General features: G+C 40.0%; 1 protein-coding gene across 1 annotated transcript; it reads left to right on the top strand.

Moving 5' to 3' along the window:
• The first annotated feature begins 42,205 nt into the window (after positions 1 to 42,205).
• elfn1a (extracellular leucine-rich repeat and fibronectin type III domain containing 1a) lies at positions 42,206 to 61,498 on the top strand. The gene is made up of 2 exons (XM_047038184.1): positions 42,206 to 42,289; positions 59,111 to 61,498. Exons 1-2 carry the CDS (start codon positions 42,206 to 42,208, stop codon positions 61,496 to 61,498), a joined length of 2,472 nt encoding a protein of 823 aa, XP_046894140.1.
• Positions 61,499 to 72,089: the final 10,591 nt, after the last annotated feature.

The raw sequence follows: 72,089 nt of genomic DNA, 5'->3' as shown, positions 1-72,089 counted from the left end.
AGTCGGATTGCTGAGCGGTTAGGAAGTCGGGTTAGTAATCAAAAGGTTGCCGGTTCGATTTCTGGCCGTGCCAATGACGTTGTGTCCTTGGGCAAGGCACTTCACCCTACTTGCCTCGGGGGAATGTCCCTGTACTTACTGTAAGTCGCTCTGGATAAGAACGTCTGCTAAATGACTAAATAAAGTAAATGTAAATAAATATAAGTAGTAAATAAATATAAGTAAATAAAGTAGTAAATGTAAATATCAAAAGACGTTTGAGTCAGGTGTTCCACAGTGTTCCAAACTCGCTTGTATTGATGATGCAACAGGTTAGAAGGTAACAAATCCCATGTGGTTAAAATGGATGTGCAGAATGGTGTTGCTATGGTAGTGGATGCGTGCTAGAACATGTTGAAAACATTTAGAAATATCACACAGACAGAAATTATCAGCAAAACCAACGTAGGTGGATTGGTACCTTATGTTTTCCTCCTCCTCCAGTTGAGTCATGTTTGTCTGTAATTTAGCCCCTATGAGAAATTAACAGCTGCAGCGTTACAAAACATCAGCTTAATGAAAAAATGATTTTTATCTATCAACTTAATGGAAAAAAAACACACTTATATGGCTTTGAGGAAAGTATACTTATTTAAAGTGAACAGGCATACACATTGTACAAACAACATCTATTTTCAGAGTCTGAGTCATAGCAGGGCAATGACATATGCAGAAACAGTAATGGGCAGGCTTTTGATGTTCAGATATCTTTCTTATAATGTATTACATGACTGTATCTAACAACTGGATGACTAAATGCCTTTCTTGCACTGACAGTAATAGCAAATTGTGAAATGTACTTTACCAATAAATATTGCATACTCATTCAGTTATGAAATCATATGGAAACAGCTGAAATATTCATGTTTAGAACACAGGCACTTGAAAAGGTATTCAGAAGAGTTTTTGTCAAACTCAATCAAAACAGACGAGGAAATTGTGGAAACTGAAGGATTATAATTGACAATTCAAGTGTGTCATGTTGGTTTAGAGGTTCTAGCTAATCAACAAAATAGAGGCATTATATTAGATTGTTTGCTGTATTTTGGCCCATGAACAGAAACCCTTGTGTTATTTTAAGAATGAAGGCATCCCATATTGACTCTCGAGCACTCACAATGATTAGCCATTACATAACCTGAAGCAATGCCAAAGGGTTAAAACCCATTTTTAATCTAGTTCATGCATTAATGGGTTTCAGTCTTGGGCTGCAATCCAAGAGGACAATTTAGTGGAATTATTGGAGGCACATTAAGTTGTCAACATAACCATTCCTTCACTGAAAGCCCGAAGTAACATGTTATTAAAAGGAGGGTTGTTGCAGTTTCTACAGCCAGGGGAGATATTTGAATGGCTTGGATAAACAGGATAAAATGTGGATTATGCTTTAGCTGACTATCTCTCTTTAATGCTGTGTTTTAAAAGTGATTTATTCTCACCACACTTTTCTTATTCTACCCCAACACTGATCTTTGGTCAGGCTTTCATTAACACTGTGAAGGTTTCCATAAGCTGTCAGTTTGTGCTAATGAAACAATGAGACCCCCAGGTTAATCAATGATTTAGTTTCATGCTCTACCTAGGATGATCATCTCCGACTCTGCTACAGTTCAATGCTTTATTGACCCAGACTGTTCAAATTCTTGATAGTTGATTAATGGTCACAGGTGGTTCGGGTTATGATATTGGCCATGACATTTGGACACATCTGTCTGGGGTTTCCACAGCCAACACGTGTTTGTGTGTTCATGTGTGTGACCTTATGTGAGAGGTTTGGGGAGGTGATGAACCCCGATGTAACCTTCTTTGACATAGCTATACCTATATAACTATGACATGTCCTGATGACTGACGTCTAAATGCCTAAGCATGCATAAAATTCCCAATAACTCTAGTTTCAACTCTACAAATAAGACAGAGATAGCATTTAAACTATACAGTATTGTTACCAGGGAAGATGACAGAGGTGAATGTGAGCCACATTGAAAAACGTTTTCAGGTGATCATTTCCACCACAATGCTGCTACTGTATGAAATACTTTTGTTGATATGGTTGACTGTGGCAGACAAAGCTCAAATTCACTTTGCCCTGATTGGTCTGTAAGAATCTATCGACAAAATACATTTCCAAATCAAATCATCAGTAAAGGTGCTCATCATCCACACTGAAGTACAAACTCAGAGGGATGCATTTGCTTCCGTCTAAAAACAAGACAAAACCAAATGCTTTAAGGGATGAGTTACAATTGATAGGTCTCAATATGACCACCTCAACCCGAACTTCTCAAATGCTGTAAAATGATTTTTCTAGAACACTTTTACACTGGAGGTAGTTGGTCTAGCGTTCTTCTAAAAACATGCACTCACCACTGAGTGGGTTGCCTAGGATTCAGACCTCTCAAGCAGCAGCACCCCAGTGACTCACAGGGTACAGCGTGTCCCACAGTGCTAAGGTCTTGCCACAGGGATTCGGGTTCCATTCCAGCCATGGCCATTCCCTGCATGTCAGATTCTCTCTATAGCTGTTACTGTCAAAATAAATAAAGCATAAAATGCACAAAAACTTCCCCAGTCATGCTCCTCAAAAATATGATAAACTGTTGAAAGTGAACATTTTATCATTGATACCTACAGTCGGTAAAATACATTTACACCTCTATATCAACATTTCATTTCATATAGTCAACATTTTTGTTCTTAGCTCTATTGACAGCACCTTCTAAGTATTAACACAACACTATTGCAATGCTTAGGAAAGGTCACAGTTTCTAAATCCACAAATATTTATTAATGTACTTAATTTGTATGTTGATTTTGCTTGCCAATATTGTCCTTACATTTAGAAGACGCCCTTATCCAGAGCGACTTACAGTAAGTACAAGGACATTCTCCCCGAGGCAAGTAGGGTGAAGTGCCTTGCCTAAGGACACAACGTAATTTTACGCAGCCGGGAATCAAACCAACAACCTTCTGATTAATAGCCAGACTCCCTAACCGCTCAGCCATCTGACCCCCTACTTAAACCAAACTAGAACATTTCCACTGGATTTTAAATTCAAGTGAATCATAAGGATGCCTCAACTTTATATTTTTGAGTAGCAGGAAATCCCAACATTACCACCCAAATAGAATTTGAAGGTCCATCACTGTGGCCAGTTAGCCAGCTTAGCTCCTCTCTTGTCTGCCATTGAACATAATCATCAGTGGCAAAACTACATAATATTTTTCATAATATTCTCTTACTTGAGGAATACCCAAGGCACCCTCTAATCTCTAAGCAGCATGCGGTTCAAAGTAGGGATTTAATGCTTACAGGTTGAAATTAAATTAACTCTGCCAAGAGTTCCAAGTAGAATCAAAGGCCTGCAAAATTTATTTTTGTATGTTTTCCTTTTCATGATATGTACTGTTTCAATTATGTTCCTCCATATTCAGCTGTCTAATGTCTATGTCCTTCTCAACAATTAGTGGATTGAATGTTTGTCATTTTAATGTTTTCTTTTCTTGTGCCTGTGTTAGGCACTGAGACGTCTATTTTAGACTCTATATTTTCATACAGTAGAAGCTCTCTTCTCAGTCTCTGGAAACCAGCTGAGAACCAAAGCCCCAGAATCCCATACCTCACCATAAGGGCAAAAGTGAGTTAATAATATAAATGTATAATTTGGAATTAATCATTACATTATGGTAAAATGTTTAATCATATAGTATCAAAATGCTTTTATGACATCACAACACTCTATATAACCAAGAACTTCCATGATTAATGATACAAAAATGCTTCTACAGCAAAATTCCTCATCTCCAGGCAGCTCATGAGTGCCCTTTTATATACCCTAAAAATGATTGAAGGAGAATCTCAAGAGGAACCAATCAGCAACTATTTCAACTTTCAGTTCAGATGAGCAGGGACCACTGTGGCCAAAATATCCATCAATTGGTGGTTAATCAGAACAGAGCAGAGGTGATAAGTCAGAAAGTTCATGACTGAAGAAGGCCAAAGCAAAAGCAAAACCCTGTTTGCAAGGACAAGCTCTCCAGTCTCAGTATATAGAAAACTGGTGCTTAACCAGACACATGGGAGTTCATCTTCGTAGCCGGTTAGTTGGGGTTCACCATGGAGTGGTCGGAGACGAGGAGCCTTGCGAAGTCATTAACTGTTGTTGTGTTTGCTTTGCTATTCTTTGTCATCAGAATTTGATAGTAAGTACATGAGCATGTGATCCACTGTTGTGTCTCGAGGCACAAACAGTATGAAGCAGAATCAGGGTCCACTTCCATGAGTATGTGACGGACACAAGAATAGAACGTGTTTACTTACATAGTTTTTCATCCAGAAGGGTTACATAGAGTCCAAGGCTCTCAAAATAAAAAAAAAACACCAAAAGGCTCCCAGGAAGTATTATAAAAGGCTATGCTAATTCAGTAAGTTAGCCATTTAGTATTTAAAATACACTTTTCTTATTCTGTGTAAATGTTGAAATGGTATCTTAAATATATGCTTAATACTCTGCTACTGAAGGTAAGTGCTAATCAGACAAAGCTAATTATGGTAATACATTTTAATGGAAAAAAAAATGTTTTTCCTCAGAACTTTATCATTGCCTTCCTATTCATAGGCACACTCACCTTCCTGACCCCCACTAAAGAGTGAGTATGTTCTCTGAATTTCAAAGCTTAAATAATAATATGATGGTTGTTAAAGGTCAGGGGAGTAATTATTTTATTTTAACCATTGAGGATGTCACTAATTATGCCATGCATTGTAATGATTGGTCAAACTTTTACATTCAGTTTTTTTGCATTAAGTTGCAGTATGTTGATTCTACTGAACTTAATATTTAACACAATAAGCAACCCATATTTGGTTCTCATTTTGGTGGTATACCAAATCCAGTCGATTAACTATTCATCAAGCTTTAATATTTATTTTGATTGACACTGAAAACCTCATCTGTATGATAGAACGTGCATAGTTTGTTGATTGACTGAAACAGCTGGGAGTCAATGTGAAACCAACATGTGAAGAACAAACACAATCAAATCTCAAATTCCTTGGATGCTTCTCATTTGGAGTAGAGACTGCGTTAATCCACCACCTGTATTGTAAATATATTTTGTAGTCACCCGACCAACTCTAAGTCTTTTTGAAAAAGGCTGCTTTTCTCTCCACCCTACAACTTCCTCCTGTATTTAAAAGATGGAGGGAGAAAGGGATTTGGAAAGAACTATGCTGTTTCAGAGCAGAGTTCTCTGTGCAGAAGCCAGCAGCAAATTTCAATTTCTAATAATGTAAATTCACACCCAAATTGGCAGCACACCATCTGTTTCTGACATAAAATAATTAGTCCAAATGTTTTGCTATATACCGTAAAGAGGAATGTTATGTCTTCAGTTGTGACAGAAAAAGCTCAATTTTACTGCTGAATTTGTTAATGTTCTCTGGTATATGGATATATGGATACGATCTACTCAAGGTTTTTTGTGGAAAAAAACGAAAAGGAGGGAACATTTTTGGTCCGGACAGGGAGCCGCTTCAAGTGGTTGACTGAGTGATTAATTTCCCGCCTGGTTGTTCAGATGGTACAGTCTTCATCAGTGTTTCTCCTTGTCCTCATCCTCTGCCTCTTAATGGCTCACTGCACAGTTTGATTGTATGCAGATGAGGGACTCTGATGAAGCCATTACGTGTGCACATGCATAACTGCAGGGTTTCAGCTCTGCCACTTGAGTCCTACTTATTAATGATCTGTGGGAGGTGAGTAGGTACCTATGCACTGAGCAATATTGAGCTTAATAGACTGACTTTTACCTGATGCAATGTACTCTATGCAGTATAGAAAATTGTCACAGTTAGCCACATTTGATGTGACTACCAGTGACATCAAATGTGTATTTTAAACACACAAGGCTGTTAGAAATACATTTACAGTCTAATTATAACAGTCTAATAATTGTACTTGGTTTTTGGAATGCTATTCACAATGAATGTGATTGACTTAATGAGATAACTTAAAATGTAGATGTCTAATCTTTAATTGAGTCCCTATTTTCACCCACTTAGCATACATCATACAATGTCCAGAAATACACATTTCTCCATTATAATTTTTTTTTTCTCACCATCTTAGCAAGTATGACATAGTGAGAAACGCTCCTAGCCAACAATTTGTGTCAGTGGTTCAACTTGCTCATTGGATTACAGCATTTGGATTGCCTTCATATGAGTTATTTTCCAAGCAATCTTTAAATGAAGATTATACCGTACCTTTTCATGCAAAATGGCAAGTAAGGTCTGATCATTTCATTGCATGATTGAACATTCCCTTTGTGGCTTGAATAGATTTTCCTATTGCACTGGCCATCAAATCAAAATTCTAGAATGTCATTTTGAAACTGTCACATCCATCTGGCCCACTTTTACACTTTTTATCAAGGCTGTTATCTATGAGAACGTGTCAAGCCATCGACAATAATAACGGAGGTAAGCACCCATACTGGGGTGTTCCACAGGGAACAAACAATGCAATTCATGAATTTGCATATTAATGAATTATGTTTTATAGTGTTATAGGCACTGTTTTAACTGTCATAAGTCTTTGAAATGGATAGTCATTGTACTTTGAACCTTTGCCATATGGCTGTTCATCATGGAGAATGACTTTGCAGTGACCAGAGTGACAGAAAAATAATGAAAAACACTCTCTTTTGAATATTGAACTCACCGTTAACTCATTTAAACATGTCACCCTCTCTGCTCCACACTGTTCCACCACTGATGCAAGCCAGGAAACACAATACCTGTGAGAAACTCTCTAATGGAGAGGAATAAAATAGATTCACACATGGAAAACAATCAGATAGCATCTGCACAAAAACAATTCAGGGATATTCATTTTCTCGCACTTAGTGCTCCAATTGTTGGAACAATTGAAACGATCAAACTTCTAAAAACTGGTTCATCACTCTGATGAAAAAATAACTGTCTTAGTGGATGTCTGATAACTCATTTCCTCTGTAATCACGGCACAATCTTGATCAGGGCAACAGCAGCTGTTGTCATTCTCTCTGCGTTCCAGAATGACTGCGGTTTGCCCTTGACCTCGATTAAATATTCAATGAAAAGTCACACACATATAACCCCCTTTATCGAGGAGTACGAGGAGGTCTGCTCTGCCTTTGGGTGGTGAACAATTGGACACATTCATCTCCAACCGCCAGTCCTGAAGTCACAGAGGTCACCATTGGTCTGCTCAAGGCTCCAGACACATCTGAATCATATTAATAGTCACATCCTATGGTATCATATAGATCTTCACAAGCATCACAAGTCTGGTTTTGAGGCACCTTTTCTGTAACAAACTGGAACTAACACATTTCACACTCGAGAAGCATCGAGAGTATGGCAAACTATATCTGCTCTGACAGCTAATATAGGGGCCTAAGCTCCATTTGAAAGCTTATTCTAATCGGCTTTTTAAGATGTGCATACATTAGCTATTGCTCTGTTGAATTTCTGTAGAACAGCATTCAGGGAAAAATACAACAAGTGTACAGTGCCCGTTAACGTCTTTTAGTAAAGGCATCACAGGTACAGTTTACTGTATATGTACGTAAATAACAGAAAGTACTGACTGCTGAATATCACACATTAACCAGATGCATGTAAAAATAGAAAATAAACTAAAAACAGCTTGGTTTTCCAGGGCAACGACCACCAGAAGACAATTCATGGAGATGTGAACGATTAACAATGGCTTACGCTCGGCAAATGCTTTAACACTGAAATTATCCGCTCAGACAACGATGTCAAGAATGAAGTAAAAAGACTCAGCTCCATATGTCTGGGGTGAAACCAAACGTTTTGTGTCATCTTTGCTCAAGTCCCCCGTAGGCTTTCCAGTCGACTGCCTCCATACGCTGCATTCTTCACACATGAGAGCCGCAGGCCTGAGACAGGACATGAGCTTCTCTCAGAGGGATCCGCTCCACACTACCTCTATCTCTGGGGCACTGTGTGCACATATGGGAGGCCTAGCTAATCCATTCAGCGCACTAGATTCCAAATAGCTAAGAAGCGTTTTTTTTACTAAACAGAACACACCTGACTCTACAAGGTTCAAGTGATTGTTATGTTGTGTGTTTTTGAGTGTGTTTGTGTGCAAGACAAAGGGAAGAAGAGACTAAGAGATTCGGCGCACATCCAGCAGTCTATGTTGGAACGTGGCATTCAAAATGTTTGGAGCAATCAGGAATGCACACTTTTAAAGGAACTGATCCAATATTCCCCGTAAGCAGCTTTGCTGACTGACTTCAGCCTTATAATATCAGCTTTCAGAATGGCATATTTCGTCTCTCCATTACCACAGGCTACACAATGCACAAAGCCAGATGTAAGGAGCATGTGCAGAGAAAAAAAGATTGTATTTGATTGATGGTATTTGAAAGACACATTAAAGGGTGCAGTTGTCATAGACAAAATGTACAATACTTTAAGTAATTAATCTCTCATACTGTACTCTACTCTATGTTACAGATAAGCAGAATCATCAGAGTCAGATAGTCTGTATGTCAGCAGTTTGAGCTGCTGTATAAATCAAACAATGTAACTGTCATGTTTTTACAATTATATTTACTATATAGAACAATAACCATTCATGTTCTTTATGATCACGTCCTTGAATCAACCTTCAGTTCTCGTCGAAAACGGATGATGCGTTACAGATTTAACTACTTGCATGAATTCCATAAGGGCACCATGAGATGCAAATTGCAGGGACAAAGATGTTGCCTCAATAATCTGCATTGCCATTACATTTGGGGATGCTATAATATTATGCTCTTTTGGCCTTCACTTAGTTGCTAATGCTAATCAGTGCCATTGTTCACAATGCAAATGTTTGTCAGAGGCTAAAGTGCAGATAAATCCCTTAGATATCCCGCACAGCTTGTGTGTCAAAGCACAGGGGTTGCACATTACTGTGCAAATGAAATGCAGAAGAGGTTTCGATTTAATCATGCTTCCAGGAGAGACTACATTGTAACACAGCATGACATTAACCACAAATATACAACTGACATCTTTGTGTCTGGCATTTGATATGAATACATCTACCGATAAGAGTAGAGCATTGTGCGTTCTAAAGGGCACTGGACAATTTAAGTTGATCATGATAAGATAACCATGCCAAAAGAGCATTTCTGCAGTGCCATTTAACTAATACTTGTCCACAGGTATTTCCACCTGTTTGTCTAACGCTCTGGGGTACCGTCTAATGCTCTGGGAACATTGAAATAATCTTGTATCTTGCTCATGCACTTTATTGAGAAGTCGATGAAACCAACTGAAGAATTTAGTAATGTGGCTGGTTCCTATAATGAATATGGTGCCCAAAGTTGCAAAAAGGGACCGTCAACCATTGTTCTCTGCATTTTCCTATATCGTTGTCCTTCCTCCAAGGGCAACAAGGAGCAGTAACCATCCACATCAACGCGATTGAGGTCCAAGTGCTCACCCCATGTCCTGGACAATGTGAGGAGAGCGATAGGGAGAACTTGCAAACTCAGAAAGGCCCAGGAGATAGCCACTTGCCAAGCAGGAATCGTTCCCAGGACATTTTTACTGTGAGGCAGTAAGAATGCAATGAGGTCAGGGGCACACCCAGTGGGAGGAGGAGGAGAACCCGGCCTTCTTTGAGTCCAGCCTGCTGGGTTTAACACGAATGGAGCTGTATCCATGGGGAAGAAGACAATGTTAATTGAAATATTTTTATGTTAATAAATGTTTCGACATACCTTGCCGACGTGCTTTTGTGGTTGTGACTCTACGTTCACTTATCAAAGGAAACAGGTCCCTGTATGCCCATGGATGTTTGCCAACGGCTCATCTAGCTCTCCATCACATACCCTACAGGCCTGCAATATCTCTATCTAGGGAGTCAGATGGCTGAGTGGTTAGGGAATCGGGCTAGTAATCAGAGAGTTACGAGTTCGATTCCCAGCCGTGCCAAATGATGTTGTGTCCTTGGGCAAGGCACTTCACTGTACTTGCCTCGGGGGGGGGGGGGGGGGGGGGAATGTCCCTGTACTTACTGTAAGTCGCTCTGGATAAGAGTGTCTGCTAAATGACTAAATGTAAATCTAATTTGCAGGAGCCAAGTGACATTCATGACACGCGGCGTTATTGTGCAGAACACAATACACACAATTCTATCTAGCATTGTCTCGGAGAGGTGAGGGCTCTGTTCTACAGTATGACGTGATGAGCTAGGTCATTCGTGCATAATCCCTGTCTCCTATTGCTCTGGAATATAAGGAGTCAAATATTCTGTGATTCAAAAGAATGATATGCTGAGCCATGGAAATTGCATACATTAGTATGCAACCACTGAGAATTCCAGCGTCTCAAATAACCTGAACATAGGTTTTCAAGTTCAGCCATAAATTGCGCTGCTGACGCCATTGCAAACTTTGAAGAATCTGCTCAAACTACACTGGCGGTGGCATGAACAACATTAGACGACTGTTGCTTTAGCCTTTAGACATCTGCATGACCAAAGAATGGTAGGTCGTGGTCATGCCCTGAGTCTTCATGGTGCAGGGACATTTTGATCTTGATCATGATCTTGATTTTGATCATGACGTGTTTAATGATAATGTAATTATTTGAGTTATTTGAATACATTTCATCATACAGCCTTGAGATCTCAGACCCCTGTTTTTCAAGCTAATCTTAAAAAGTACAAAAGATTCATATCCAGTGGAACAAACCTTCCTCAACCTTGAAACAATTCCCTCTATCTAACTATTAGGAGACGTATAAAAGGTTATTGAATCATCATAAACCAGGGATGAGGCAGTGTGCGTCATAAAACATAAAAAGCACTAACTCTGTAAAAAGATGGTGTTGCATTATGGGTAACTGCCACTTCCTGGCTTTTCTAAGGAAAACAATGGACCCAGCCTCAACAGAAATGTTCTGTCAGCACAACTTTTGGAAGCACTTTTTTCCAATCCTGCATTGAAATGGGTAAGTGTTCCAACAGAAACCTTCAAATCTCAACTGAATGTTTGGAACTCTGTAACCAGCATTATCCCATGCCCTTTTTGCACAATTGTATTTTTAATTTATAGAACCAGATACCTTGACTACCTTTAGTCTAATATGGTATGAGTATACTGCCATAACCAGTTCAGTGCAGCCAATTCACTCTGCCCTTTGAAAGCCATGTTGTAAATATTGCATTTATATGGGTAATATTTTAAGAATGGTTGAGCAGACTAAAATCAATTTCTGGGTCATGCCTTACAAAAACAGTTTGCTTTACTAAAAATCTCTGAATTTGAAAAGCTGCTGCATTTTTTCATTGTATTACATGTGAAATCCTTAGTTTAGTCATAACGCAATACTAGTGTTTAAGTTTGTGTTTGTGTCATATATTTACAGTATACACATCTTGACTCACAATATCATTTATATTCCCTGCATTGTATAGCTGTCTGTCAAGTATACCATATAGGAACAATGAAGACTTGTTTTTGTAATGTTGTCATAGAAAAGGAAACAGTAGGTCAAGATATGCTCACTTAAGTGTGAGAACAGGAAACGATAATGTTGTGACACATTCTCTAATGACACTTTGGCTTAACCCAAATACGCTTCTAATAATATCACCAGGAAACTCCTGAACTACGTTTTTACATTATCAATACCTTTTCCTGGCAAATTGCTTCCTTATGTCATTGCAATTTGGAAGTCTAATATCACACTTTAAGGCAGAGCACGGGGCACATGATTCACAAAACCACGAGTTGCAGAATAATTTGTGTCTCACTCAAACCATTACCTATTCAATCTGCTAAAGGAAAAGTCAAGAAATGTGAAGTAGCAGTTTGGAAAAGTTCATGCATCCTTGAGAAGCCTCTGATGTGAGTATGGGAGCATTTGTGTCACCCCACATCTCTCTTAAACATCAAACCCAGACAGTATCTCACAGGTACAACTTGGGAATTTCAATTTCAAACAGGAAGAGTTTGGTGTTGACTGCCTGTGTGGCTCTGAACGAAATGCAAATAAATTTTCTTTTGGGGACAGGACATCCAGGTGAGAGACCTTCTATGGCATTGCATGACGAGGTTGCATTGCATGAGTCCAATACCTGGCAATGCATGTTTGTTTCAGAACACAAAACCCTATATGTTTAGGTATCATGTGCTGTACTGTAAGCTCAACTACATGTTGTCACACATCCGCTGTATATTTACATTTAGTCATTTAGCAGACTCTCTTATCCAGAGCGACTTACAGTAAGTACAGGGACATTCCCCCCCGAGGCAAGTAGGGTGAAGTGCCTTGCCCAAGGACACAACGTCATTCGGCACGGCCAGAAATCAAACCGGCAACATTCTGATTACTAGCCAGATTCCCTAACCGCTCAGCCACCTGACTCCTTATATATATCAGTATGTGTTGACTGAGAACACTTTTCAACTGTAATAAGTAGGACCTTTTAGGGACATGGAATAAAGCATTGTACCAACAGTTCAGAAATGTGTTCAGAAAGTAAACCAATGGTATTGGGTCATTATGTATCATTATGCATAGTCCATTCATTTCAATGCACTTATTATGTTGTTCTCAACAACTTGTAAGAAAGTTGAATTTTCCGTTTACACTTAACAGCTTCCTATATTAACATTTCAAACTGCGATCCTAAAACAAGGGGTGCAAGTAATTATATTAGAAAAACGTACAACCCTACAGGACGTCATGAATGAATTCATGTCTTAATGAACAGTGATTATCACGTCAAGGTAATATGCTCATGAGGAATTTAGAGATTATGGCTAATGGACGCATCACATCTTGATTAAACTTTCAGCTCTGTTGGAGGCTGTACCTTAAGATAATTATCAAAACAACTGTCTGATGTCTCTTTCTGTGTGTGTGTGTGTGTGTGTGTATGTGTGTGTATGTCAGAAAGAAAGAGAGAGAAATAGACAGAGCCAGAGTAATCTGTCAAACTAAACTGTGACAGATTAGAGTTCTGGGTAAATCTAAATACATGTAATAACATATCTAAATAAAATATCTTAATCCTTGTTTGACAGAATGCATCAGACTTCTCCCATCTACGTCACGTGACATGAGATATCATTCTGTACCCAACAACTTTAAGAAGTTGTAAGGAAAATGAGTCAAGGTTTTCAATGTCCACCCCCACACCATTATACACCTCTCAATCTGCTTGCTTATTTCTCCACAGTTTTCTGAGCTAGGGAATCACTTGGACAACACAGTGTGGGCGAACGTCCCTTTGTTTGTGTGCACGGCATCTACGTGGGCAGCCCGCTGGGCTGGGCTCTCTCCTGGATGGGCCATGGGGAGGCACAGGCTCCCAGGCTGAGCTGAGACAGATGCAGACTGGTGGGCGCTCTCACGGAAAGTGCCTGCAGTCAGAGACACCACCAGAGCTCATGCCAACGCAGGGATGAGAGACGGCTGCGGTGATGTAGCCAAAATGGTATGAATATGCATGACAATCATTTTAACTTCAACTTTGCTGGCTTCTGACCCCTAGTAGTTCTACTAAGACTACTAAGTCTTGTATATTTCTCTACATCCCCATGGGGATAAAATAATGACATGAAAAAAGAGAGTGCACATTAATGTTTTATGGAACAGTAAAACCAAATGTGAATGAGTATGAATTCACTGTTATCCCAACACTCATGACAAGTACAGTGGTTACCGATCAGACACACATTTATTGCATACCACAACCATGTGATCATTCTGAATAGCTTTAATTTGATGTATATGGGCAAGTATGACAGCGTCATGTTTTGCTATTTTTCCTTGTATAACTGGGAATTTATGATATACCACTTCTCAAGACATGATAAGAGACCGTTTTGTTTCTAAAGTCTAAATAATTAATCCAGTTCCTTCACCCCTTTCGGGCATGAAAAGGGTTTCAGAGTGTGAGCCGACAGGTGAGTGGATTGTTGACTGCATAAACAACTACTCTGGCAGGAAGTCAGAATATCCCATGGTTTCACAGGCAAGCAGCCAAATTTGCAAAGTAATGTATTTTTTTCGGCACATACTGCATTTAAATGCAGCCTGCTCTCAAATTTAGATAATCTAAATCTAAAAATCCATCATTTTCCATCGTGTTGATTGGTGTTTATACTTAAACATCATTCCGTGCACAGATGAATGATCGGAAAATGTTCTCATACATTCGTTTTTCAATCAAACCTCAACTATTTTGTATACTTGCTCACTTGTCTTTATATTCGCTAGACCTATGGGAGGTTGTCTGTTCAACTACAGTAACGTGCAAAGCCAGCACTTTTCCCTCGAATGCCAAACACATTTTTTTTCTGTTTAACCTCATCCCTCCCAGTCTCATGCCATACATCTCTGTCATGTGTATCAAGCATGAACCAATGGAAGCCCTACAAATCTCTGAAGCCAGCATAAAGTGTAATTGTCCTCCGAGCTATCAGAGGATGCATGAAAGTTAGCCGTGACCCCATTTTCTACCCTTGCCTTCTAGCTAATGGAGAGGGAACAAGTGGAAGGTAAAAATGACTAAGGCAAGCGCACAGTCACTTAGCAGATTTTAATTATGTATGCTCTGCATCGCTGTCAAAATAACCCCAATGCTTGTTCCTTGTAAGTGTATCAATCTGAGGCAGGCACTATTTACAGACACGGAGCACTGCCCCCCAGCGTGAACCCACCCTGGCCCCAATGCTGCCCAGCAGAGCCAGACCAGGGAGCCTGAAAGTACAGACGTCAGGCCGTTTCAGTCTTTTTTACCATCTAAGCCACAAATAAACCTTGTTCATTTTTGAGTCGTGGGGTTAGAGGCTGCATGTCACAACTGTTGGAATAGCAGCATTTCTTTTGTCAGGCTTTTAGTGTAGGTGGTGTGTTTGTCCCACTGGCCAGGCTGAGGGAGCAACCGCTGGGCCTTCATGTGCCTGACTGACTGGCTGTCTGAGAGCAGGCTGAGTTAACCCACGCTCAGCTCTTCTCAGCCGTGACTTGCTTTTCACGTTGGGGAAGTCAAATGCCTTCATGGGTACATCATAAACCGCTGCTGATTGTCTTAGGGTTTGAAATAGTTAAAGAAGGGTAAAAACACTCCTGCTGATTGATGCTGGGTAGTGACACAAGCATTGAATCGCTCGAAGGGGAATCCAAGCAAAGTGTGAAATAACTTCTCATCTACATTCTTCTCGTGTTTCATTAATGTTGACTCCTCTTTCATTTTACTGAGATACAGTAACTGTTTAGGCTTTCTGTGTTAAATGAACACCAAAGATCCATGGCATTACTTAATTGACATCCATTAACCAACTGTACATAAACTGTATGCTCCATTTGGTCTTAACAGGCCTGCATTAAAACTGTTTTAATTTAAGAAGTGATAATAAGATGAGTATAAGACCACTTTACACTGTTTTAGTTTTGCCAATTGATTTTCATAGGATTCGTAAAGTTACAATAAGAGCAATCATGAAGTTACGGACTGGGATGAATCAGTCTGAACACTTTTCAAACAGTCTACAGTATCACTCAGAAAAAAAAACATTTGAATTAATGCAAATGGTACTCCCACGAAATAAACGGCTTTGGATCTGTGTGTCTGAACCTAGTCCCACTCAGAGTATTTATGTAAATGTTTCCTTCCGCCTGATCCATGATTACCTCAGAGTTAGTCCACTCATTTCTTTGGTTATTGGTACCTCAAAGGCTTACCTGATGGTTGCATGCATATTTTACTCACATATCACCAATCTGTCTTTCTTTGTTATAGTCCATAAAACTCTGTTTTATTAATTTTAACTATCAAACCAAAAGAAGCATTTAATTGCTTATTTGAATGGGATTTAAAATTAAAAAATGCTTCACCTTGTTTGACCGGGTTCCTGGATTAGTATAGGCTTCATGTGATTTCACATACCTTTGTCTATGAACTGTGACACTTTCAAAGCCTTTCTTTTCTTTACAAGTCATTATTATTAGAGTATTAAAAACACTAAAGATTGAAACCTTAAAATTGTTTGAAGGATGTTGATGTTTGGCTCACAAACCATCAGACTTGAAACTTGGGGTTTTGTAATCCTTGGAAACCACAATGCTCTTGAGACGTAAAAAAAAACATACAGTCACATTTTATTCATGCTTCGGTAGAGGCAAATGCAATTGTCTGTTACTCAGCACTATGGGCGCACACTTTTAACAAGACTGTGTCACATACAATCCCAACAATGTCAGACTCGTAAATCATAAACACTCTACCAGAAAGTATTAAGGTGATGTACCTCATTTCTTACATTGGATTAATGCTTTAATGCTTAGACAATGACAACCCATGTCATTGAAGTTGTTTATCTGAACATTTCAAGCAACCCTGAGTTGATGGAATCTCATTTCCTTGACATAGCACCATCAGTGGAAGAGCTTCTGTGGGCAACTGTCCCACAGCCCAGATGTTAAGATGGATCTGGAGCATTCAGTGTCAGCAGATGCTCCATTATGCCAACTGCCAGTCACCATGTCCTCCCCTGAATTATAACTAGCCCTGTTGCTCTCCTCAACACCAAACAAGCTCAGCCAGTAAATGGAGGATTTGAATAAATAACACCAGACAAACCACTTATTGGTCTGTGTTCTCACCTCTTCAAAAACACATTTTACTGACATTAAAATACTCTCTCTTCCACGTTGAAAGCTGTTTAGAAGTATTTAACTCTGACTTTACATGCTTCGGTATCTTGCTCTATGTGCCTGTAACCCTTGAATGTCGACGGGGTGTTGAAGGGGTCATCTATGAACAGACTAACAATTCCAATTACATGATGTGGCAGTGACATTATTGTCTTACTCCAGCTTACTGCACCAGCATTTCATAATTCAGTCATACATTTGCCTTGTGTTTGATGTGTATTTGTATCTTTTGTACCATTCTATGGGTATACATCTTTAGCTAGGATTCTATTCTGCTTTATATTGTAACAACAGTGGCTAGCTAATGTATCAACTTCCAGTTTCAACATCGTCCAGTTACATTTACACTTGCATTTATGTAGCAGACCGCTTATCCAGAGCGACTTACAGTAAGTACAGGGACATTCCCCGAGGCAAGTAGGGTGAAGTGCCTTGCCCAAGGACATGATGTAATTTAGCACGGCCGGGAATCGAACTGGCAACCTTCTGATTACCAGCCCGATTCCATAATCGCTCGGCCATCTGACTCACAGTTCTAAACGAGACAGTTATACCGTCCCAGAGAACCACAATGAGTGGTTGAATGGAGACTGTGAGGTAACTGTAACAGGGACTGTAACCCTTGAGTGTTAATGGGCTGTTTATGTCATGTCTGAAACATGTGGAGCTTTACCACAAGGTGCTGGAGCAACCCTGCAACAGTGTGACCCATAGAGACTCAACGCGGCAGGCTTCCCTCAGGACGATAAAGATATTAGTGAGAGTGACATAGCATCCCTGCCAGACCCAGTGGTGCAGCAGCTCCATTGTGGCCGACCGGCCGGCCCGCCTCTGTCCAGCAGTGCTTCAGAGTGAGTGCTGCAATAAGACAGGGCATTGCAGCCTCTGCGCCAACCCCTCACACAACAGCTCCTTCACTTTGACAGACAAGCATCTGCAGCCAGGCTGCCGCCCGCACCGGTCATCCCCCGGCCTTACGTCACTACAGTGGACATCTAGCTGCACTCTCTACAGTGTGCATGAAACATATAGAAATGGTTTTGTGACCTGTATTTGAAAACGTGTTGCCCAAGTAAGGCCTAGGTACATTATTTCATGATCAGGTTTGGAATGACAGCAGAACTATCCTCCTACCTTGCGAGAATTTTATGTTTTTTTTTCTGCATTCATATACAACTGTAAAACGTAGCTGAACCATGTCATATTAAATATGAAATCCGTCCTGTTGCTAAGGGGACCTCAGCAACTGGTTCAATATCTTCAGAAAATATTTGAACTTTTTTTCTCTTTAAAAAATACAGTGATACAAGGTTTCTGACCTTCACTCCTCGTAGACATATAGACGTATAGTGGTTGGTTAATCCGTTTCATGGTTTATTTAGCTTTACAATTAACACGATTTCACGTGGCACATTTGAACAGAAGCATTTGCAATTACCCTCCAGATCTCTTGGTTGAACTCACACCATATATAGCACTGCGGTGACCAACAATCTCATTAGCAGATTTAAACTTTGCCCCAGCTGGACCACAGGATCAACATGCTTCTGTCGCGTACTTCTTCGCCCCGTTTTCTAACTGAAATAATATACCCTCGATTATGATTAAAACAATGTGTCGTGCCCGGCATGATGTGAAAAAAACGGCCCTGTTGCAGTGGAATGGAAACTCCTGACTTCGGGTCTGTTCGGAATACATAAAGGCAAGCGGCGAAAGAGCTTTCAATCAGGGCTCAGCCTTGAATTAATCACTCACTGTTTAATGGATCTTGGAGGCTCGTGCTTGTCGCAGTGAGGAGCTGCAGCCCCAGTATTCTGAGACCAAAAGAATCCCTGGATTTTTCATCTGAAATCTGCCACCTTTTTGAAATTGTCTTGGGGTCCATGGTGACATAGGGTACCAGTTTTGGAAAGGCTAAAGGGCTTCTGCTCCGCTGTTAAGCAGGTAAGCGTTTAACTATTTTCTGGATAGCGGAGGAATTCTGCCCGCAAATGCACTTAAATTATTTAATTCACCGACTGTTGTTTCTATAGGAATTTCAACTACTCTGTCGTATTTTTATCTAAATAATAAACCAACTGAGTAAGAAGCGAAACGAAGAAATTACGATATATTGGCATGTACAGTAGCTCGTTTTCATAAATAGGTTAAACCATGTTCAAGGCGCCGTTGTTTGCAACACATTGTAGCAGCGGAAGCACTTTTCATTAAGACTGCTTTACCGTATGAATATCAACTTGTTTTAAGTTATATTTGCATGACACAAAAATCCATGTCTTTATTAAACATTTCAGTGACAAGGGTGGTTTTATTTGGTGTGTCAAATGTTTTCACAATAGGTTACAAAGACTTTAGCAGTCTACGCATGGTGTTGTACGGAACAGTCCACCTTACAATACGATATTCCTGGGAAGTTATTTTATGTAGTTTTGTAAGCGTTTCTCGTTTGCATGCAATTGGGTAGGACAAGAACATTGCAATGTAGCTTTCGGTTTGTCCCAGACGTCCTAATCTTAGTTACCCGTTAATCCCAAGTGTGTCATATGTGATTAAGATGCAAAGGTGTCAGAATTAAAAACGTACGCTACGAACACTATTTTTTAGTCCTTATATAGGCTTTAACACTGTTTCAGCACCACGGACAGCGCTCGACCGCGTTGCCGCTAGAGATCGCCTTCAACCATTATGAGGGAGAAAAAAAATATACAAGACAGCAGAAGATCTGGATATTTGAAAATAACCACATAGTCTTCTGCATGACTGTAATGACACTTCCTTGACTATAAAAATTCAGTGGTGAAACTCAAGTCAACAACATGTGCAATCATTACATGGCTCCACCGTATCTTGTACAGTATTCCTGCACTTTTAGACATGTCTAAAGATGAACGAAATCTAAAAAAATATAGAAATAGATGCGAAAATGATCATAAAATTGCTCCGATAATGTTGTCAATCTGCACGTTTGAGCCATGACTGTAGCCAGCCTATCAATATTAGGCTACCTTGAGCATTGTGCATGACATATTATTCTATAGTAGCTATATCGATATCAAATGTTACAAACTGACAACCCTATTACCATCGTGGCTATAACAAGTACCAAAACTGAATTGTGAACTCAATTATTCGCAGCTGAATCGGACATGTTGTCATAGCTCCACCATGGTTGAAATGGGATGGGAGCGACGAATAGGGAACCAATTTCAAGCACTGACTAGCCCCATGTGCACGTTCTATTGCCCGAAGAAAAAAATGTTCTGTTAGTATGCTTAACTATCAATTAAAAGTTGACCACTTAAACCGATCACATATTTATATCACAATTACATCATTAGGCAACCAACCAAATAAGGAAAACCAAATTGTTGTATCACCGATTTGAAATAATTCAATGAGACATGACCTAAAAAGCTGTCTAGGATAGGCTACTAGAGCGTTGATGTGGTTAGTTGCTCAACTTTTCTGTATTGTTACCGTCCAGTAGGTGGCCTCCACCAAGGTTCTAAATTGCACTGGTTCAATTGCAACTCTCGAGGACCTTGAAAACAAAGCTATTCATGTGATGTTAGGTTATGAGCAGCCTATTTAGAAACCAGAAAACGACTGAGGTCACATTTTAAATAAAGGATAGCACGACAAAGTAGGCTATGCTATACCATATAGGTCCATACTTGGAACTGGTTAGTACCATAAACACTAGTCGTTAACCAGTCTAGACAAGTACACTTTATTTTTGTTTCGCAAATGCCTAAAGCCTGTTAAAAATAGGGTAGGTAGTCCCGGGACACATGTCCACTCTCGGCGGGACCGTCTAACTTGTATTGGCCCTCACCTCAGGGTCTACACACAGGGCAAAATATGGATCATTTGAAATGATTAAATGTAGGCTTCTGTTTTTAAACAACATCCTCATATAATTTCATCGTTGTCACGGAATGTTTCCGTTTACCATCCAGATCTCTCTTTCCTTTCCCCATCTCCCTTATCTTGATTATGCAGCTTGGAGATTGAGTCAGCTATTTTGTATGCAAGTTCCCTTAGCTTGGTTCTTTGTGGAGGAGAGGAAGATCGTGCAGCGGATACTGAAAGATAATTAGCCTACAGCTTCTCACGACGGCAAGCAATAGCGAGATGATCTGTCCGGTTCCATGCATCCTTGTAGGGTAAAGACTGATATCAAACTGGCTGTGAGATAACATGCACAAATTAAGAACATATTAATTGCACCCACTTCACGCACGTTCCAACCCTATCTAGCTTCTTCAACACTGTAGACCTTTCCATGTGTTTCGAATTCACAGACTGCAAACAGGTAGAGATGACTGGTTTGGTGAAAGTGCAACAATTTACGAACTTTTTAACCATGTTGGAGTGAAATGTGGCTATTCTGTACCTCAAATCAGGGACTGGAAGTACGTGCACGCTAATCAAATGCAGTTCAGGGTGTTTAGTAGTTGTGCAGCGAATCGAAGACGAAGTTTGACAATAATTGGAATGACGGACTAAAGTCTTTATTTTTGCAGTAAGTAGCATGAAAGCAAACGCAGTGTGGACGTGTTGAGTAGCCTATGTCGTGTAGAATATAGTTTAATTTGATAGGTAGGCAATTGTAAATTGGGTACTGTAGACAACAGAATCAGAACACGACACATCTTGTGTGTATGCTAAAAGGTAGAGATTCCTTCGTCTTTCAAATTACTCGTAACATGCTTTGTCATTTCTTTTCGACAAGCATGAAGGCTGCATCACATCAAATCTGTATGCTACAGATGCTCTCGTTATTTCAAACGTAGCTTAACTCATGCTTGATACTAGTGCCTGCTCAAAAACAGATGCTGTGGTAGGTACGGAAGTAACGGGTAATCAAAAAGGCCAATCATGGTTTACAGACAGAGCTGAGCAGCATATGTTGCACACCCAACTGCAAGTGCAAACCAACATAAATATGAGTATAGCAACTCTTATAGCCATGATTAAAAAAATAAATCACCATCCCCCTAACTCTTCGAGAATATGGTGCCACGTTCACCATTTCTTTACAGATGTGAAGTTTCAGACGATATATGTTGCTTTATTAAATTTCTTCACCAACGTTCTTATACTTACAATATGTTAGTTGTAGTCTACTTCCCCTAGGTACCCAGCAACCTGAAAAAAAATGCTATGTGGATTTTCATACACGTGGAATATGTGGTTGTAGATTGTAATTTGTGTTAGGAAGATACTGTGGCCGCGTACATTCAACGTTGTAGGGAGCTGTCCATGGTGGACAGGAGCTGTCCATGGTTTTTTTTCCAGACAAACGTGCTATTGAATATTGTTTCATATTTAAGTATAATACATAGATCTATGAGCTATTGAAAGTCAGGTTGTCATTTTTCTTTATTGAATTAATCTCTGAACTTCACCATACCCTACAGAGACAGTGACTGACATTTGAGGCATACACATGCCTTGGTCAAAAAGCAACAACAAAAATCGAACTAAAGTCATAATATTCTAAATGTTTAACATTATTTCTACTTATTATTCACCTATGTGGAGTGATTTGTTATTAGTTTGCAATACCTAATAGTAATTGACATTGTCAGAACTCCAGTTGAAGGGCAGGAGCTGAATTGACAGTCCCTTTGGGTTCAAGATCACCAAGAGTGTAGGTTGAAGACTATTTGAACAAGCTGTAACTTGCAGATAAGACTGCAAATACAGAGTTGCTGGCCCCAGTTGCCCTTGGGTGCTGTTTTATTTTAGCACTGCATAAGCAAAGATGTCACTATTGCTGAGATAGTATCTCTTAGAAAGCATACAAAATGGCATTAGCGTACTTTACCTTGAATCAGCAGCTTGTATGACTCATTAACTGTGGTTACTGAGCCATGGCCTGGTCTCATTTGAGGAAGGAATGTGGTTCAGTTTACTTACGAGATTTAATTGAAACGGACAAAGATGGGCATTTAGTTGCCTGATGCATTGAAAGACAACTAGGGGCAGGTGTCATAACTGTTTTATGCGGTGTGCCAAGTTTGGCGTTGCTTTGTTCCAGAATGTTAATCCAATGTCTTCTGTCTCCTATGTTGTAAGTTAATTGGTCATTTCCTCAAGCCCTTGAGTGATGCTAAAGACTCTAAATATTAAAGCCGACAGTTATTCCATCAACACAGTTAAATTAGAAGAAGCATCAATTGCTAAGAAATGTTATTTGCCGTGAGTTTCTCAGAAGGACATTGGAAATGTCATAACTTTTTTTTAGCTCTGAAAGGTGCAACAGAATATATCACTCTACTTTAGCAAGAAATGACTCTCTGTGGTTTCCTATGTTCCCGCTGAGTGCCTTATGATGGACGAAACCCTTTTCGTAAACAAGCATCACACAAGCAGCACAGCCAGACATATTGAACACTCTCCTTCCCTTTGCCATTGTCATCCGCAAAGTAATTAGAGTCTTGGAAACAGAACACCATGGCTGCATACCTGCAGGCTTCAGCGTGGCTTGATGAATATCCTGTGCATAAGAACCCATTAAAGATGGTGATACATAACAGGTTTGTCAATGCTCGCTTCAGAGGCTCTTTTATTGATTTTTTTTTTGTTGCGTGCATGAGAAAAAAGTGCTTGGTTTGTCACCAGCAGAATGACATGCGCTTATACAAGAATATGCACACGATGCACATACCAGAAAAGGCAGTGCTTTCAGGGTGAGAAGGTCAGCGGTATCATACATCCTGAGACCTGTGATGTATGTTCTTGCCAAGAAACTGTCATGTATGTTAATTGTAATATTAAATTCATCATCCATGTCAACCACAAATGCAGTACTTTTCAAATACCAGCCAAAACCACTATTGTTTTAATACAGTAAAGATCACCTGACAGAGTGTCTTTATGTAAGCGTCTGAAACTCAAGCCTCAAGCCATTCAAAAAACATTTGTTCTTTTCCAATATTTTATGTTATTCTGCTTTTAATTATTAGTCTATGGTGGTGGTTGTGTTATTCTCTATGGAGTCCCGCAACTAGGTTGTCTGCTAACGTATCAAATATTCAGTATTTGGTATTGTGGTATTTCATTCTACTCATGTTATAGAGTAGCAGATATCAAAATGAGTCAGATGTTGCTGATACAGAAAATATACATGCACAAAACACACACACACATGCACAAAACACACACACACACACATACACATGCACACATGCATAAAGAGCATTTCTGTTCAATGAAAATACTTGATACCAATAATTTTAATGAGTTCCTTGGGGGAATTCAAAACTTTAGTAATAAGACTGCAGAGTCCAAATATATTTGAAATCTGTAAAAGAAAAATAAATTGCATGAATACATTCATGTTGGAACCGGAATTGTCCGTCTACAAAGAAGCCACGTTTCACGTGTGCAGCAATTTGCTTAAGGTTCCACTGAGGAACAGTTTTCTACTGCTGATCATTTGTAACCTCCTTTTGCCCTTTGTAGGCTTGTTTCCAACTGCCTTACATGGGTACATTAAATTAGTACATGGGTACATTAAATTAGTACTTTTTGGACCCTATATGGATATCCATCACAGTTGTGTTTGAATCAAGTTTTATAATGATGTCAGACTGGTGTGGGAGGTGAGATTGTCCAGGCCGGTGCTCCAGGTATATGAAGTCCGCCCATGGTTTGAAACCCTCATCACCATGATCAATACTTTACCTTGCTCTCCTGAATGTCAAGTGACCATACTTGCTCAGATCTGCGCCTGTGAATGCTAATAGTTTGTCTGTTAGAGAGACATCTAATGGTTCTGATCCTATAGTTGGCTATTTCAAGTGTGTAATACTGTGGAGACTACAGTGTAATATTGCGTGTGTGTATCTTTCACAGTATGTGGCTTTTTGTTGCTAATGTGAACCTCAGCATGTGTTTTTATGATGCACTCTCTCTAAAGCCATGCTCCCTTCGGTATTAGCAATCCAACATCTGGGACAAGCGGCAAGTATAAAAAAGGGAGGAACTGAAGTCAGTAGAACAGGTGTGGTTTGATGGAGACAGCCATGGTGCCATCTGTTCTGAAATGCTTCTTGCCCCGTGGAAAGAACTGTCTAATACCCACAGATCAGATTAATGTCTGTGTCTGTGAAACAAAAGCAGTTTTACAAATGTGGATTTCACACATTTCTATGTCTGGATAGACTTTTTGTGAATTCATCACTTGAAATCAGAAGAAAATACCTTGACTGTGTTTTGTAGTGCAGTTAATAAACTGCACAACAGTGCGGTTTATTAAAAACTGCACTGTTGTAGGTAGCTCAGCAGCACAAAGCTTTTCATTGTACTTGTATACTTGTGTATCCTGTACATATGACAATAAACTTGAATTGAATTTTGTCAAAGTGTAGCTGCACACCAATCTGTTTGCCAAAAAAGCGTTATGCAACAAGCTGTGTTCACTCTTATTTACCCCTGCACTGTGAAGCCTTTCTAACCCTGTAAACAATACCTCAACGAAATCTCAACGGTTGGTCTTTCAACTTCCCTTGTCCCGTCCCTGCATCCGTGGCCATCACTGATGGGATATCTAAGGCCTCTAGCTCTAAGGAAAATACAGCCTCTTTGATATGTGACAGTCTTATCTTTCCTGCTGTCTGGGAATGAAAGGGTACGTTTTATCCACAAGGGACTACAAACAGAAGATTTACTTTATTGGCCCCCACATTCAAGTACCATGTACCAGTCAAAGATGACTCAAGGAAAGATGAATTTACAAAGTTGCTGGACATCAAAGACGTCCATTCCTTTGGGGGCAGTGGTATTAAAATCCCTTCCATATAATATTATGTGGCAGATAGAAGTCTAAACATTACTGATTGCTATTTCAAGAGGTGCTGACATGAAGGCATCTCAATAAGCCTCGTCAAGTTACATTTCGATATAAAAATGGAACTAAATAGAGATGCAGAGCCGTGATACTCAAGTGGCTGCTAGTAAATAACTATTCTTTAAAATCCTCAAAATTAGTCGTTTCTAAAAACCATAGTGCGGCTGTTGTAATGAACAGCTTTGGTCTGCTAAGTAGGCCTATTGTTCCGGTTGACCAATCCCACTTTCTCAGAAAGGGTTAAGCCCAACATCTGGTTAACTCCAGGGGCTCTCTACGCAAGTGGCTCCCCCTTCTCCAAAGATGGATTTGCACAAAGGACAACTATGATTCATGAATATGCTGTATTTTCTGAGCCAAATCCAGAGTGTCCTCTTGGTCGATGAGGTGCTTGGATGACCACGTGGTCCCCTGATGGATGAGGTTAGAGAGGAGGCATGGCAGTAAGCAGAGGTGACAGCTCTTCCTGTTCTATGGCATCATCAGTCAGAAGGAATGGGGGAACAGGGTTATGGAAGCAAGGTATCTACGCTGAGCTCCTGTCAGGGACGTCTGGTCTATAACAACATCAGCAACCACAACATCTCACCATACTAGATGGATGGGTTGATACACTCAAGGAGCCATCAATGTCTGTCAGGCATGAAGTATGTTAGTTACATGCCTACGGTATGTTCTTTATACCAGGTATACAGCTCTCATGGGCGACTGTTGAGAATAGAAAGTTTATTCAAATCAAGGAGATAATTAAGTAAAAAGTGTTTTACATTTTATTGACTGCAGAGTGTATAAGCTGCCCAGATAGCTTTAATGCATCTCTACATTTTAAAGGCCTCTTAGCATTTCTGTCAAGATGGGCCATAAATCTGGAGTTTTGGCTGGCAAAGGCTTTGTACTTACCTAAGCACATGTGTCCACTGATTATTAAAGAGCGGAAATTGTTTTTAATCATTCATGCAATATCCATAAGAGTCCAAATAAAATGTTTCGATTTTTTATCAGTAATCCTGGGAGAATCTACTGATTGTCAGTGTGAGCCAAGAGGAAATTGTTGCCATAGCAACTACATCCAAACTTGGAGCAAACATACTAGCATCCACTTATAAAAATGTGCCAGTATTCACACTGTTTACTGGCCACAGTGTACACTTATTTTGTATGCTGCAATAGAATCTTTGACTGTATGATGATCCTTTAACAGTTACAGTAACAGATTGAATAATTAATATTTTAAGCTTGATCTTTCATTCTGATATCTTGATGTACTGTGTCTGTGAGAGATGAACCTGCAGTATCTGTATTCTTATGTGTTCTTTTGAACATTTACTCAGAGGATTGTAGAAGGAACATTTATGAAATACAGACCTCAATAACAAAAACATAAATGTCCAATACCCATTGCATTCTGTCATTTGCTAATGCATGAGGGAGAGGCTGGTGGGTCTGCCTTGACACTAACACAATCTACTAAGCTAAAATATAAAGGCAATTGAGTTGTACTATGCATATATTAGATCCTGGGGAAAAAGTGAAGTTGTCTTCAGAGTAACAGAAACCATTTTGTTGCCCCATTATAAGTGGCTTCTGTGTGTCACTTGCGTTTTGACTTGGATCTTGACAAGCGTGTAGAACACGGGCCTGGTCTATCCCAGAGAGGTGGGGCCTCCTGGATAATGATCGATTGCAGAGTAATGAAGGCGGACGCAGCGTCAAGCTTTCAGGGCAACAACTTCATGGAAGAACACCAGGTGAATTAAATCAATTTAGTAGACTATATTTTGTGTGCCCTGAGCTACGGAGTCACTTGTTCGCTGTGCCAAGTTTGGAGAATGCTGTTGAGCAATACCATACATCATGATTCCCGTTAGATTCCAGTCCTCCCTCAGCCGCTTACTTGTATCTACAGCCGTGAACCGTAAGCACATTTCAATATTTATGCGTGCGACTGCCATTGGAGAGCCAGTGTCCCTTCACACCAGGACAAAGCATCTTGTGTATATTACTTATTCCCCCTGTAATGTAAGAGCAGACAAACATCTTGGGCAGCATGCAGGTTTTTTTTGCCAAGATCTTTTTAATGATTATTATCTGGGTAGACAGCTGGCAAGAATAGTGCCGCTTCCACAGCTGCAGCGCATCAATCTGACGGTCCACCTGTTGTCTTCTCACTCACACACCCTCCGCTGCTCATTAAACAGTGCTGCCTTTCAGGGCGAATCAGCTCAGCCTGGTGATCACCCACTGTGAGACCGGAGCAGATCTTGAGGGAGAGAGAGAAATCTAGGTGCCAGATTGCCATGCCTGTGAGGTGTTATCCCTGAAATAAATATGGAGATCCTGTGTAAATCCTGCATGTCAGTTATGTAATCTCACTTTTCAGCAACACCACCCGGGTTGTCCTGTACAACTAGGGCAAACCTGGCCTATATGGACGAACAGTAAACTGATCTGTCCAGGGCTTTCTTGGTACTCATATTCTGGAAAGTACTCTAGGTCTTCTTAATCTTGTTCCAAAGGTGTATGTGAATAATTTCCGACATACTCATGATTCTTCTGCATCTTAGTACTGTCAATAACACTCAATCTCACTGTTTGTTTTTTGAAGTTGCCCATGGTCATGTTGTAGGTTCACACGATTATTTTACATAATCATGATGAACCATGTCTTATTTGATTTGCTAATTTGACTTACTGAAGTACAACCAGATTAGGAAAGGGATGATCTCTGAAATAAATTGTATCACTGACTAATAATATTTTTTCATCCACCAAAATCAATTATGTGTGAGTTGTTTACATTATGACATCATTCCAATAATGAAGGCAAACACATCCCTGGGAAAGCAGCAACAGGGATCAGACACCTGCTTTGGTTGGCACATTAATCACTGCAGAAAAAAGGCTGAATATCAAATTATTTCTCTTTGATACTTCTAGAAGATTTGTGACTGATAGTAAAAAAATATGATCCCTTCTGACCAGCGTATAATTCCACATTACCCAGAACCCAAACAGAGGAACACACATCCACGAGGGGAGGAAAAAGCCCCCCCCACAGGGTTTACATCCTGATATTTCACATCAAGCTTTAGAAGCTCCACAACTGTATCCTTTACTGTCTAATCTGATTTTCACGGATAAATGCTGATCCTGGGTGCTGTGTGCTTCTGCCTGTGTACTTTTAATTAGAGCTGTTTGGCCTTTCCCCTCTCATTATTCTGGCTGTTCAAGGACCTCCAGCAAAGCCAGCTGTGCTCAGGCAGTCCCAGGTCTAACAGAGAGATACCAGCGCCTCTAAACTGCTAGTCAGTTAAGGACATAGCATAATGCCTGTTTGGAAAGGCCATATCAGGAAACTGCATGAACCATTCCATCACAGGAGCATGCAAGTGGGTAAATATGCAACAGGCCCCCCCCGCATTCAACCCCTTAGGAGTCAAAATCCATGAGCCTTCACCTTCAGTCTTTTCACTGAGAGGAGACTCAATGTAGACTCACAGCGCTGCGAGCAAACCAGGCTTTTCCACTTTCATCACAGGTTATGTCAGTCCTGTTTATGAAACTCAGTTGGACATAAATTAGCCAATGTGTCATGCCATACATTCATATTTTATTTAATCTCTGTTAAACAGGAATGGCACAGTATGTTCGCTCACACATGAAGAGCAAAACAGGTTGTACTGCTTTTATTCAAAGTGAAAGACAGTGTATGCCAAGTGTGTCCGTCATTTCATTTTACCAGAAGACCAGGGGGGAAAGCTTTGTCTTGTCTTTCATTGTGTCACAATGTCTGAGAGTTAAAGCAGTAAGCTCCATGGATTTAGGCAACAGCATTGGTCTAGGCGGTACTGGCAGGAACCCCTCTGGCTGTGACTGGAGAGTTGCATGCTGCTGTCTGGCTCTTTGTTACAGCTCAGCCCCACAGGTCTTTGCCCTGTGATGACGGTGTGCTGTTATCCTTGTTGTTGTTTGTTCGGTTGGATGCAGGTGGCATAGTCTGGAGATTTGTTTTAGTTTTTTTTTCACTTTAAAATGCTTTTGGGTTATTTCATGTCCACCTGTGTTTATTTCATCATGTTTTGCCAAGTTGGAGTTTCAAAAACACCTTTGTAAGGTATGAATGAAACCTTTTGAATTATTTTTTAGAAAGACAGCCAACATGACTGATGTCTTGATACAGGGTTCAATAAACAAAAAATGTATAATCTTCTTGGCACAGCAAGATATTCATTCTCATAAAACATGGATACATGGGCTTGTCTTTTGATGCAGTTAGTTTATTTGAAGTAAAAACACCTCTAAAGTGTTGAGGTTGTACTGTTTTAGTCAGTAAAAAGGTTTAGTTTGGGGCCATTTTCTTTTGGGCTTTCAGGGGCAATTTTGGGTTATATTATTTTGTTTTCATTGTGTCACATCTGGCATCTGATAATCTCAAACCAATATCTAAATAAATAGTTATTCTAATATCTAATATGTCTAATATGGTAGTACTGTTATCAAGCATGTTCAAAAAATCCCACATAAACCAAACTGTAGTCTCTGGTTTGATGTTTTCTTTTTTTATAAAGAGATAATAGTGTGAATTGGCAGCAGATTTACTGTATACGACCTGGAAAGCAATAGCCCAGTGTAAGAAATGGAGGCTCTTGTGAAATTACATAACAGTCCCTACCTCTCAGAGCTGTCGAGGTGCTAACGGCAGCCATGAGACACGCTTGGCAGATTCTCTCTGTAATGTGCTGGGGATGTACAGACAGGCAGCATTCTATCCCTGTGGCCTGGCCTTCATTTTCATCCATTAATTTAGGGACTTGCTCAGAGCAGCAACAAATCTTATATGTCCTGACAATTATGTTGATTATACATTGAAAAGAGAATTGATGATATCATCATGGACTGCACATTATTACATGGAACATTTCAAGTAATTCTGCACAGTAAAAGCTGCTACAAATATATGAAAACTTTTGATAGGCTTGCAGGGGGTGTTGACTCCTGCAGGGTGGCTGAAAGCATTTGCAAAGTGGATTGGTCGACCAATAACTCCCTGTATATTTTAAAGTTTAGATTTCACTGCTTCCTCTTGCTGTTCGTACCCTCAAAGCCTGCTCATGTGGTCATCATTATTTCTTACATAACACCAGTCCTGGTATTCCACGCACCAAGTGCTTTTGATTGAATTGAGCCAGATAGAGCTGATGGAGTGTCGCAGGCCCTATAAATGCTGCGGTGTGGCTGCAGGCCGCAAGCTTTCCCATGCACTTGTCTGAATTATCTGTCACTATCGATTAGGGGGAGTCGGTGCGGACGGGATCTTGGATTTTCTTTCCTTCGGAATTAAGATAAGCTTCTGCTTCGCTGTTTGTGATGCTCTTTGTTGACCCTCCCGGTGAATGTGATGTGAGATTGGGTGGCTTCGTTGCAGGTCCCTCGGCACTGCTATCCTGAAGCCATATCCACACACTGGCTCCACAGTCTGCACTCATCTGTTTATTTCTACCCCTTCGCTCCCTGTCCTTTGCTCCTCTCACCTTTGCTTTCAGTTCTAGTTCTGAGTTATTCCTTTCTCCCCTCCCCTTTCATGCGGCCTTTCCATTTTCATTTGTCTTCTCCTTTCTCCTCCTCACACCTCTCATTGTGTTGAGTCTATAAAGACAGAATTGTTGACAGGGAATTCCTAGCACACCTTGCAGTACAAGAACACCTGATAATTTGGAACATGAAATAGGTTAGAAAATGGTCAAACACCTCAGTTGAAAATTGTTGTTTGGCATTAAATTGCCCAACCCAATTGACTCCTTCTTCAAAAAGGTAATCTTATTACTCAGCTCTTAGACCTGTCTTATCTTCATTATATATCTACTAGCCACAGTAGGCATACTGTTTACTGTTCAAGTGTGGTATTAGAAAGTATATTAGGGTCACATAGAAATAGTGGGCATTCATTTCAGTCTTGTGTCTAAAAATGGTGCCTATTTATCTGTTTTCGGCTCTTTACTCAGCAAATTTCAGAGGTCTGTATTTGCACTTATAGCCTTTATCAGCCCACTATTGCGCTTATTATTCCTAATCCCCCCCCAGGTAAGTCCACTAACTTTACTGTGGCCTCACAGAGAAACCAGGTTGGCTGTTCCTCGACAGCTCACCTCTATTTATGTAACGGACAGACAGAATGTATGACAGATACAGTATGTGTCCATCAGTTTGATGGGGAAGTGGTCAACAATTTGTATTGTCTCCCTGGGTGATAAACCGTCCCCAAATGAATACATAAGATTCACGAGGTCTGAGAATAAAAGATTCTTAATTGGATTCATTTGGAGACGATCACCGTCCTCATTAGTGCCATTTGCACACAATGATGTAGACTCATTCTTTTATTGCCTTTCATTGCCTCCTCTCTTCCCTCTGGAAATGTACAATTATCTTTTGTAAATTGATTTCTGCCACACACTGAGTTGCACTACTCACACATGCCCACGTAAACCTTCCTGGCCAGCACCAGTCTCACTGTGGTCTGATACAGACGCTGCTTTATCTCCCCTTAGCATGCACATACATCTAGGTCAGGGGGAGGTTCAAAACATACGGCTCTTTTCATGTTTGCCTGCCTCTAATCCTCCTAATCCATTATTTGTCATGCTTAGAGTTGCGCTGTAAGTATTTGAAGTTTAGGGAGGAAAAGAGGATCATGTGGGACTGAAGAACAGGACTTGGGGCCTCCACAGCTGACACTATCAGATCAGAGGCAACAGCACCTTTAGCAGATCCCTCCCTGAGGTTGACACTATTTCCCCCAGTGCTGCCATTGATCTCAGCTCTCTGAGCCCAGTGCGTCAGACAGCTGTCCAGAGACTGTGGAGTCCACTGTGGCAGGAAGCACAGTACCCTTCTACCTCAAACAGTGCCGTGTTAAACCTTTTCTACTTCAGCCCCACCTCAGCGGGCAAGTCTTTGTTCGGCTTCTCCAATCCCTAAAACTTCACATATTTACTTGTATTCATATTCAGCAGAATATTCATTCTTAATTCATTGCTTGCTTTCATAATTTTCTTGTTGCTATCTATATCGCCCATAGATTAATAAACACACCTATTTGTTCTTTGATTTTCTTGGAGCGGTGTTTTGTTGTCCATCTGTGGATTGTGTCTGTATGACAATACGGCTAAATTACAACGGCCAAAAGCCTGATACATTTTGTGTGATTCTCTCATGGTTATCAATCAAACAATATGACATGTCATGTGGGTATATTGTGTTAAGCAACTACTGCCCCCAGAGGGGCTGAGAAAATGTATCCTCTAGCTTCAAGGTGCATTTCTCACAGCAGAATTAATATGATTTTTAAGCTCTGGCTGTGAAATTGTGACCTGTATGCTGAGATAACAAAATACTTGGATTGCGGTTCTGGTTTTGGTTCACCTCTGATCCAAACTCTCGCCCGCATGGAGGCAGAACTGAGAGACGGAGATTGAGACAGCTTCTACTGCAGCAGTTAGTAGACTTCTCCCTCCTTCCTGACAGATGGTACAGTACCTTTCTAAACACTGAGGCCTCAGTCAATCATAACTGGGGAGGATGTCTCGGAGGATGTCTCTGGGCGCACTCTGTCTCCAGAGTTCCTTTAACACATTAGAGTGATGGACGTGTGTCGAGAAGCTCGGATCAGTCCGGTGACGTACAACCATCATTTACTGTCTTCCATATCTACTGCTTAATGGACCCCAATGGCAGGAGAACCGAGGAGAGGAATGGAAAGGGTGCAGCCCACTTCTATGGGAAAGCTTTGCCGCATCTCTTTCTACAGTTTACCTGTCAAGTTCTCCTTCAGCCACGATACAGTCCTCTGTTCACTGGAGAATGTGAATTCTTCCAATAATAAAAGCATTCCCCCATCACGTTTGAACTCTTGTTTCCACTGCCACTATACTACACCATTGAACATCACAATGCAATGTCAAATAGAGACAGGAGAGTCTAAATCCATTGATACTGTAGCTTTCAACAGACTGGAAACAATCCAGTTTGTTTCTTGTGAGCAGAAGAGCACTTCCTGGCAGTTGGTTTAGGCATGCTTTTCTAAATTCACACATTGACACATTGTACATTTTTGTCTCTGCTTCTCCTTCAATCTTGGTAATAATGATATGCTGCCTATTGATGAAAATGATTTGTACATGCGGCACATCCTACATCAATACAAGATGTTGCTCAACTCACCATCTGTGCAGCATAACTTGGGACTGGATCTGCCACAATAAAACCACACTGTACATAGAATATAGACTGTTTCTTTTTTCTCCCATTAAATTATAAGACAAAGACAGTGGTCAAAGTATTTCGATTAATTATGTAAACATTGGAGAAACTCAAAAACCATTAGTTTAATTTGAAGTGATATTATACAACAAACATGGGCCAATCAGAATGAAATCATCAACCTTTATTGTTCCAATATGGAAAAGGTCACACAGTGTTTTATTCTCTTAGATTTATACTCTTTGGAATTGCAAACAAAAGAAAACATCAATAAAGTTTTATTTTCAGAGGGATATTTATCCCAGAACATAAGCAGTGTGGTTAATTTCAGGCTTATTTACTGATTGCAGGCATGAGAAAATAATGAAATGAAACATACCTAATAGGCAGTCATTAGGGAAGCAAGCCATTTGTGGGCTTGTGGATCCTGCTGGCTCGGACAGGACTCGCATGCTCATGGATTCATTGTTCTAATGAGGTTGGCTTCAGCTTCCATGTGCCAGCCCAGTGACAAATCACTGTCAAGCTTCCACTAAGTAAGGCATTTTAAAGACTAACACTAAAATACCCTCCACATCAGTCTGTAAGTCATGTCCCATTGGGTTGTAAGATTTCCGAACAGCACAACTGAGGAAAACAGCTATCTTTGTAACGTTGCTGTTAGGCAGCAACTCGTTGAGACTGTAAGCTTAGCCTTAGTCCACACAGGCAGTGTAGCATCTCCACTGGCTCATGAAGCTTTGTGAACATGGTGCTGCACTTGCAGACACCAAGAAGCTGCTGAACATGCCACACACACTTGCAGACAGAAGAGTAATCCTTGTGTCTGGGTAACTAGCAACATCGCTCATCCTGTTTTATCCCATCCCCTAATGGTTTTCAGGTGGAGTGTTTAAAGCATACATTTGAGCAAATCTCTCACTTCCTATCTTCACTAGAGGTGTGATGTAAGCAAAGCAGTGTGTGTCTGCTCACAGCCAGGTACAACGCAGTACAAGGAAAAGTGTGAGCCATACGCTTCAATTCACACTCTTAGGTATACACAATCTCTTCTGTGACTTTTAGAGCTTTCATGAATATTGCAGTGGCTTCCAAGGAAAATGTTTGAATTGCTATAAAACAAAGACAAATGCCTTTTAAGTTCTATTTTATATTACACTCTATGGTAAATTATTCATCTTTCAGTCCAAAGTTTGCATGATAATTAAAACAAACTTAGGCAACTCCATCTGTCTGACACAATGCTGAATTTATAAAGCAAGTGCAAAATTCAGGGAGCAAGCGTAAGGAAGAGAGCGAGCAAGAGGATAAAGGAGAGAGTGAGAGAGCATACATGTTGGACTGTTGTAGGTAACACGTCGGGTCTAGTGTGATAGCTGCTGGCTTTAAATGGCTGTAAAGAGATAAGCTAATTTGCTAATGGGTTGTTAATGGAAGGACTCTTTTTATCAGCATTCATATTTCACTAATGCGAACATGGAACAATTGAGCTCCTTGTCACTCAAACAAGCTTTGCGAGGTTTATGTTGTACAGACTATTAGCAGTTTTTGAACCCATTAGCAATAGTAGAACCAGGAGTGTTTTGAAACAGTCATGCCGAAAGCAAGTTTACATCCACAGAAGGGTCTGAGGGTCTGCTTTCTTGGTTTCTACTGTAATTTTGAGGGGCAGACCCCAATCTTGGGTAGATAACTACACTATCATTATATTATCAACTATTATTTCAGAATGTTGGTTATTATCACTATTAAAGTCAGGCAAATCAGTTGGTTCAGCCAATCAGTTACCGTTGGCTAACACGTGACCTCTCGGAATAAAGGATTCCTAACTGAGGACAATTTGTGACCATCTTTTCTTTGAGCAATTTCTACAAGCTTTTGTAGAAAGCAATTTCTGTGTTGTATAAGCCCCAGGTACAACAACAGTACATGATGAACTTTAAAAAGAAAACTCATAAGTGTTTAGCTTTTTTTTTTCTTCTTCTCTTTGCTAGCCATTGATTGGCATGTCTTTGCGTTGAGATTGTTAAGGGTTCTGTCCCCTTGTGCTGTTCCGGTGATTGACATGGCAGGAGTCCTAGCCTGGGCAATGCCTTACCCAACACTTGAGTATCCCTCTAATGAAGCCCCTACGCTTCTGGCTCACGGACACAATCTACACACTCAACTCTCTGCCAGGCAGGGGGTTACAAAGTTGTGTTGTCAACATTTGTGGCATTTGTGGAATAACATGTCCTAGTGCTTTGTGGAGCGCCGGCAGCACTGTATTTCAATAAATACCAGGTTGTGTGTCTTTTTTATTCTCCTTGTGAGGAGGTTGTTGTTTGAGTGAATAATCTCCATCAGAACCTATAGATTACACCTCTCAGACCATGGGAGATTATTCATAAAATACCCTATCAAATCATTATCTGGCATCAAATAACATGCCTTCATTACTGTTTTCCCTTTTGAACACTTCTGTACTTAATCCTTCACAGTACTGACCCACACTATGTATACTGATAGGTTTTTTCTCCCCTCTCAAATTGCTGAAACAATCCGGTGCGTGCTTGTATAATTATCTCATTTATTTTAACTGATTAAGATGACTAAAATGGGTGCAATTTTTTATGGTCAAATTACTCTACTGTGTTCTGATTAATCTTATTTGTGATGAAGCAAAAAGTCTATTTACAAAATGTGTCATCTACCATTTATAAATCTACAGTACACAAAATACAAAATGTATGGTGCAAAGGTTTAGCATTTGCTGTTAGATCACAGTAGTGGGTTAGAGGAAGGTTGCATTGTACTGTGTTGCCTGTTCAGTTTGGATCCGTCCACACCATAGCTTCATCAGACCCACAAGTGCATTACAATCTCCACTCCAAGTCTTTAATGAATCAACTGTGGCAAGGCCCATCAATATGAAGACATTGAGTAATGCCCAGAGTGCAAACACTCAGCTAGGGACTCTCTTCCACAGAGTGCTGATGGAGTAAACAAACAAAACAAATGCTACGTTATACATGGGGCTTTTCTGATTTAGCTTTCTATTTATTTGATGGAATTCCATTTGTCTTTGATGCCTTGTTTGTATCTAATAGATGTTATGTTATTTTGCTGATTCAAAAAGTCAATGGTCCTTGAAAACAAACAAATATAGTCGATCTCAAACATTTCAAATAATGTGTCCGGTAGCACACACATTGACCTACCTTTTAAAGAGGAAAATAAAATTCTGGTTCTTCACTGATAGCAATGAATTTGTGCTCCTCAACCTGGCCTGACAGGTTTTAAATGGCAGTTACCTATAGGTGACTCACCATTTTTGAATAGCAAAATCTCCCTTCCACCCCGAAGTTTGCTGGGACTTGAAAACTTGTCCTGCAATTTTCATGTGTGAATATCGTCAGCCATGTCTATATTCATAAGGGCTCACCAGATCAAATGAGAGAACCAGAGTGTTGGGCTCTGATTTATTGAGTGGGCCTGGTGCCGGCGGAGGCGGGGAGAACAAAGTGCCCTCACCTGGAAAGGGAGATTCCAGGGGTCGGGAGTGATTTTCCAAAGCTTCAGTCAGATACATTTCTCCAGAGCCACTGTGCTGAGAATGATACCGTGCTCATAAGGGGCTTAATGAACAGCCGGTCAGACGGAATCAGCAGCGGGCAAATTGATTCTCCACGTTTATCAACGTCGAATATTTGAATGGACAGAAACTAAACTGCTGTGAGGAGGGTGCGTGGCTGTTCAATTTCACTCTCTGCTTTTACGAATTTAAATAAACCGGGGGGTGTGAAAAGGACAGGATACTTCTTCGCATGTTCTGTCGAGCGGATGGCTTTTCTCTGGTAAGCTTGTTAAACAAACTCCAAGCATGAGAACATTTGCCTGCCAACGTCTCAGACTGCAGCAGTCCATTGACCTGTTGAACACAGTCCTAATGATGCATGACACTTCTGCCACCCTCTGTCACAAAAAACCTGCTACTTGGGTCAAGGTGTAAGGTGAGATAACATACAGTGATAAAGCATTTGAAGAGGTCTTGTTACATCAACACGCTGCCGGTTTAGCGTTTACCCCTCACTGTCTGATCTCACCACACTAATCAGGCTGAAGCTGTTTTTAAAAGGAGGGTTTACAGAACCCTGTGGCATGTCAATGCTTTCTTCACGTCCACAGGCCAACTCGTAACAAAGGTGCCAAGGACTTCCTTTCTCCATAACTTGATTTATGCTTCTGTTGGAGTGACGTTGCAATTTTTATTAGATTCTTTATTTGCTTTACTCTGCTGTATGTGCTCCCATGTTATTGGGATGCACTTGCTTTCATTTGTGGCCTGGTGCAGCCCTAATTGATTATGTGCTACAAATGGCAAGGCAAACTGTTCAGATTATTCAAACTAACTTTCGATAGTTAACCACGAGAGAGAGATAGATACTCATAGTGTAGTAAAACATGTACAGTAGAAGACGTACAATAATTGTTAGGGGTTGCCCATGTGTCATAATATCTGAATAATGTGTCTCTTACATTTATAAATGTACCCTTCATTTGTTGGTGAATATTTCTATACACCACATTCCCTTGTCTAGAATTTTTTAATTTCAAGATATAACTCGGGAGAGGTTCCATGTAGGAACTGAGGGGAAAAAAGCAATAATGTTGAACAATAATGTTATATATATAGTACTTAAAGTACTATATCCAAACTGTATCTGTTAAAGCTGGCAGTTGAGTCTATGCAAGGACAGTGGTTCTGTCTTCTTTCCATTTCTGCTCAACAAAGGGACTCTGTAGTGTAGAACTCCTGTCGTTCTTGTTCTCAGAAATGGACGTCATGAGCACTTGCCTCTTAATGGTATTATCTTATCATGGTATCTTACCACAATGGAATCTCCCAACTTCCATTTGTAATACTCAACATGGGCATACTGATCCTTGCTGTTTGTTAACTCAAAGGTTAACAGACAAGGGTCAAGCATTTTATAGTCTAAAATGATTAAACTATAAACCCTATTGGCACTTTAGGATCCACACTGTGCCGCACTGACAATGTTGAAATAATCTTTTATTTTCTTAAAAATAATTTATTCATTTGTTCAGTACTTTTCATCAGTCAATCCTAGATTACAAGGATACAATGGTTTTCATACATACCTCCCAGGTTCTTATGACTCTGTAGAAAAGCTGCTCAAACCATTGAAAGAAGCTGGAGAAAAACATGCAGTGCCCCTGTTATACTGTCATGTTAATCATTCCACCTCACATATTCAGTATAATAACAAATGACTGCACGTGTCACTCAAGAGATCCCTCTTTGATTCAGTATTAAAGTCATCATGGGCCTTTATAAATCTCTATGAAGATGCTGTTGTTGAATGATCCTTGAGAGCAAAAACAGGCAAGGGAGTACATTAATCTCTTTGTCATATTGTGTACAGGAGGCCATTCTTGGGAGCACATTACTATTCAAACACAGAGCCTGCCCAGAGAAGCAAAGTTCTGACATTAATGAATAAATCCCCGGGCAAAGTACACAAAAACCCCTGAGTGCATGCCATTTAATTGCTTCCTCTGCATTCTGTGGTGCGTTGTTCGCTCGTCTCTATTCCTCAACAGCCGTGTTTATAACCAGTCACTCCATTCTCCATTAAAGTGCTATAACAAAGCGTTGTGAAGGCTGGTCCTAAATACAGCCTTATGTGACTCGGTAGAGTGCTCTTTTACAGGGCAAAAGTTAAGTGTATGCCGCATTTAGGTGCTATGGAACATCAAGCGTGACACTTTGAACACAAAGTACAAAACTTATATAATGGAATTCTGAGCAGACATTGTATTTCAACTGAGAAATAAAACAAATTTAAGCAGAGTAGATGATACCTTTTATACTGCTGGAGTAAGGTTAGCCTGCTCTACTGGATCTGTGCAAGCATTAAATCCTGCAGTCATTAAAAAGATATACAGGCCTCACAGTTACACAAATCATCACTGTACCTCCAGAGCCTTGTTATTATGTGCAATGCCAAAATCAGTTCATGGAATAGCTAGTTCGCCTTGCCATTACAACTGGTCATGAGTATAAAAAATTATGTTGAAATAGTAGAAAACTAGAAGGTCACATCTGTTGTGTCCTCAGAACAGAAATATCCTGCAGGTTTTCACACCTCCTTTTGCCCAAAGGTCCTTAGATGGAGTTTTTTTTGTATTAACTTTTTATTTTATTTTGATGGTTGGTTGTTAGCATCCCTCCCTGTGGAACAAAGCATTTGTCCTAGCATGTGTTACAGCTCCTGTGTACCACTGTCATCCTGTACCTTAGCAAGTGTGGCTCTCTCTCTCACTCACCACAGGCTGTTGTTTCATAACACCATCAGGAAACCCATTCGGTTTGAAATGTGTTTCGGAGGGTAGAGGATCTCCACTATGCTTGATGGTAGATATTAATACTGCACGTCTATTTTTAGCAAGGTAATTTCAAGTTTTTTGTGTGCGAGTGTCCCCCCCCCCCCCCCCATGCCATGCTGTTTGCGGGTCCATCAGGAAGCGTGCTCTCAGTGTCCCTGGGGGGGAAGCAACAGTGTGGCTCTTCGCTTCCTTACCTTCAGGTCTAACTGCAACTGAGTCACTCAGATGTGAAATCAAGTTTACAGAAAAATGTTCTGTTTTGCTTCTGGATCTGGATGATGCTACAGCCCAACATAGTCAAACTCCAGCAAATATATCTTGCAACTACTGGGAATGTGACCTGATAGCCTTCCTGAAATATAGTATATACATACTCAATGCTTTTATTCTGAGACTCAGATTGGTGGCACTGGATTACACGTGTTGTGTCTCTAATGGCATTTCAGTCCAAATTCAGATTTATTGTGTAATCTGAATGTTTCCTAAATTGCTTCATCGCTGTGACGCTACAGATAGCTTCCTATGGTGTCTTCCATGCTGACACTTTCCTTAGCGAGAGCATCCCCATAGTGATAGTCCACGGGAAGCCCTAGGGTTAAGCTATAACTACTCCTAGAACCATGCATTATTGGCTATCACTAGGGAGCATTAAGGGGATTCTTATAAAGTATGAGAGGAGCTCTCTTAAACCTCCATGAGAGGCAGCCCGTAGAGGCAATGTCATCAGCCCTCTCTTGAAAGCCGTCTCTCATCTAAAACACCTTCCTTTTTCCTCCAGCTAGGATTGATTGAGCTGAGCTGCACTTCTGTGTCAGTCTTCGGCTAATGTGCCCTCAAAATTAGACTTTTCGGGACTTGCACCGAAAATGCTCTTGTATTTTATTATTCCTTTTCTTCTCACCAAGCTTTAACAAGCCCCTGTTCTTTTCTGTAAACCCTTGAAGTTATTCTAGTTTACGTCATTTTAGAAAAACAGAAAATACATTGCTGTTTTATTTTTTTTGAATATTTTCCCTTTACATTAATTGGCTTGGAAATAAATCTTTATTATTCATTGGATTCTGTGGAAGCCAGTGCCACTTGAAGTAACCTGTCCACCATGCAATCTCAAACCGTAACTGTGGTTTTCTTGAGAATGCATAAATGTCTTACTCAAATGCATCTGGGCAAGGCATGGAAACTTGCAATGCAATACGGATTTAGCACAATAATTACCATTCCTGTTTGCGCTCTGTTGCTTTGAAGTATGTCTTATAGAATGACATTCAGAGCACAGTTTGTAATTAAGATATTTAATGTTATTATTGTTTCTTTTCTCAGCTGTACAAAGGGAACTAGAAAAAAGAAATGATGTTGTGAACACAGCTAAATGTCAGCATTCCTCCCAAGGGTATTCATCTTTTTGATTGTTCGGTGAACTAGATCTTAATTTTTTGTTTTTAAAAATAAAGAAGGAAGTCGTTGCATACAGAATTCCTGACTGTCCTGACAAGGGGAAGTATTGGAGGGTAAGATGGAATCATCTGTACTGCAAGTAAGAAATGTAGCAATATCTCTACCTGCACTGCAAAACTGAGCAGCACACCCGATAAGATGATGAGCACACTCGCGGTGAATTCAATATTTGTTTAAACTCTTATTAAACCCTTCAATTCAATAATGGGTATTGTCTAACATGCATTGTACATATGAGTACAATATGTCAGTAGGAAGATTCAATAACATGTAATTCTGTTGTGACTATGTGGCACACACATTCCAAAACCCTTTCATCTCAGGGATAGACATTTTTAGCTTAGCATAACTGCTTTTATGGAAAAGCAGTTATGAGTGAAATTTGTTGGCAGGGTGAGCAGTTGTGTCAAACTGAAGTGGACCACAACAGGGCTATTTTGGTCCTTGTACCCATGTGTGCCCCTCTGCACATGTCAGCAGTGGAGCAGAGCCAGTCAGTCAGAGCTGAGCTGATGCCCAACCTTCCAGTGTTCAGGGTCAGTATGTCGGTGACATGCCACAAAATCCAGCTCCTAAAGACCATATGGGGCCCACTCTTGCTCTCCTGTCCATGTTTGTGTCTCCTTTCCTTCTCTATTGAAATGTGCTCCTCCTCCCCCCATTGTCCCTTCTCCTGGAGTACCACTTCCCTGCCCTGGCACAGACATCAAGTCATCACATGTACAATGATTGTGCCTTGCCGTGATGGACACATGAACAGGTCCTTTGAAAAAATGGTGTGGGGATGGTGTAGAATCTGCTCATTACAATGGGTAATGCAGTGGTTAGCTTCTTCTGTTCTATCATCATATTGATTTAGCTAATGGCTTCAGACGGTAATAATCATTTTCATTAGAAATTCTCTGAGGTGTTGGTTTCCATCCATTATGGTTTCATTGTCCGTCAAAAGTGACCATGAACCCCAGACGTGTTGTTTGTTAAGGAATGCTTGATAGACCTACGTGGTCCCGATGCCCAGTGGGGAGGTTTTTCTGCTGTCCCTTTCGGTTCAAGACACTGTAGGCTGGGGCAGCTGCAGTCTCGACCCTGCCAAGGACACAGCGCTTCCCATGCCTGTTCAATGCCATAAAATGGGTCATTGAACTGCTAAATGGAGTCATTATGATGAGTAATTAAAAGAATAGTGCCCAAGACTCCCAAACTCTCCTCTTCTTGTGGTTCCGCCGCTTTTGGGTTTTTCATGGGCCTTCTCTGTGTGGCAGCTGCCTCTGGGAACTTAAACTATCGCCTCTTTCACCGAAATGCAAATAGCATCCTCACCAGCTAATTGAACTGCGTTATCTGTGGTTGTTTGATTTATTGAAATTCTCGCTGTGCTGCAGATTCCATTAGCATGTGTTCAACATTCGCCCATGTTTTTCCTCAGATACAGCATTTCACGCACACTGCAGATCACAGGGAATTGGAATACAGAATTAATTGATTTAACTGAGGGAAGTAATGTGAATACTGATGTACATGAGATTAACCTTTTGCAAACGTTAACATGTATGTAGGTGTCTATTTATTATTGCCATCCATTAGAGCGTCACCTTACAGTGATACTCTACCGGATCCTACAAGCAGGCACAAAGAAACCAGTTTTGTCATATCATTTAATAATATACCAGGAACAAATCAGTCATATGTTATAGTTGTTTTAACTAGAATAAATATACGTAAAAGACAACTTTTGGGGGAAGTGTGTTGAGCAATTGTCAAAAGTTTATATTCAAGAGACATTTTCAGTTGACTGAAAGTTGTCTGTGTGTGTGTGTGTGGGGAGGGGTAAGTTGCGCTTAATTAGAAGCAGCAGTGGGTTGATCACCGGCAGACTTAAGAATGACCAGATTCCGGTGCACATGATTGCATTAGCTTGGTTCTGTTGATTAAAGTTTATAGAGTGAATCAAATCAATCTACCAAAACAAGTGCATGAATTCATGTTGCAGAGTGCTCCTGCAATGATAGGTCAGGACTAGAGGGTCATCCCTCTAAGGCGTTCATCAATTCTTTATGAGCCCCGCTAAAACTTGTGACCCATTTTTGAATAAACCATGCAGAGATAGCAATCCATGTCGATCCATTTGTTACTGTAACTTGTTGTATGGCACTACACTAGGGTGATCCAGACTATGTTTTCTACAAAGTAAAAGGGATCGGTTGATCTCCACAGTCTCTTGATCTGCTGTTCTATCATTTTTGTTTCCCCAGGAGGGACGAGAGGAAGGATCCAGGAATACATATGCTGCTGTAGGATTCCAGAGATGCTTCAACTCATCAGAGACTTGAAGTTAGACTGCAGAGGTAGGTGTACAGTACAGTCAGGCAGAGATTCAACTGTACAACAGAATACATAGTCACTAAGAGGATCCAAGGGAATCCATGGCTAATCTTCTGGTCTTAATGTTCAGGATAAATGTCAAAGACAAGTCACTTACAGGACAGGCCAAGTCCAAGACTCCAGGCACTTTAATTGATTACTAGTCAACTTAGATCCATTTTCTGACTCCCACACTGTCATGTGTTTTCCAAGTTCAACCTCTTTTTCCTCATTTCCATGCTTGAGCAGTAAGGAGCCTTTTGGGTGCAGTAGCAAAGTACGAAAGCTAACTAGTATTTAGATGTGAAGCTGATATAAAACATGAGTTAAGTATTTTTCAATTTGTAGTGAAGAGGAAAATTTGCAGGCAGTAGGAAAAATCCCTTGCGACATATGACATGGAAGGTTTCTTACCATATGCACCCCTGAAAAATAAAATGTACCACAAATTAGATTTTTAAATCTAATGTTTAATTAATATCAACCTGTGACTTTTAGATTATCATTTCAAACATAAGGTCATATTGACAGTTCTTCTACTGAATGGAGAAATTATATGTCAGACTTCATGACATGCCACAGATAAATTGATTTCAGTGTGAGCCAAACTGTCTTTAGATGTGTCTTTGTCAATCATCTGAGAGTGGCATGTTTGGAAGGACTTCAAACTATTATCCCACTTGAAAACATCAAATACGCCTGTTGGAAAGCTCAATCAATTGAATGACTTTGATTTAATCCTTTGTTGTCTCTCCAGTGTACCCACTGGTGACATTTTCCTCTTGCAGAAAGTTAATTTTCCAAAAGCTACATGTGTTGACTTCTGGTCCATCAATTCTCAGGGGTGAAAATTTCACTTCATATACTAAATCTGTTGAGCACTCCTTTTGCCTTGAAACAAAGGGGAGCAATTATGATATCATAGAAAGACAGCCCTTATGCTTATTATTAATAACAATTAGGGCACTCAGTATGGATGAATATGGAGATCATGCCTACAAATATAAGCCACACGCCGAAGACGATGTACCGCTCTGTGTTAAGATAATTCATAGTGGGGTGCTTAAGAAACTTTCTAGCAAAACCACTAAACATTACATTTTGTCTTTATCCAAGGAGTCATCCAGTCCCCTCACCTCTATCCCTGAATCATATACAGTATACACTATACTGTATGTGCAACATTTATTGTCTGCCACAACCACAGCCAGTATAATACGACTATTCTCATGCTGTAATGTAACAAAGTGTGCTTCCTCACAGAATTGCTTGTGTGAAAATGGAACTCATAAAATGCACACCATGCGCTGTCAAAGCTAACGTGACCTCATAACAAAGTACCTGAAGTGAATATCGAAATACAAAGGGCAAGCAGCAGTCCTGAATATGATTGAGGAATAAAATGGCACCCTCAAAGTAAGGGAATGTGAACCCACAGTGAATCCACGGTGCAGCTAATGTTGTTCTGTCGTGGAATAACACCTGCACAATATTGCAGGTGTCAAGTGTCATCTTTTCTATCATCAACGGAGCCCGTCTCTGGTGACTGTCCCTCCCACAACCATTAGCTCTCTTGCACACCATTTCTTCCATATGAGCCATGCAAAACTAGAAGAATATTGTGCTGCATCTGCTTTGGTACCTATACTATACCTCCTACAAATTTAATAACCCACATTTAGCACTGTAATCCCACTGTGCACAGGATAGCGAACATTACTTAGGGACAATCACAACTCCAGGAGGTGGAGGCTGCAAAACTATATCCAGCCATGTCGGTTTCTATCCATTTCCAGGTATTTGAAGTCTACGTAAATACAGTTTGTTGATAGCTTCTTACAGTAGGTTGCTACGACAACATAACTGACACAAGTGATGAGAATCCAGGAATTCCAGTCAGGTTGACCTTGTAATTTATTTGATTAGTTTTTATGACTTAGCAGGACAAGGGATGGATGTAGGCTGTAGTCCCTGGTGTGCAATCCTTCCCACCTGTCAATGGCTGGGCTGAAGCAATGCTGGGTTAATGAACAAACAAGGTCTAACACAGACTGTGAAAGGCCTGTTTTTCTCTGCAGCTGCCTAAATATTGCACAGCTAGCCTGGATTCAGGGAAAATTCTTAAATACCGTGAAATAGCTGATGCCTGGTGCTCAATGAAAGGAATTGATTTGTTCTATATTTAGTCTTCAATAGACAGATGCTTAAATATCCTTGAGAGTTCTGGTGTGTGTTTAATGAAAGTAGCAGTGGTGCATAGTGCTGAAATGCTGGTCAAGCGTCCAACCAAAGCTGCCTATAAAGTGTTAGTTCCCACTCCACCTGGAGTTCTTAATTAATTGAATTCAAGAAGAGTTATTTGAATGGATTACCTAAAAGAGCATTGAGGATTAGCATGCAAGAGACACAGATCCAGAGGGAGCCTTAAAGGGACACATGTGATTATAAAACAACATTCTAATCAGCCATTGATGCCTTTCTAAAAGGACAGATTTTTTTTTTACAGACAGACTGTAATACACATATACTCTTTGTTTGGTTATATTATCACATACTGTACTGTAACTTGACTTGAACTTGCAGTTACCAAATAAAATATTGTTTGCCAAACTTGGCTCTTGGCAATGCACTCACAGAAATAGTCCAATGCTTGAGAATGACATGTGAAAATAGCCTTGGTCTGCAGGCGTAAATAATGGGCATGTTACTGGGATATCAAACTGGTAATAGCTTTATTTTTCTGTGACCTTGCAACAAGATGGAGGAAACATAATGCATTCCTCATGTGGGGATCCTCCATGTTTAAAAGGGTAAATGGTTAGTTTACACTTCATGATTAATAATGAGTGTGATTAGTGTCACGGTGCAAGCTAGCTTGTTAATGGAGGCTTTCACAGCCTGCTTCCAGAGAATTAGCGCAGAGAGAGGCAATCATGGAGAAAATAAATGTTAAAACAAAGCCATGGAGCTTTGAGAGACAGCTGTCACCCGTTTATTACAGCCACAGTGAGGATTTCACTCCACATCTCGACAAGAGGCCAAAGCCCTTGCCCCGCATGACAACTTTCCCCAGACCGTGAAAGTTCATTTGTGCTCTCTGTTGCGTCACATCCCATTCATCGCTAGGGCTCCAAACCCCTGCAGAAGTCAGTTGGGGTTGACCTTCACCTCCATCCAAAGGTCTGCATAGAGACAGAAAGGTTTTAAGTGGGGGTTAATCTATAAACTGCATGTTAACCGAAGGAATCATTTAATGTCATTTCTTATATGACTTGAGCAGATTGAGAGAACATTCTGATTCACTCGCAAAACCCAAACTAGCAGCAAAATAGTTGTATTTCCTTATTGAACGTGTTAACAGAACATGAGGTGTTTACTTTCTGACATGCCACGGAGGTGCACCAGGGGAAAGAGAAGGCTTTAGTTTATCTTTTGCAGTGTTGAGTAGGGTTTCCCTCAACAAAGGCTTAAAAGCCAAGGCCACTAACCTTTACAGTAGGATCTACTGTCTGACCATCTGCCTTTTAAAGTCCAAAGATATGGGATTTGTATTATTTATGTCGTATTTCATATACTACTGTATTGTGTTCTGTGTTTTAAGTATACAATGGTCAAGTGACCTTCGTTACCAGAGAACACTGTATCATTCTTGACTGCCTGAGAGAATTGCATTGAAGACAAAAGCCTTAATAATCCAGCATGTTAGGTTTTTGTATATGAGGTCTCTTATGACCTTTATTGAGAATTGAACATTGACGTAGCTTTAAATGTAAATTAAAAAAAAAACGTTTGCTCTACAGATACTGCAGTGCTGCAACCAATAGTTTAGATTCTGTCTCCATTTTCCAAGCTTTTCACGGCATGTCTAGGCTTCAGCAGTAATCGCCTTGAGATGTTTGCAGTGATCTCAGTGATAACAGGATTGTGGGAGGTGAGACTGTGCCCAAGTGAAGTGGGAAAAGTGCCATCTACTGGCAGATAAATTCTACCTCTTTCAAAGGGTTATTCCATATTCCATAACCCCTCACACCAAGAATTGGTCAAGGCTGTTTCTGTATACTGTACACATGCACAATTTCAGTTTCACAAAAACAAATTCAGGAGTATATTTTATATTTTAACAGATGTCATAGGAAGAAACATATCCAAACCTCTCTCACTATCTAAGAAAGTTAATGTGCATAGTAATTTGTATTTAGGTCATTTATTTTGAGTAAAAACTTCAGTGTGATTTTTCATACAGGATGAATTACTATGAGGACTAAGCTACATGCTTGAATAACTGTAGTAAATATATCTTGGCTCCTATTGGAGGAACATCAGAGTTTCCATTTCACATTGTGCCTTCAGGTAACTCAAACCCACATCATAAATGGGTCATTGGTTATTCTGATGACAACGTCTCAGTTGACAGCTTTTCTTTTAGGTTGATGACGCTTGGCACAATTGTAACTTGTCCATTCTTCATTTAGGACACTGGAAACTTGGTGGGACTAATTTAAGCCTTAATTAAATTGGGTAAGAGCCATGTCTACATGGAAGATGTGGTCTAAAGCTTCCGCTGAAAGGGGACAACCAGAAGGAAGTGACTGTAACGAGAGACCCCTAAGAAGAAGTTCAGTCTCTATGCATCTGAAAATCTCATGAAAATAGAGTTGCTGACTTCATAAACTACTCAAATGCAACTGTCATTGGAGGTCGGCTGGAATCTATACAGAATTACAAGTTTTGCAGTGTAAGCAGCTTTGCATCTCCACTCTTGCATTGTACAGATAAATGGCATGACTATCATCTGTTAGCGGATCACTGCATCTACCAACAAACAAAATAGTTGTCTGCCTCTGTGGGGTTTTGATTGAAGTGGTCTCCAATCAAATATATCATCACCTACGTAGTCTTGTTGGTGAGTTTAACAAATTATTTGAGGAAAACATATTTTATAATCTATAATATGGAATTCTCTCCATACCATCTAATTTGCCAGTTCAGAAAAAAAATACTAAATGTTCTGGACAACTTCTACAGAATATATTCCATGTAATTGGCCATTATTTGCTGAACTCAACCAAATTACTTACAACCTTGTGAACATTACAATACACACAATCACTAGAGAACACATATGGATGGTCTAAGTACAATCATACGTCTATTTTGTTAGACAAAAAAGAAAGCAATTGATGGTACGATGTACTGTAGTGTGGCATCGAGTGGGGGTCTGCTAAGGTATGGAAGAGCTGTAGATGTCTTTGTGTGTCTATGTGTGACACACAATCCCCTTTTGGTGGGAACCTTGGGACCATCGTAGGTGGGCTAATGATGGAGGATGCAGCTCCCCTAACCAGAGTGCAGTGGAAGAAGAACAAAGCTGAGAACAGGCAAGGGACCTTGTAAAATGAACAAGAAAGGTGCTGGCATCACTGTGACATGTGAACGTTACTTTTTCTATTTCTAAAGAAAGCTTTCTTTTTCACAGATCACGTGGCCTCTCATTTAAGTCTGTTCTGCTTCTTTGATGAGGCAGCATCCGCTTTTGCCGCCCTTCAGATGATTGTTCTATTATATCAGAGTTTGTGAGAGTACATTCAAATGGACAATAGCAATAAAAATGCAAATGCTGTCACAACCTTATCTTTATGTTTTGTGCCTGATAAACTCCACACGCAGTTGGCATTTAAAGAGGCTTGTTGAGCTATTGCATCTAACTCTGATGCCCCTCTTGGCCACCTCTCTACTGAGATGTTTCCTGAAAGTCTACCATTAATTTATCTTTCTTCTCTCTCTCCACCAAACACCCAATCCTCCACCAGCAACAGAAAAGGGATCTTTTACACTTAAGTGCAACATATCTTTCTCCTCCATAGGATGCCACTGGGAATATGCCTTGTAAAATAACTTTCCTTTCACAAGGACAGTTTTATTCCACAACAAAGCCGTCTCACTAGACAGCTTTCAATGTTTCCATTTTCCTCTATCCCATTTCCATTCATTCCTTCCCCTGGAGTGTGTGTCTTCTTGTATAGATCAAATAGGGCCAGTGGAGGAGTCTGACAAGCCCAATGTCCTTGCTGCCACTGTGCACTCTATGATTAATTCTGTTTCCCTCTAGTAGCTCATCCTTTTCTGCAGCCCTCCTTCATTCCTTTGCTTCCACACTCGTGATCGTGTGCTCCTCATCATGCCTGTGTTTGGAAATGGAGACTGGAGATCATGTTTGCGCACTAGCCTTACAGTTGAATGCAAGGCATCTCTGCACATGCACTGTTCTTACATGCAGGATGCATCCTTGCCCGTGTTACTCTGTAAAAAGGCCACTACGAGGAGAAAGGCCGCCATAGTACACTAGTATTGAAAAAAAATATTTTATTCAAGTTAAGTGTAACTTGCATGCAGTCTCAAAACAAAGCAGGTCGACAGATAAACACATTAAATGTTTAATTTGATTGTGGTTGGTAGAGAAAGAAATGTGACACAGTGAATCATGGTGTTCATAGCACCTTAATGAGAGTGCTGAAGCAGGGTGAGCTGTCACTCAAATATTTGGTTCCTACATGGCATAATTTGATTGAGGGACTCCACTCCCTTCCAGAAGGTTAATTGTGGGGGAGAACAGAATTGGCTCAGCAAGGTAATTGACAGAGGAAGATAAGTAGAGCTGTCTCTGCATAGCCGTACGTTGCATGTATTAACTTTTCCTTCAGGTCTCCATATGAGTGTGAATTGCATGCAATCTCAGTACCAGTTGGGTGGTGAACAAAGCATGTCGAAATGTGCACTTAGTCTTGTATGCTCCATAGTCACATTTCGGACTGCAGATTCCAGTCCAGGCTTCTATGACTTGAGTCAGCAGCAGGAGAGGTGTCAATGCCCACCCACCCATCCATCCACCTCATCCCCCCCCATCCACCCCACCTCACCCCATCCCACCTCGTCGACAGCTGCTGAGCTTAAAGGCCAAAGGAGTGAATGCTGAGTTGATGGTCTGGAAAATTGCGTTAAAACCTGCAGGTATTATACCAAGTTGTGTCTTTCTCTTACATCTACAGAATGAAATTAAACCACTTTTCCCCTGTCTCTTTGACAAATCTATAATGTCTACTACCTGATTGTTTCCTCTTGTTTGATGTGTGTACTGTTAGCATTGAACCCTGTAATCACAACAGATGTTTGCATTACAAGACTGTGGCAGGAACAGACACAACCTAATGCCACTTAGGCAGATACCTGTGTTTTTTGTAGTATAAAACTGATTGAATGCAGTCAATTTTGGCAATGGCTGAATACATATTTTATTGGGCATACACAACATCATTAATGCATCTGTTTTTATCAACGCCATGCAATTCCTGGCCATACTCCATGGCTTCTTTAGAACAAGTGCCATCTAAAATGGAGCTTGCTTTTTTTGTAATGAGATTTCTAGCTCTCTTGAATAGCAAAAATCAGACTAGGTCATGAGCCTATTGAAGGACTCAATCCAGTGAAGAACAATTGAGTGTATTATTGGGAATTTACAAGTGAGAGCAGTAAGTAATTTAAAGTTTTACAAAGTATGACACTGCCAAAGGAATACCAAGTGGTAAGTTTGCCACATTGACTTTTAGAAGAGACCTTGTCTGGGCCAATTGTAAAGGCATAAGCATACTAATTTCAATCCAACCTTTGCACTCAAGGTCTTCATTAACTAATACATAATTTATGATTTGACATTTGCTTTTTTTATCATCTAAATTGCTTGATGAGGATCTAATATTACCTGATACTCAAGCAGTATTTAGTACTGAGGTGGATGTAAAACAAGTTTGTATTGTGAAAACAATTTCAGCACGTTAGGATGAGAACAGACTTGCATTCTGTAATGGTAAAGGAGGATGAATGTGGTCACAGGTCCCTCTACTTGCGGGTAAGCAAAAAGAGACTCACATTCCTGTGTCCACGTTTAGTATCAACTGTTTGGATAAGAGTAGTAGTTTGTGCTTCAGGCCAACCTGTTTGCACTTTAACTGACTTGGTTGAGATGTACCGCATGACCTCTGTCATGCTGATTGTTGAGACAGAGATTGTTTTGTGGTTGCCTCTTTGTTGCGTGTCATTCTTCAACCAACAGGATATGAAAGTATTGTATTTAGTGTGAAACATTTTAATGAGTTTCTTTCCGCATGTTGAGATTGTATATAATAGCAGTATATATTGTGAATCTCCACACAATACTTATCATTCCATCTTTTATTAGCTTTTTTTGTGGAGTTTCTGATCATTGCTGTGACTTTCATTTGCTTCCAGGCACATAAGGTCACATTGAGATAAATACTATAGTGAAAGCTTTTTTGGGCCTCAATTTATATGAGGAGGTGATTACAATTGTCATGGGGGAATAAAAAGGCTTTGTCTAGAAAACAGATGAATACTACGCACTTTTATTGCACAATACCCTTCACTTATCAGGGAAGTAAAGTGCAATAAAAATAATTAGTGTGCAGTGCCTCGCAGCTGTCTGTTCTCCTCTGAGAGGCCCATTCTCTGAAGAAGCCTGGCAGGTCCACCAAGTGTGCTATTGATGCCACAATAAGAACCCACCTTCTGACAAGAAAGAGCAAACCACCAATTCTATTTTAGGCAATATTCCTTTTAGTAATTAATGCATGACTTTCATATCCTCAGATATAACTGAAGCACATGCATCTTCCTCCTCCCTCTTTCCAAAGCAATTCGGTAGCTCAATGAGCACAATGTTTTCCTTCCCCCAGAGAAGCGGTTCCATTTCAACTCAATTGATTCTTCTCTTCTGGGTGCCCATCTTTACCTTTTTCATTCTATCCAGCAAGAGCAGCATGCATTTTCAATGACATCAAATAAAGGGCAGTCATTGGGATGGATGAGGACGATCCCAGGGGGACAGAGGCACCTTCAACAGCCAAAAGAGGAACAGTGTGAGATTGAATAAAGCTTAGCAGAATGTGATATGAAGGCAAAGACCTCCATTGGACAAGATGCAATGAGATAACACAACAGTATGACAGATGTTTGCAAACAAAGCAGAGAATCATGCCTGCCCCTGTCATCATGACTGGGGGAGACTGTCTCAATGAATTTGCATGTCACTTTAAGCCTGATTTGACAATGGTGCAATCATTTTGGCTGACACTTTGTGTTTTCCTCAATGGTACAGGGGGAGATGGGGAGGGAACGCGAGAGTTGCTCTGAGACAGACCTTCACACGGTGGTACATGGGGGGGGAGAGACGGTTGCGGTACTTACTGTATCCGTTTCATCCATGTGCCTTATGGGAGCTTCTGTCATTCCTTGGCTTGAAGTACAGGATTTCGCCGCGGAGGAGCATCCCGAGGCTCCGTATGAGCGAGCAGAAGCCTGTGCTCAGAGCCAGAGTCTTAGATGCTGAAAGAGTTCCCCTCAAGGTAGCATGAACAGGCAGCATACAAATACCCTAGTCCACCCTGTTCTACAGTACAGGATATGACCTCAGCTATATCTTCTGTTAGTCAGTTGGCATGAGTAAGTGTGTCTATTGATCCATCAACGCATGTTGAGACAAGCATGTGCCTCCAGTTCCTTATTATTTAGCTACTACATTTCCCTAGTATTCTCTGTAGTTTGGGAGGCATTAGTGATTTTTAGTGCGAGGTAAAATGTATATTGAAAAATGGTGCATACAATATAAGGCAAGCTTAAAAGTGCCTTGAGCAACAAGTACAATATTAATTTTGTAGTGTCTTGATGTGCCTTTGAATATGTCTTCAAAAGCAACTGGGCCTCATTAGGTTGTCCGTAGAGGATGACTACAACAGTCATCATTACCCAGCATGCAATGCACAAATGGTAATGTGTCTGGGGAATGGCTGTTTCAGTGCAGTGGGAGGTGCTCAGCTCTGACACCCTGAGTGTTGTGGTCTGATGCCCTCAGGGCTATCCCTGGACTATAGAGTGCTGCCATTACAGAAAGTGAGCCTGGGGCTGCAAATAGTGTTAGGCTCTGGTGAGGGTGAATAGCCTGCTGGCTGCCTTTGGCTTATTTGAAGGCTGCACAGCATATGTTGTGTTTTTCCATTAAACAAGAGCCTACGTTTATTTTACTTTCAATATGTTTTTATTCTGTTTTCTTTCCAATTATAGTTTGCTGCAAGCTTTGTTCTTCAGGCATTATTAATGGATCACCATTCTAGGACTTGAGATAGCTTGATAAAAGTACAATGTTTTATTTCCTATGCAAAGGCTTTTTGAACCTCTGTAAGCCTGCATATGAAGTATTGTTTACCCTAACAGGAAAACTAGCAAGGCTGTAAATTATGCTGGGTTCTCAGTGGTGGTGAATCAGTTTGAAACCCACTAGAGTGAGTCACAGTGGACAAACAAGCCCACTTTATGAATTATTAATGAAAGGTGACTTCAGTTTTTTTTTTTTATGTATATGATAAAAGTCATCATAAAAATCTAAAGTCTTCCTTCATGGTATTTATCTCTAGACCAAACTAGTACTAGTACAGATTCATTAAGCATACTAGAAATGATGGGTTGATTACAGTAAGACATTCATTGGTATACACGTTACCATAGTAACATTTTAATTAGTTGTAATTGCTCACAGCATCTACCATTTTATTACTTCTTGTATATAGAAATATCAAACTAAAAATAAAACTGTGAGAACTGCTTTAACAAGTTAGCATCTAAGTAATTTTTGCTCTCTCCCTGATTCTACAACACTAAGGGGACCCACAAAAGATCAGGATTCCCACTATTGGAAAACATTTTATAAGGCAACTTTAATGCATTAAATGTATATTTAACACTCCGTGGGATGAATTCCAACACCATTTTGGGAGATAGCTCAGGTGAGGTTAGACTGGTTCACACTCTTCGCCAAGTGGTATTTACTGCAAAGGTCAGACACTGGGGAGTAATAACTGGGAACTATTCTCTTAAGAGATCCGTTGCCTCGCCAGATTTTCTTCATAGCTGTACTTTTCATATTCATTTCATGGAACATTTGATTTTGAAACCTCTTTCCTCCAAGGGGCTTAAAAAGTGATTATATTCAAATACCCTTCGTTAAATGCCTTTTTTTGGAGGTGGTTTTGTACTGCTTGTATTTGGCATGTCCTTCCCCACAGCAAATGGAGGTTCAGACTATGCTCTAAACCTAACCAAACTAAATCAAACTAAATTAAACCAAACTAAACAAACCCAATTTTTTCATAAAAACACAACGATAATGATAATGTGCCTTTGATTTGGGCCACATACATATTTTAGTCTGTGTACCGAAACAGCCCTCCCAAGACCAGAGCAGAATGCAAGGGACACACATCAAAAGAGGACTCTATAAAGTGTGACCGTGTCATGGAGCTGTAGAATACAGGCATGTGATGAGAAACTGGCCAAAGCTATGGAAGCCTGTCACACTCAAAAGCCCTATCAAAGCTTCCTACTGGCCTTAGTACAGTACAGCAGATGGATGATTTAAAGACACCCCCAAGCTTATTGGAAACAAGGGTATTTTTTCTAACGCCCCTAGTAAGGGGCACACGAATCAAAAAAACTGTGAATTAGGACTATGTGTGGGGAATGATCACCATGGGAATGATGAGAAAGCGGAATTTGGATGGAGACAGCCCAGTTTGATATAGTGTGTTTTCTAATTTAGTATTTAAATGTTTCCAACTCTCACATAACACAGGCGCAAGTAGACAAAGCTGAGCTTTAGATTTGTATGTAATCCCTCCCTCAGGGTCCATTCAAATCCAGGCAAAACAAACAGAGCCTCAGAAGGTTACACCAAATGTTCTCCAGTGTGTGCAATATACAGAACAGCATGTGCAAAAACAGAATAACTGTCTGTCGTAAGACAGTAGGTCTATTAAATTATTTTTAAATATTTATTTTGTTTTACCTAATTACTTAAAATGCGTTGTAATGTAAGTCTGATACAGAAAAAGGGATGATGTTATATGATTATCATTTTGTAACTGTTTGACTGCAGGGTACATAACATTATTTTCCGCATGGAAAAGGAGCCATGTTTTCCTTTGGTTTGAACACATGGACAGATCTTTTTCCCCTGTAGGATTTCCGGAACAATTATTACACTCTCCTTCTTGTTTGTCATAAATGCACAATCCCAACTAAATATTCATATAATTGCAGCGTGTTGAGCTACTCCTGCGAAAGGTCAACTGACTGCAAAAATAACCTAAGGTCCATGGGGGCCCGGAAGGTTTTAACTTGAAGTATATTCCCTCTGCCATAACCTGTCACAATTGTCCTGTTCCAACAGCATGACTGTCCCCTCTTTGTAAAATTCCTGTCCTCTACCACACAGGGCCACCTCCATGCCCCCTGTGTCCTCCATGAGGTTCCACATCCTGGCGTGTGACAGCTAGGTGAGGGGGACTGTGAAAACCATATATTATCAGGAGCAGCAGGCAGGGGGTCCGCACATCATATACCTGTGGCTTTAAGTATTCAACAGCTGTCCTGTATAATTAACCTGTCCATCCATCCCCTGCCAATTTGCCCTGGCTCTTATGCAATGTTCAGAATGAATTAGCTGACAGAATAACAGAATCATGTGATGGTGAAATACTTCAATATTTGATGTAGCCTGAGGGTGTGTTCTAAATGTCATTGCTCAAACAATAACTTTCTTCCTAAAACACTAGACGGATGAGATGGACTGTCTGACAAAACCTCAAATAAAAACTCAAGTAAAAATAGGATAAGCCATCTATCAACCAATCACTCATTCAGGTTTTCAAAGCATTTAGTTGCTTGAAAAATTGTGTTTCATAACCTGCATTGGTTGTTGGTGTTGCTGTAGCATATAATTCCTCTTCTGTATCTCTGAAATGCGTAGGGTTAGAGTTACATACTTGAGTTACAAGAGCAAAAAGGGCAAGAATGGCAAGGATCCAAGACTGTGATGTACTTTACATATGAATGTACCTACCATATCCTTTCTGGGATGCCAAGACTGGACTGCGGTAAAGAGAATTATGCAAGCACCAACCTTGACTTGGTGAAAGGAATTGCTACTTCCTCTGCTTTCATAAGGAATTGAATAATGAATAAGTAATTCATTTCCAGAGTCCACTCTGATTTGAAAACTAGTTAAGTAGGTCATTGGTGCATTTGAAAACAATATGTAGTATGACTGATTATGAGGCACAGACCCAGGGTCAGCATAATATATTGACTGCACACTCGTAGATTTAGTTGAAATTCTTCCTCTAAATCGTCTGGCAGGCAGTAAACAATTTCCATTTCTACAGAGGCATCCAGCCCTTACTATTACTTTTCACTCAAGGTCAAGGCTCCAGAATGTGTGGGATGTTGATTTCAAGCCTCAGAAACCAAGTCTGTTATCCCAGTCAATACCCAGCCGTACTTATGAACTAATTATCTTAATGTGATATGGAACCAAAATTAGGCACAAACAGCATTTATTAGGACCTATTCAGAAGAGTCCATCAATCACAGTATGTATAATTTCATCTTCTTTTAATTTGTGAATTCTGAGGAAACATCTCAACCTGCCTGCTTGAGGTCACCTGCAGGTCATTCCTAATAATTCATAACGATCTCCATTAAACTAGGCTTTATAGATGTCTAGACTATTGTTTTGCTTTATCTTTGACATCAATTCAGAATGCCTGACCATCTGTGTTCTTTTTCTTATTTTTTCTGATGTTAGTAATTTGGTGAAATATTGTTTACATAACCCAGTGGAGAACTGCTGTTTTGTGCTATTTATGGTGTCATATCATTGATAAATGAATGTCTAAGACGTATTTTCATACCATGGTTGGACAGACATTTACTTCTGAGAGAGAGAGAGAGAGAGAGAGAGAGAGAGAGAGAGAGAGAAAGAGAGAGAGAGAGACTGCATTACAAAGGCAGAGCTTATGGCTGTGGTTCTCACAATCTCTGCCTCTGGTACTGTAAGTCAGGAGAAGGATGTATGTACTATTTACCAGTGGATGCAATGCCATGGACTTAATGCAGCATCTAAACATTGTATTTTCTTAGTTGTGTTTGACAGTTCCCAGGTTAATGGTGTGAAAACAGGGACCTTGCTTTCCCCAACCTGTCAGACAGTAATTGGCCAGTGGTTTCTGTTAATAGCAATATGCCACTGGGACTACACAGCACCTCTTAAATTGTGTACAATGTAATTGGAAAGGTCTGGAGAGAGAGTTTACACATTAATAATGGATCCATGCTATTATTTATTATTATACACAATGCATACATTTCTATTGATTGACTATACACAAACACACAGTCCAGAGAGACAAAAACATGAAATCAAATGGATGTATACTCTAATCTGTATGTGTTGAAATACCCAGGTATCAGACTTGTTTGCCAAAGTATCATTCTCTGCATAGGTGTCCTCTTTGTGTAATGAGACGTGTGGGCTTTGTTCCCTGCTGGACACATCCATCCACCAACTGTATTTCCCGTCATTATGTTATAAAACTTGATATATTTAAGGACAGAGCTTTAATCAAGCTTTTCAATTTTTAATATGGTTTAAATGGTTAAGCTCCTGTCTAAGTCGTAAAAGTGTGTCACTAATATGACATTTCCTCTTTTTTTCCAGGATGTTCCTCTGAGCTCATGAATGACATATTGAGAGAAAGACAGAGGAGGAAACAATAAGATGAGACCAATCAACGATGTTTGCCCCTGGGGAAATAAGCACAAGCCAGTCTGAAGTGATGAAGTACTGATTTGGAGAACTGTCTCCATAAGTTCACAGCAGGAAAAATTCACCGAATGAAACCTTGAGTTGATGCACATGCCCAATATCTTTTTTGGAAAGGGCTGGTAAATTAGAACAGAGCCATCCTTCGTTGGACAGGAGTCCAATATATCGATTGTTGCCTGCATCGTGGAGAACATTTAAACTTCTAGCTCAGTTGCAAAAACACTCAGTTCCACTTTATTGAAACCACACTGGTATTCACATCTTACAGCTTTCAGCCCTGCTCATAACTTTAAGAGAAGCACCAATGACCTGCAGTGGAGGCATGGTGATGAGTGCCTTTTTTTGGTCTGTGGCCATTATGTGTTTGATCCACACAGGCAGAGTAAATGGAGACTGCTGGTTGATTGAAGGTGAGAAGGGCTTTGTGTGGCTCGCTATTTGCAGCCAAAACCAGCCACCTTACGAGGCCATCCCTCAGCATATAAACAGCACCATCGTGGACCTTCGTTTGAATGAAAACAAGATCAAAAGTATTCATTATTCTGCCCTCAGCCGCTTTGCCAATTTGACCTACCTTAACCTGACCAAGAACGAAATAAACTATATCGAGGATGGGGCCTTTGCTGCCCAGTACAACTTACAGGTTCTTCAGTTAGGCTTCAACAAGCTCCGTAACCTGACAGAGGGGATCCTCAGGGGCTTGGGCAAGCTGCAGTACCTATACCTCCAGGCCAACCTGATTGAGACTGTGACACCCAATGCCTTCTGGGAATGCCCCAACATTGAAAATATAGACCTTTCTATGAACCGCATTCAGCAGCTAGATGGGTCCACTTTTACCACCTTAACTAAACTGACCACCTGTGAGCTCTACACGAACCCATTCAACTGCTCCTGTGAATTACTCGGATTTGTGAAGTGGCTCTCAGTTTTTCCCAACAGGACTAATGAAAGGATGGTCTGTGACTCTCCACCAGGCGTCTCGGGCTATAGCCTGCTGAGCCAGAATCCAAACAACCCAACCTACCGAAACGCCCTTCACATGCTCTCCACTGTGTGCACAGAAGACTATGTGATGCCGTCGTTACCTGTGCCCCCTGAACCCATCACCCGCTTTCCAGACTCTACCTCCTGTGGAATGGAGGGCTGCTATTCAGGGACAGAGCCAGATGAGGTCCGAACCAGTCCTACATCAATTGAGGTGGAGGTGCAGCCCGAACTGAAAGTGAAGCAAGTATCACACACTGGTGCAACTATCACTGTTAAGATTCCTCATCCCTACAAGAAGATGTACATCCTAGTTCTATACAATAACAGCTTTTTTACTAATATCCAAAACCTGAAAAGTCATGAGGAGGACATTGAACTAAAGAACCTAAAACCCCACACTGAATACACATACTGCGTGGCTTCCATCCGTAATGCTCTTCGATTTAATCATACTTGTCTGAAAATAACGACGGGGCCTTGGACTGGGAAGGATAGAGGGACAAACAACGCAACAGCGACCCACTACATCATGACCATCTTGGGGTGTCTCTTTAGTATGGTCATTGTTCTCGGAGTCGTCTATTATTGCTTGCGGAAAAAGCGTCAACAAGATGAAAAGCACAAAAAAGCGGGAAGCCTCAAGAAAAATATAATTGAACTGAAATATGGACAAGAGCTAGAAGGAGGGACTATCTCTAGAATGTCACAGAAGCAGATGATGGCAGGGGAGAGCATGTCTCGCATGCCATACTTGCCGTCTGTTAGTGAGATGGAGCAGTACAAATTTCAAGAGATCAGTGACACACCTAAAATGGCCAAGGGCAACTACATGGATGTCCGAACCGGAGAACACCTTGAACGCAGGGAATGCGATATGTCCATGCCAGAGAACAGCCAAGGGTCCGTAGCAGAGATTTCCACCATTGCAAAAGAGGTCGATAAAGTCAATCAGATCATAAACAATTGTATAGATGCTCTCAAGTCAGAATCCACATCTTTTCAGGGCGTGAAATCTGGATCTGTGTCAACTGCAGAGCCCCAACTCGTTCTGATATCAGAGCAGCCTCAGAGCAAGTCTAGCTTCCTATCCCCGGTGTATAAGGACAGCTATCACCATTCTCTGCAGAGGCACCACACCTCGGACATCTCGCCAAAGCGACCCAGCACTGCCACTGGAGGCCCCATGCACAGCCCCAGGCCTTACCGCCATGAGTCCAAGTACATAGAGAAGACCACACCGACGGGTGAGACGATCCTCACTGTTACGCCAGCTGCTGCCATTCTGAGGGCTGAGGCAGAGAAGATCCGCCAGTACAGTGAGCACCGGCACTCGTATCCTGACGCCCAGATTGAGGAGTTGGAGGGGCCTGAGAGCCGCAAGCCCTCTATTCTGGAGCCCCTCACTCGGCCCCGCCCCAGAGACTTAGCATACTCTCAGCTTTCACCCCAATACCACAACTTGAGCTACTCCTCCAGTCCTGAATACTACTGCAAACCATCTCACAGCATCTGGGAGCGCTTCAAACTTCACCGTAAGCGGCACAAAGATGAAGAATACATGGCAGCCGGGCATGCGTTGCGTAAAAAAGTGCAGTTTGCCAAGGACGAGGACCTGCATGATATCCTAGATTACTGGAAAGGTGTATCGGCTCAGCATAAATCTTAATTCCTTCAAGTGTTTTCTAAAGGACCACAAGTTGTGTAAATGACACAGAAACCTTATGTATGAAAAGACAATTTAATGGACGGATACTTTAATTTTGCGATTAACAACTTATACTTATGTATCGCAGCATATTTTGACTGTGGGGAAAGTGGGGAAAATAAACTTGAAAAGTATCTTAGATTTGTGACATTATATATGAAATTCGTGGGAAATAAACTTTATTCTACTGTTACATGAATACAAATATTGCAAATTAAGAATATATATATATATATGTTGCAATGGATTATAGGTATTTGGGTATCGCATGGCCAAGTCCTGTGACAGTGGATTTGCTGTTGTGTACTTTGAGAAAAATACTGTAACAAACATCGAAAAACATGTCTACTGAAACCTCAATATTTTTCTTGAAGAACTAATGAACAATCATACAAAAGACAACCCTTTTCTTCCCTACATATATTTAATTCTACACAGGAACTATGTACAGATACAGTTTCTATATTTGCAATGTTTGCTGTGAAAAAGATGGAAGTCTTGGAAGTGATTGAATCAGGTTTAGCCCATGGATATAAGAGAAAGCCAATGTGTTTGATCTTTATTGAATGCTAAGTTTAGATAAATAATGACTTTGGTCATAGAGCTGGTAAAACCTTGCAATCGTTTTCGTCCTATATCTAGAGTGCAATTTTACTATTTATTTAGTTTTAAGAGGCCACAAAACCAACTGCACAATATTCAAGAGCTGGAATTTTCTAAATTTAGTATACATTGTGAGACAATTCACTGTAGTAATCTGCTGCTGATGCTCTGCATTAGGCAAATACTTCAAGAGCCATCAGTTGTATTGTTAGAACCAAAGTAGAAAAGGCTGGAATGTTTACATATACTTTTTGCATGGTCTAAGATCTCTCTGAACATAGTAAATCAGGTTCCATATACATTTTATTTGAATTGGATTATTATCAAAGAGCTGAAAAATTGTCAGTGTTGGTATTGTTGATATTGTAATTAAACTTAACCACAGACTGCAACTTTATATTTTTCCACCTGTTGTTTAGGCAGAGTGCTGAAAGAGCAGTTCAAGCCCTCATAAGTATTTATCTTACACCCCGATGGATGAATGTAAAACATACATAGTGAAACCTGTATATGGCAGCTTTTTACTTTGAATTTCAAAGAAAGTTTTGTTTTTGCTCTCTACAACATTTCCTCCCTTACGTTCCTTTGCCTCTACTTGCTTTATCAAGGAGTATTTCCCATATTGTATGATACTGTTTTGTCTACAAGTCTAAGCCAATAAAGTAAAAAAAAACTGTAGTAGTTTGTTTTCCAGGTGGTCTCGCTAAATAATTAATTTACTTTAATGTTTGGCTGTTCGACACTTTTGTAAATTATCAAAACCACCTCCAGTTGCCAGAGTCGAATATTTACTAATGTTCCATTCCATTCTTGATCTTAAATATTGGTACTGGGTTTGTATATTATCAATACAATATTTGAGTGAATATAAGAGGTAACTTGGTTGTCTGACTTAATATTTCAACCGCCTTAAACTTCTGGGATATGTGTACAACTGTAATTTTTGTTTTTCTTTGTTTTCAGTGTTGATATTGTTGACCTCATTTGTTGTCATTTTTTTATAAATGCATTTCAATAGATTTCAAGAGCCGTCAGATTTATAGGTAATTTAGCAACTAAGCTATATGTTTTTATACTGCATATTGTAGCACTTCTGTGTTTCATTAAAGTTAGAAATGTTGGGAAACCTGTGAAAGACAGTGAACAGCTGTTAAAGTACATCAGAATCAAACAAGAGCACAATAGTGTTTTTTTTATTTCCTAATACTATGTTATCTGCTTTCTGACAAAGTACTGTGAAATAAAGTTAAGGGTGCACCCATACCCTCAATATCTCTCATATTGTATTTATATGACTCAGCTATATTGTTTTACACTTAATATACATGCAGTTACACAATGTGGGCATCCAACATACCAGTAAATCATCAAACTACAACAATTCAACAAAAAACCCAGGTTATGATAAACTGAATACTTGTGATGGTGTAATGTTAATGCAATGTAAAGTAAATCTTTTAATTCAAAGTACACAAATCAAGCTACAGTATGTACTGCTACTATTCAAAACCCCTTTGCTTGAAGAACCCAAACTAAATCAGATACTTAATTTTCACCTTTTTCATTCTTCTTTCTCACTGTTTGAACAAGAAGGCAATTATTGAGAAGCATTATTCCGGATCTTCGACCTGCTTAATGGTTATGATTAACCCATCCTATTAATGGCACTTCGTATCGGAAATGTGACTTGATATTCACTGATTGCTCAATCACGGAGTAATTATACTGACTTGATAAGAATATTTTGGTTGTCAAATTTCCAGTTCTGTCAAATATAAATGGCTATCTTAAATAATAATTGGTAAAAATCCCCCACCTACCATGCTCTTGTACCTAACACCTTCAAAATCCCCTGTCGATATGAATCTCTTGTCAATAATTCATAAACTCAAGATTTCTATTTGAAGGACGGTATGGTAGTCTATGACAGCAGAAATAATAGGCTGGCTTGTGCCATTACAGATTACTCTGGTGAAGACTGATAAGTATAAAACCATTGCTGTGGGGTATTATGAAAACTAAGATAAACCAAGGCCTCTTTGAAATCATCCAAGCATCAACTTCATACTGACTTGAGTCGAGCTTGGCTCTAGGTTTCTTAAGAAATATCAAACCTGAAAGTACACAGCGAAATCCCATAGGTAAACACTGGAATTTTACTGAGATGAAGAAAAGAAAATCACAAAACTCGATTTTCAAGAAACAGAAAAAGTCATACTGATTATTTTCTGTTGATATTGGTCCTGGTGTTTGACCATGGCTTAGTGTGAGCCTGCATGTCACAAAATGTGTCTTGTTACTCTCCTCCCAGTATGAAAGTGAGACACTTTTAACTGAGAGAATGCAGTAATCTTAATAATAAAATAAATAAAACGATAAATACATCTTAGGGAGGGAGGATCTTATGCCACAGACCAAATCCATGTAGACCATAAACACTACATTTGGGGTAAAAGAAAAGCAAGAAAGAAGAAGAAATAAAGAAGAAGAAGTATTTTTGTCTTTTAAATCTTTCCCCACAAGCCAGTATTTCTGTCATCCCCTTCACAAAGTTTTGAGATGGAAGCAAAAGAGTTTCCCCTGGACATGGTGTTGAAAGAATTAATCAGCTGTCGACAGAGCGTGACTTCCGCTCAGAGAGCAAAAAGTGTGAACACTGGAAAAAGAGGAAACACCAAAAGTTTCTCAACTCCTAAGAAATGCAACATCTAATTGGATATGGGTGATCAAGTAGAGAGGATACTGAAATTGCTGTGAAGCTAAATCAAGATATCCACAGGCTGAGATCAAAGCTTAAATGGTTGATATAATTACCAGGTCTTGCCCATTTAAACCTTTTTGGGCGGAGTTAGAAAAGCACTGACAGTTACGGGACATGAGATTATCCTGAAGAAAAAGCCCTTAAAGCCAAAAAGGTTCTCACTTAGACCTTAGCATAGGGAGAAAATATCTCCTCTATTACAGTATGTATATATATATATATATATATATGAATTTAACAGAATAGTCTTACAGTGCAGTGGCATAGGACAATCTGTCATTCTATTGTTCAAAAACTGAATTTCAGCTTTCATAGACTAACACATTTTGAAGCATAGGTGTGAAGAATAGTCAGTGAGGTTGGGGGATGGATGTGGATGGCTTTAATATGCAGGTCTTTTGCATCTGGAGCTGGGTTGCTTAAGCCGCCCATCTGTGAGCTGATCCATTATGTTATTACCAAGGGGGAGTCAAGACCTGTGATGTTTGAGTTGCTCAATCTTGTTCAGCTGAAACCCTCCACTTGAGTTAGAGCCAAAGGACCCAGGACCTGCTCATTAATACAAGGCCCTGCAAGCAAAGTGAAGCCCCGGTGACAAACACAGAGAGCGAGTGAACGATATGTCAAATGAGCACCGAGCAAAGTCAGGTCACAGGGACCCCCAGTCAACACAAGAGTGCAAAAAAAGGAAAAAAAAAGACGAAAGAAGGGTAATGGTTGAGCATACCACATGTTGAAGCAGGATTAAACCGTATTGCTCATTAAGATATAAAAGAGTTAGCAAATCAAAGAGGCTTCAGGCATGAGACAGGAGAAAATGAGAAGCATGCCCACACAGGTCATGTGACTTTTTGTTCAAGGAACTTTTGCTTCTGGCGATAATGAGCACGCCTGTCTCCTCTCTGCGTCTTGGCTCTCTTTTATATTCACCCCAAAACAAAGACTCTTCTGATCATACAGGAGTACAAACGAGAGGAAACGGAGTGCGGAAATCAATTGATCCATTCTTCTGGAAGATAAAAAGCTTTTAAGCCTTAATTATTTCTCCCTCGTAGGGTTCTGAATTTGCTTACCACTCAATTCAGAGGTGAGAGCTCCCCTGCAAACACTTACAATAGATGAAAAGCATTTACTTTCAACCCACTCAAAATTAAAGTATTAAATTTAAGGAGATGATAAAGAGAACAGTTCGTCATTGATAAACCATCACAACTCTCCTATTCTTCTATTGATCTACATGCAGTTCAGGTTAGGTTCCGACCTGCCACCAAAAAGGGGGGGGGGGGGGGGTTTGTGCAACAGCAATAACAGAATACAAAAATCACTTGATGCTCTGTTGAAATTGTTGTTGTTTATATATCATACATATTGCACAGTACTGCACATATTGTAAAGTACATATTGCTTGGTTGCATGTGACAGGTCTATGGCCTGAGTATACCTAAACAATCACATTTTATTGGCAATATCTCAAACCACCTATCAGGTAGTCTCAGACGTATAATTGTGATGTGCAAGTATACATCGGAAAATAACTGCAATCAGTCTTCTTGTGTGTCCCTGGACAAACATGGGCATGATTGCTGAGGAACTAGTTTGTTCTTCTATAGTAGCCTTTTGCCAGTGTCCTTTAATCTGAGAAGCAATCAGTCCAAGTCTCCAGATGCTGTGGCTGATTGCAACTTTGACAGTGCAGCGATTGGAAGCAATTGTCCATTTTTACATGTTTGAGAGGATTATTAATTTTCTGTGATCGAAAAGAGCATTTCCAATACTCAGCTTCATCAATTTATTGAGTATGTCTGTAATCATTAGGATGTATGTTGCTTGTACGTTCAACAAGCATATCCAAGTAAAACCTGTTTGTGTGGAAGTGAGGTGTCAAGCTTCAGAGGGTGTCATTGCAACTGACTCATTACTTATTGATGATTACAGTAAGAAGTTGTATTCACAAACCCCACTGAGAGAGAGAGAGAGAGAGAGAGAGAGAGAGAGAGAGAGAGAGAGAGAGAGAGAGAGAGAGAGAGAGAGAGAGAGAGAGAGAGAGAGAGAGAGAGAGAGAGAGAGAGAGAGAGAGAGAATCCAACCCATGTAGATATTAATGCAGTGTCACACTCCTTCACAGTGGCTGCGTTAAGGACACAGGATCATCAGTCTTAAACCCTAGTTGGCAAATTCTTCAATGACCTCCTTCACCCTGAGGAACTTTTAAGAGTTTTCCCCAATAGTTAAGATAATTTATTCGGTCAAAATTGCTTAGCATAATTAACAACATCTCAAACACAGCAATGTCTGTATGTTTAAAAGAAACATGTTATGATAATAATTATGATCAGGGGTTGCAGAATACTCAAGACTTCATATTTTTCATATCAAGGTGAACGCCACAACATATCCGGTATCCGGACTGTAAAGGGTTTCTATTAGAAGGTGCACAATCCAGCTCCCGTTTTGGCTTGCTTCATTTATAGAACACGCCAACGAAGTTCACTTGTTCAATATTGAAACAATTAAAAGCTTGGCCTGTACAGTACATGGTGGTATTTTAGGAAAGTTTTTCACATCAATATTAATTTAGAAAATTGCTTTTTCTAGGCTTCTTACCCACAGGCCCTATGGGACAGCTGACATATGCTCAACAGGAAGTCAAATGTAGAGCAGTGGATAAATTGTCAGGAGGTATTAGGCTCAAAGGCACTCTCGGTTCCCCTGACAGTCCTCGTAGACAGATGTAACAACATCGTGTAAGATACAGATACATGTGTTGCCACTAGAATACTTATTACACTGAATGTGTTAAGACACCCTATCATCACCTCCCAACATCAGTCATTTGATTGTGTGATTGATTATGTCAGACAATTTGAAACAAAAACAGACAACACATTTTGAAAATATTTCCATTACCCATGGAAAACACATCAATACTACTTGTAAAAAAAGTGTTCCGTGAGACAAATACTACATAGACACATATGAATGTAAGTCAAAGAGAGAGATCACAATTTACTTGAACATCCTGACTTGTAATGGTTTGATCTGTATCACAGTGAAACAGATGCAAGAAACCTTTTTGTGCTTTCTAAACTGCCTCCTCAAAGCACCGTCTTCAGTCTAAGTGTTGGTGTTTTTATATATCACAGAAGAAACTCCTGAAGGCAAACATGTTGACATAATTTGATTTTTCCCTCAATGCCTTGAGAAAAGAAGAGACAGGAGCAAGATTGGCTCAGTGTCTGACCAAGGCCACGGTCATGTCGGATTTGGGGTGAAGAGAAAGGACTTAATGAGAAGAGCCTTCTTTCTCTGTTGGGTAGTCACCTGTGGAGTGTACGGACAATCCTTTGCTTGGACAGTAATTGCCTTGAAACAAGCCAACTGCTATCAGTGGAATGCCTCCACGTGCTACGGAGGGGATACAGCTACAACAAGCCCAGCAGTCTCTATCTGGCATCTATTGCTCAGACTGCCAGATAACAGTCTGGAGTGTGTAGCCTGTTTTACAAGAGTCCTGGGGATAAGCCCATCGAGTGTTTCACTAGGATATCCATGTGCAATGTGCGTTCAGTGAATTTCTGAGTGAAATCAATCCCTGGTGAAAATTCTTGACTGTCTCTGTTAGTTTACATGACACTGGAAGACAACACCATGAATGCTGAGTGATGGCCTAGGCTCACAACAGAATACCAAACAAACAAAATAAAGCAAAGGCCATGATGAAAACATGATCATTTTATTACATCTATAGTTTTAAATAAACATACTTTAAATAAAGAGGAAATATATAGATAAAGATCGATTATTTTACGGTAATAATGCAATTTTAGATTTTAGAATTTTTTTTTAGATAGAGCTAAAAAAAATATATGTTAGAACTGAGGGAAGAGAATCCTAATTTAAAGAATATTCCAACACAGACTAATTATAGGGGCAATGTGAAATTATACACTTTCAACCTGATAATTGGATCTCAAAGGTTGACTATAAAGAATATGTAAATGAGCTGTTGGGGGTTGAAATCATGTAGGAGCTTAAACTGGATCTGGGCATTGGGTCTCCTCAAGCTTGAAAAAAGCTATTATGCATAAAGAGTTACCCATTAATCCACTGTACAGTGTAGTTTCATACACAATTTGAACATGTTTAACAAAGTGTGCTCTCATCAAGCAAAATGCTGAAAGGGTGTTGTAAACTTTTTCTGACTGTTCGTTTTCTGTCAAGAGAGAGAAAGAGAGAATGGGAGAGAGAGTGAGAAAGGGACTGAGAAAGAGAAGAAAAGAGTTGTGGGTGATACTGTAGACAAATGACTGTGCATCTATGCTTTTACCTGCATCCATATAATAATACTGTGTGAAGTTACATTTGACATTACTCTTCTCTGAATGTCCACAGGTACATATGGTTTAGAGATTATTCGTTAATGAGACACACACGTATAGCTATTTTGACTGTATCACAGGACCCACCACAACCAGTACATTGTGGCTGTAAAACATTGCCTTTCATTATGTATTTGAGCTGCATCTCCATCTCTTACTTAATAAACATATTCACTGGTAATTATAACTTTGCACATAGTAGATTAACAATTGGTCCATGGTGGAGAAGGTGCTCAGGGCTCATGACAGTATGAATTATTAAAATGTCTAAGCATAATTTGGAGGTCTGACACAACATGAATAATAGAACAAACACACAAAAGAAGTTCAAAAATTGATTCACTGAAGGATGACATGAAAACCAACCAGAGCAGAAAATGAACGAAGATTAATAACTTTTTTTCATTTGTAAATCAGGGGTACTTTTTACCTCTTTAGTTCTGGAGTCAAAAGTAACGCAAATGCACTGTGTTGACTGGAACTGATATTGCTGCATGAAGGACAAGTTAGGGAACAGATTCCTTTGTAAGTTTAAAATATTATATAGGTGTTACTACAAGTGATGTTGAAAGTAATTCATATATACTTTAATTGAGGTGTTCCTACATTTTTGTGTGCCTTGACATGATAACATTATGAACAATTGACAATGTACCAAATTCCCTATCCTGTAGTTATTAATGTTTTCTTTGTGTATTTTGCCCTAATGATCTGTTACCTGCATTGGAGGGTTTGTTTGCATTGAAAAGCTGATCATCTAACTGAAAAAATCAGTATAATGAGTTCACAGCTCATTGATTACTAGAGCTAACAGTCACATCATTTATATGGTTTAAGAAATTAACGAAAAACCTGCTAGAATGCCTGTATTCTGTCTTTGTTCTCTCACATTAAATGTTTTCTTTAACCTGTCCAGGTAAGGTGTGAAGGTGTAGCTGCATGTTCTGTTAAGCAGTGTTTTGTTTTAGCAACTCTAACCTGATTCCTAAGTACTCATAGCCTTCATGAATGTCTTTTTTGTAGGGTGAAAACTGGTGAAGGGCACTTCCTTGGTGAAGCCTTTCTAATAAAACGGGAATCAGATGGCTGAATGACGTTGTGTCCTTGGGCAAGGCACTTCACCCTACTTGTCTCGGGGGGGATTGTCCCTGTACTTACTGTAAGTCGCTCTGGATAAGAGCGTCTGCTAAATGACTAAATGTAAATAAAACAAACAACTGTGGTTCTAATAATATAGCCACAATGGAAGATTCAAATGAATACTTAAATCTATCAAAAACAACATTGACTAACCTGCTTCTTTTGAAATAATGCAAGTTACTTTAACATTGGCCTGTAGGGTCCATTAATGACTATGTGAGTTGGGGTTCAGACATCTACTGTAACAGGGAAATATTGCTTGCTCTTGTTTATGTTTTGTGCAGCAGTAATAAAGATTTCCAGTAAACCACTGGGTAACACGACCTTGTGAACATTTTTTTGAGTCCTGGGAGTAATGGATTTCTATTTTCCTGTCTATAACTGTCAACCCTCCCTTGACGGGCAATTAAAAAGATAAAACAAAAAGATCAAACGTCAGCAAGGCAATGCAGCACATTCATTTGGCCAGTTAATAAGTCCGATGCCAAATCAATATCACATTGTGGAATACTACGCACACTGTCTACGTCATGTTTTAGAAAATGATTGTGTTCCTTAATTAAAATTAATTAAAATCTAAAATGACTAATGCAATGGTAGGGTTTCTTCTTAAGCTGTTTGTCTATGGGTGTTCGCTCATTCTACTGTTCTACTCTAGTTACACTGTACTCTACTCTTGTTACTCTGGTAGAAAAGTCTGCTGACAAAGGTAAACATGTGTGTATGTGTACAGATGGATAACGTATTAATAGACATTTGACGCCCTCGCCTTTGTAAGGATTGCTTGTTTTTGCCTTGGGTTTTGATGATAACTACATTCCTTGATCAGTAAAGCTATTCTCATTAATGACTTTTGTGTTAGTTATGCTGATTGTTCGTGGTTGGTAACAGCCCTATTTGCTTTGTAGGGGATATTTTCTGTTTCAAAAAATATCCAGCTTGCATTGGGATATGGTTCCATTGGTAAGTTTGTGTCCTGACCTTTGAAACTGTCATGAAAACCATTTTTGTGGCAGAGGCCCTCTAGCACAGAGACCTTAATTTATGCCTGATTTAAACATCTAAATGTAACAGCACAACCCTACTCTCACAGGGTTTCTGCCACAAAATAATCAGGCTACCTAACTAAATGAAGCCTGAGGCTTCAGTTGTTTATTTTGTTGCCAATGCAAACTGACTTATGTGCGTGTGCAACTCCTATGAAACACCTCCATCATTACTAGAATTGGTCACATGCCTATGAATCATCAACTTCATCAACTCCAAATCAGTTTTTATACTCTCAGAATATCAAGACTTGATTGAGATTAAAAATGCATTCCATGTAATTGTTTCAGCATTAAACAGGAAGTGTTGAGTTCAACGGTCAAGTCAAAGTAATTTTCTTTGGCACATGCATAGCGTCACCATGAAAGTGAAATTATTGTGACCTGGCCCGCAACATCTACTCAGTAGCATGAAATAATATATGTATAAAGATTTAATAAAATAGAAGCGAAATACATAACAATTAAAAAAAGAATCACAGCAATTTACAGTGCAAGAATGGGGAATATTGTCTATATGAATTGGCTGTAAGGGGAGCAAGACAGCAATCATTATCACCCTCAGGAAGATTAATGGGTCAGCCATGTGCATGCTCCATGACTTGCAGGCAGGAAACAAAACA

This window comes from Hypomesus transpacificus, chromosome 17 (genome assembly GCF_021917145.1).
Source record: "Hypomesus transpacificus isolate Combined female chromosome 17, fHypTra1, whole genome shotgun sequence".
Lineage (NCBI taxonomy): Eukaryota > Metazoa > Chordata > Actinopteri > Osmeriformes > Osmeridae > Hypomesus > Hypomesus transpacificus.
This window is presented reverse-complemented; position numbering and strand designations above follow the sequence as displayed.

Coding starts and splice junctions, on each gene's coding strand:
- elfn1a (XM_047038184.1), top strand. CDS start 42,206: ATGTGTGCCCCTCTGCACATGTCAGCAGTGGAGCAGAGCCAGTCAGTC. Junction 42,290..59,110: donor CCAACCTTCCAGTGTTCAGG/GTCAGTATGTCG, acceptor CACATCTTACAG/CTTTCAGCCCTGCTCATAAC.